At 38.8% G+C, this 72,089-nt stretch overlaps 2 protein-coding genes across 5 annotated transcripts; both read right to left on the bottom strand.

The window, feature by feature from the left end:
- Positions 1-5,264: 5,264 nt before the first annotated feature.
- LOC102690747 (interferon regulatory factor 4) lies at positions 5,265-21,674 on the bottom strand. 4 transcript variants are annotated; one of them, XM_015354683.2, is made up of 9 exons: positions 21,528-21,674; positions 15,597-15,796; positions 14,334-14,520; positions 13,435-13,529; positions 12,057-12,192; positions 11,195-11,302; positions 9,384-9,752; positions 7,848-7,960; positions 5,265-7,122 (listed from the first exon to the last, which is right to left on the bottom strand). In XM_015354683.2, the coding sequence occupies exons 2-9, from the start codon at positions 15,792-15,794 to the stop codon at positions 6,979-6,981; spliced, it is 1,350 nt and encodes a 449-aa protein (XP_015210169.1). In that variant the 5' UTR covers positions 15,795-15,796; positions 21,528-21,674; the 3' UTR covers positions 5,265-6,978. The 4 variants fall into 4 exon arrangements, with proteins under 4 accessions (XP_015210169.1, XP_015210166.2, XP_015210168.1 ...); XM_015354680.2 differs by lacking the exon at positions 21,528-21,674 and adding an exon at positions 17,872-18,042; XM_015354682.2 differs by lacking the exon at positions 21,528-21,674 and adding an exon at positions 16,206-16,251.
- Positions 21,675-28,942: 7,268 nt separating this feature from the next.
- Positions 28,943-71,467, bottom strand: dusp22b (dual specificity phosphatase 22b). The gene is made up of 7 exons (XM_015354686.2): positions 71,293-71,467; positions 63,544-63,577; positions 58,387-58,469; positions 41,601-41,650; positions 37,185-37,259; positions 33,460-33,631; positions 28,943-30,929 (listed from the first exon to the last, which is right to left on the bottom strand). The coding sequence occupies exons 1-7, from the start codon at positions 71,311-71,313 to the stop codon at positions 30,798-30,800; spliced, it is 567 nt and encodes a 188-aa protein (XP_015210172.1). The 5' UTR covers positions 71,314-71,467; the 3' UTR covers positions 28,943-30,797.
- Between the last annotated feature and the right edge of the window lie 622 nt (positions 71,468-72,089).

Below are 72,089 nucleotides of genomic sequence, written 5' to 3'. Positions count from 1 at the left end.
GCCCCCCCCCTCCCCTCCGCCATTATGTCACTCAGAGCTCTTTTTCTTATAACCATCATCATCCTGTCTGAGCCCTACTTCCTGTGCTTACGCGAGCAGCACAACCCCACATCAAAATCTTTTTTTTTTATTTTCCTCAAAGGCAGCATTTTAATAACACGACCAACAAACAACTACTGTACACCAGCCCAACAACAATATTCTTTGTGTCTGATTCCAGTTCCCTCCCATTACGTTATGTATCCTATTACGTTATGCCACTGAAATGGTTTGCAAATGTGCACCAGCAGCAGCATTATTTTAAAATAGAAAGACGCTGAATGACTTTTTTAATGACAAGATGGGACACCGTTTGTGTTTTAGAGCTTCTTGAATTCTTTGTTTTTTGAAAGTTTTGTTTTTTTTTACTTGACGTGTATGCATTGTAAAATAACTTTAATCTGCTTTTTAGAGCAATCTGTAAGCCTCTACCTAGCTACTGTAGGTAGCTACACACTTCCTTAGAAAGAAGTGAAGATCATTCCAGACATTTAATAAAATACAATCAAAGCACTGGGCATGTTTTCAGTTTTATTTTAAAGTCAAAGCTACTACAGTACTATTACTTTTTTCTTTGTGGGTACTCTTCCTGTGCATCTGTGTCTAGCTTCCTGTTTCATATGTTCAGAAGTCTTAATACTACCCCAAATGTGTTACTATGCTGTTTTACTTTTTATGAAATGGCTAAGCACACCCCAGAATCAAGGTATTACCTTTTTTAGATCAATCTGCCTGAAAGCAGTTTTCTCAGACATGAAGTCTTGTATCTGTACCTTTCCGTCTCTCTCAGAACATCCCAAAGAGTTTTTGAGAATAATTATTTCAAGAAGAAATTGTAGAAAAATTCTAAAGACTGTTCAATAAGGGCTTGATTAGTTAGCTTGGCCACCAACGGGTTACCTGCTGCAAAGGTAGTGAGCTGTTATGCAAACTGTTGAAAATTCATTTTTTTCAGAGCCGACAAGTTTGTGTTGTTTATTTAGTGATTGATGTTTTGAAAATAAAATAAAATTTGGTACAGTCTGACTGATCACAAGTCTTCATATACTATCTTTATTAAAAGAAAGGCTTTTATGTACAGCATCCTGGTAACACCTTAAATGTATTTTTAATACAGAAGCACCACAGGTTTGGAATAGTTCACTGAGGAAAATTAGTTTTGAAACTGTGTAATTATCTTGTTTAAACTTTCATTCTATATCTATAGGATCTGTAAATATTGAGAATGTTTTTTAGAAGTGCTCATGTTTATGCATGTTTTGAATGCTGCTGCAATATGGTTCATGCTGTAACTTTGCACAAGCAACGGTTCATGTCCCATTTAGTCTTTCCACTCCAGTGCTTAGATAATTTTAGCCAAGTCTAAAAGAAGCACTAACACCATGCAAAGGAGAGATGACTACATTCTGATTGTTCTTCTAATGTAGATGTCACCTAAAAAAACAATCATAAGGTCACCTGGCCTTTGGTTTTATATTTCAAAGATGGTGGTCCTATGAATTCTGCTCAGTTTTTACATACTATATCATAAGGCCTGATAAATTTTGTGTTTTCCCAGAGGCTTGGTCTCTGACAACCCTACAAGCAGTACTGTTCATTAATTCAAAGCAAATGTATTATTTGTCTCTGTGACATAAGATGCCTTTCTTATTGTTTAAAATTTGGGAAATGCTGCCATAACCATAATTAAGATCCTAAGTCTTGCTGGGTCTTCTAGATTCAGGACTGCATTCTGGTTTTTAAAGTTGAATATGGTTTTATTTTTACTTGCTGGAATCTTGTACTTAACAGCTCAAGTCTGTGCAGTAGAGCTTTGCTGTCATCAGTCAGTTCAGTGGCCATAAAGACACAAAGTCAATACAGGCTAAGTACTGATTTTAGGTATGAAGCAGAAATGTAACATGTTTCAACACTGGATCTTTAATGTGAAGCAAAAGAAGAGAATAATATTCTGAATGAGAGCAGTTCTTCATTACACATCAATGGCTTAGCATTAAATCTCAGGAAGTGAAATGAGGTCACAAGATCTTTATTCTATACTATCAAAAGCCCTGCTTCAGTGATGATGCTGCACTGCTCTGTCATCACAAGATATGAGACTTGTGATTTTTAGAACAACAACAATGAATGCTAAACAATCCCAACAAGCTCAATAGCTCAGCAATCCCATTAGCTCAGAAACGCTGCAGAGTGCTGCACCCATAACCATGTCTAAAATGCCTAGAAAAATACAGCAATCTGTTTCATTCATTCATGCATTCTGTTCTCGTCTCTACTTCTTAAACAGGCTTTGGCTGAACTGCAGAAAGGATCATCAGGCATAGCTAAGAATGGCACTGACTGTCATACACTCTGATAACCCTTCTCTGACCTGAATTAACTGGTTCAAACAAGCCAAACAACTAGCTGAAACCCAGCATTTAACAAAGGTTTCCTGCTAGTTTCTAAGCAATTTTGTTCTACAATTACATAACAGAATGTTTAATAATAATAATCCACTTTATTTTATATAGCACCTTCCAAAGTAACTTCTGAAAGTGCTACACACTAAGAGAAAAAAAGTTAACAAGGAGAACAGGCAACAAAATTAGCACAATTAAAACAAGCGTTTAGAAAGCAGAAGTTGTCAGGGGCTAACACAGGATCGATCAAGCAAAAGCCCTTCTGAAGATGAAGGTTTTGAGTCTGGTGCCAAATCACCAATGATCAGCTGAAGTGACAACTGGCAGCCACTAGTGTACCCCACAACCAGGGCTGGGAAACACCGATCTAGAACTCTGAAAGGTTACATTAAATGAGCCTAGTGTGGAACACAGAAGACAGAAGAGCAACAGGTCTGATTTGGCACCTAGTTTATAGTGGCTCTTACTTGTCTGCGGGAAAACAACCTTTTTCAATGGGTAACAGTCTATTCTGAGCGACCTTACCCGTGGTGTTCCATAGGGCTGTTTCATGCAGGCAATGCAATTCAGTCTCCTGTTCCACTGCTACACTGCTGAATCCCTAATACACTTAAGGATGCCTCCTGAATGTTTCTCTATGGGCTCCACAGCATGTGCATGGAAGAATCTCACATCCCTAGAAACTTGAATAGCCACAACTCTAGAAACATGTCTCTTAAGCTAATCATTTTTGGGAGAATGTAAGTTATTCTTATACTATACACTCCTTCCAGGACTTCCCTGGAATAGTGGATCTGCCTTCAATATGCTCATCTCATCTTTTTTGTAAATCTTCCAGCTTTCACGCTGATCTGATCTCACCATCTCAAGTTTGCAGTGTGATACCCTTGTCTTCCTCCCTTGAGATACTCTCTGTTAGTGACAGTGTTACCCTTGTCTCCTTGTGCCTGGATTGTTCTATTGGAATTGACTCCTGGTGATTCACATCAGCAGGATCCACTTGGTACAAACATACAGCAGCCAGTATTCTGCTTTCCAGGTTTTGTTAACCTATTAAGATCTTTCTTCCAATCCCTGGACAACATCGTGTTGTATTCTGTCTCATTTGTCTACACTGTATATTTCTTTAAATGACTTAAGTCCACGGAAACTGGTTATAATATCTGAGTCTACAAAACAGGAAAACTTTTTTTTATCTGCAAGGTACCAACAAAGAACTTTTCCTTAACCTTCTATTTTATTCAGTCACAAACTCTCTCTTTTCTGATGACTAGTTTTCTCTTGTTTTTAGACGTCTTTATGATTCCCTTCTGTGGAATAGTTCCGGCTATTCCGTGTTTCTATATTTTTCAAACGTGTAATTCAAAGTGACCTTTGTTTATGGTTTGTATAAAGCTACTAAATCGCCCGTGTTTAGCACATTAATCATATGCCCTTTTTTTGCACTGATCTACTCTGTAACATTTTTTTCTCAACCATTTTGATTTGGCATTTGTGAAAAATGCATTCTAAACGTTTTCAGAATCGTGAATTGGAACGACAAAGTCCTTAATAATCTTTGCTTCAGACTCCACACGAAAACAGCCCAGAGGACGAAAGGGGATATGAAATACATATATCATTTAAAATGGACAACAGGGCAGCCTTTTATAAGACATTCAGGCTATTTTTAGTTTATTGGTGTTGTTCCCGAATCATCTTGATTAGGTCTACGATCTGTAGACTACAAGTGTTTTTGTCAACCTCTATGGGTTTTCTATCTGAAACGTGGATTTCAGTTGCTGAAACAAATGACATGTTGGCGTTAAACATGTATGATATATGTGTTGCCTGACCATTCATTTTACCACGGTGTTATGTTGAACTGGAGCTCCAGTCAGCGTACAATTCGTGACCTGTTTCAGTCAACTTTTGCACCGCAACTTCGTGGTCTTTTGATGAATTGTTGATTCATTAACGGGTAAGGAGAGGGAAAAAAGGACAGGGCTCCAAGACTTGCTCATTAGTGATGTTGTGATGTTCATGCTTCACTCCTGAAATGTAGTTTAATATGACCGTGATAGAAAACATCACTGACTGAAATAAGGGCTTTTTTCTTTGAAAGGGTGACACCCCCTGCATTAGTCTTAAGGCACCAAGGGCACTCATTACCAACAGACACAACACTGCTCTTTTGTTCTGCTCCGACAATACACTTTTTCTCCTCGTATGCTAGTTTTGTATTTATTTTTCTGGAGGGTGAGGGCAGGTGCTGCGCGTTGCGCGCTGTAACCACTCCCGGTCTTCGCAGCCGGTAGGGAAAAGCCCTGCGCTTCGCCTTGCTCGTAAATTTGTCAGAACCGCTATTTGTTTACAAACACTCCAGTCCGCGGCCATTCACAGAAAAAAAGGGGGGTGGGGGGGCTTCCTGTGTCGTGCACGTCCGGGTCTTCCCCCTCCTCCTCCCCCACGGCCGCTGAGGCTGAGGGACCGAGGACCGTCACCTTGAGTCAGGCGTTTTCCCATCAAGACGCAGCACATGCCAGGAAGCTGTGTGGGTGTAGCCCACCCGGCCTCTCCCCAGCGGGGTTACTGCAGTTTACCGTAAAGCAAGTCCCCTGTCGGGAGCCCTCAGCGTGAGAGACAGAGACAGGATATTACTAGCCCTCCGTTCTTCATACTGGTCTATCTGCAGTACACGAACGCTGTCGTTTTGTCCCGGGCGGTGGTGGTGATCGGTGAAAGTGTAGAGCATGACCAATATGCTGGCCCTGTGCTTGAAGAAGGGTGCCCAGCTGGCCAGAGAGGTGCAACGTGGGAAAAGAATACGAAGCCATTCTGAAGGTTTTTCCCCCAAAAATATTTTTATCAGAAAGATATTTACAGTAGCTTTTACAATCTTTGAACCCACACTCTTATTTTCTGCATGTACTGTACTGTATGTTGGTCTCTTTCCCCACCCCCCACCCTCCCCCTTTTTTTTCTTTTGCTTCTTACTTAGAAAAAGATAAACTTTCTCAAAACTGATCCAGTATAAAGTGTAGAATTCAGTTACAAAAAGTAGATTTTGCAAACAAGCTTTTACAATCTTCAAACCAGCACTCCTGTTTTCTGCATTTATGCTGGTCTCTTGCTGCACTTTTCCTTTATAGAAAGAAATAAACCTCTTCTTAAAACCGATGCAGTGTAAAGTGTAGATTTCAGTTATAAAAAGTAGATTTTGCAAAAAAAAAAGCTTTTACAATCTTCAAACCCACACTCCTGTTTTCTGCATTTATGCCAGTCTCGTTTGCCTTTTTTTTTTAAATTTTGTTTCTTATTTAGAAAAATATAAACCTTACTTCTTAAAACCAATCCTGTGTACAGTGTAGATTTCAGTTACAGAGAACAGATTTTGCAAACAAACCTCAGAGAAAATGTCACAGCCCTCATATGTTATATGATCCAAGGTTTCTATATATTCTATATGCTACAGTAGTCATGGGTGATTTACTGTACTTATTACAGCCACATCAGAATCAGTCTAATCTAGCTAAACCTGGCACATGCACTGTCACAGGAAGACTCACAGGAAGGCACACGCTGTTTTAAAGGGATTCCCAACAGTCCACTGTCACATCTATTACAAGTTTAAAAAACTTGGCCTATTTAGCAATTAAATTGATTTGTACATATCAAGCACGCTATCCCTCTTACTGGACTATAGCATGATGATCAAAGTAAGTGTTCATAACAATGTTTTTTAACACATTCTGTAACTGCTCAGTTGCGGCTGTTGTATGACTTTAAACTTCCATTTAGCGTAATACAAAACACATGGGTTAGGACATCGTGGCATATAAACTGATAGACTAACACATAAACGGTCCATAAACAAAATATTCTATATACAATATATCCTATATATATAAAATCCAGATTGTCAAAAGACCGTCCTGTCTTCATCACTGATTGAAAAAGACCATTGAACACTACGGGCCAAACGATGGCCAGAGACATCCTAATGGGTTCTGACATTTTTTTACAAATAATCACAAGTCCCTGCAAATTATCATGTGCTTCTCGAGCTTAAAGAATACCAATATTACCAGGCCCTGAGGATACATCGAAACAACCGAAGAACATACAGCAATACACAACACATTATTCAAAAAACACATAGGAAAATATTCAAAGAACGCATGAGGATATTGTGTCCCATAACTGACTTCCCTCGATTAGTTGAAGAAAAAGTCTTTCTAGCTTGAAACAGAGGGATGGCCGGCAAGTCCTACAGTCTCTCCTCTCGCCCATGTGTCCAGGGATAGGTCTCCTCTAATGCATTCATGGGACAGGAACAAGTTTTCATGCTCAAGGCTCTGCTGTTTTGTCAGTTTTGTGTCAGCTCCAGAACTGTGCAGTTTTCATTCCCACCCCACCCCGCCCCTCCCCCCCGCCTTGCAACGCCGGCACAAGCGAAATCCCTTCCCGGGATTCGCTGGTCGCTCGGATTCAAAGTTCGCCGCGTTAGGAACAGCGTTCGTCTCCGGAGGAAAAGCGGTCCAGGAGGGCGCGGGGCTCACTCCTGTGGGGAGCTGTGTGGAATGACCCTCTGGCACGCCTCAGGGGAAGAGACGTGATCTGGGATCTCGTATCCTCGGAGGTAGTGGCTGGTGTTTGGCTGAGCGAAATAGAAGAGCTGTCGGGCGAACATGGGTTCCACCTGCAAAAAGCGAAGCAGAGAAGTCCCGTTTTAATTTTAAGTTGGATGTTTTACCTGCACGAAGAAGGAACGCGAGTCATTTAGCGGGGAGACTTGAAACCTAATGCGAAATACTGTTTTGACATGCAAGATGAGTAATCCTGAATAAAAATAAGAACAACGCAAAAATGACTACTCGGTATAGGCCAACTGTCAAGTGGGGAAAAAACCAAAACACACAAAAAACGTTTGCTGTACAGAGCATGTACAGTTCAAATGTAATCCTATAATGCACATACATAGAAAGAGATAGCCATGTTTGTCAGCATCAATCCAAGCAGATAACATTGAAACACCACAGGAACTGTAGGAATATTTGAGAGGGAATTCTCCTAGGCAGGGTACAGTCTTAACAAATTACACCTGATTCTATTTTAGTCATACTCCATCACTTCTCTGTAGAAAATACTTAATTGAGATTTAGAGCTAAAAAGACTCTTAGCAAAGGTCACTGGAAAACGGTTGTAAACCTACAAGGCAAGCTCTGGTAAAACTGAACTGATCTGTAAATCATGATACACACTGCTGGCAACCATGCTAAACTAGTGGGCAAGCACAGTATCATGGGGAATGGACAGGGTCAAGGACACAGCTGCATTGCACATTTACCACGGTCAGCTTATAACAACAGGAGGCAAGACAAAACTAATTTGAATGAAAAGCTCAAGGAAGCCTTAGAAACATACATGAGCTGTGATCATCTTCCTCTGCCTTTGGGGATCAGGGTATTCATCCCCAAAACACAACACAATCTGGAACCTGGGCACCGAGCGTCCATGGTGAGCATAGCCTTGGAGCTCTAGGGAAAGAAAAAGAGCGTTTTAATAATCCTTACATTCAAAGCACCCCCATTAAACACATTGACCTGCCTACGGTTCTCACAACGTGACATCCCCTTCAAGTAAAGGAAAGAGCTAAGTACGATTTGAAACAGGGCTTAGGACAAGCAGATATACAAGATACTTCAGAGCTTCAAGTACACCTGAGTCAACATCTTTTGAAAATTTATAGTGATGAAACTGATTAAATCTTTGTTGTTGATAAAGTAGGGAATAACTGACCACACTGAATGGTTTACACAGCTGATTCCTTTTGTGTCCTTTTCACAGAACAGGTTTTGTGCAAAATGAGGAACTGTTGAATTTAAAATCTTCTGTTCACGCTAGCATCCAGTAGTATGATAGTAACACTATCTCTTCAGCGCAGAAGTGTACAGAGCCCATGAAAGCACGCAAGACACAGTCTCGAACAAAATGGCTGGAAAGGCCCAGTGGAAAACAGCATTGAGCCTAGTCTGTAAGCACCAAGAGAAGAACTTGAAGTGATTATCTGCTAGAGGCTAGAGAGGGGGATGAGAGCAGGCTGTTGAAGTGGAAAGGCCAGTGGTAAAAAGAAGTGTTTGACTTATTCAGGTGCGCACTGACACTAAAACTCCATTGTCCTAGACGTTTCCAAGATGAAATGCATTTATCTTCAGGTTGAAAAGGCAGGACTTTTAAACAATTCCCTGTAAATAAAAGTCAAATGTCATCATGTTCCTAAGCTTGTAGATGCCTTTCCGGCCTTTTTGCAAGGGCAGGGACCCCTGATTATCTACAGAGGTGGGTTCTTTATTTTGTCTCACTGCTGTAAGCCAGACTTGCCTTTAACATGTAAAGCACATGTTTAACTGTGCAGTTACTGAGAGAAAGAATCTCTTAAAACCAGACACTAGTTTTGGGAGGTATGTCAATCAAATTGACAGTCATGAGGAAAACACTTGCAATGTTTAAAATTGCCCTAATTTAATTTAATATCTCCTAAATGTTACAAAGGATGTTCCGAGTAAGTACCACTTGTGCTCCTGGTTCATCGCTTAGCTGCGATGACCTAGATGGGCCAAATGTTTGAGCTTCCTTATCTTTGAAAACCTTCTTTGTTCTCCATCTGGGCATGTGTGTGCAGTGGCTCCCACAATCCCTTTCATACCCAACACAAAATCCCCACTGTAAGGCAATAGGCTCTTAGCTTCAGAAGGTCCTTTTTTGAAAAATAAGGAAAATATATCTTATTGACGGGACTCAGTCCTAACCCTGGTCTAGTGAGTAACTGTAATGTGTGAAATTTGACAGCTGAAAGGATTTGGCTATTTTTAGGATGTAAACTCCTAGGTCCGGAGTTTGAAGGCTCGAAACAGTGCTGATGCGCCGATCGGGGGGCAGCGAGGAGAGACGGACACGTACCCGCGAGGAACTGCTGTGTATCGAAGAGCTTGCAGGTGTGGTCCTTCTCAAGTTTGTTGGGCTTATCGCTGTAGGGGGCCAGCGGGCCTTCCCAGAAGATCCTGCTCTGGCACAGTCTCTTAGCGTAGAGCCCATCAGGTGCCATCCACAGCAGCACGCCCCTCTCCAGGGCGTTGGGCACCTTCTCCACGCCTTTCCTCTGGGACTGGGGGAAGGGGTACGGGAAGATGACCTGATCTATGTTGCTGTGGCCGTACAGCTTGTCGTCGATGCTCGAGGAGGAGGATATCCTGCAGCCCTCGGGACTCGTCGTTGTCACTTCCTTGACAAGGGACTCTCGGTAGTACAAGCAAATGTGTAGCCGGCAATCTAAGAGGAAGAATCACAAGACGGGTCACCTTTACTATTTTATTGCTACGATCTGTCAGCAATCAATAAGACCTCCGTGCAGTGTAGTGTTTCTGGAAACTTCTTCTTCTCTACATATTAAGCTCTTTCGAAAAACATTGTGACAGGCAATAAGAGAGAAGAAGAAGAGTTCATTTAAATATATCTCAAATGCATCTGTTTCGACCCTATGCTTGAAGGTGTCATACAGTGAAAGCAGTGTAACCCCAGCTAGCCTTCTGTTTGATTTTAGCAATGACGTACAGCAGCACTGATGTGTCATTAAAAGCCCTGCGAAGAAAAAGTCAATAAAGAAACAGCTGCATTAAACCATCCACAATGTCACAGTGGGGCAAATCTGCTAAGCATGAATTGCCAGCAAACTTTTAAACTGTTATCATTGTGTGCAGGCTTAGAGCTTCTGATGAAAAATAAATAAATAGTAATGTTAAATGAGGAAGTCATCATACAACACTACTGTTGTACACTGTGTGATACAATAATGTACTATGCCTTTGACACCATTTAACAGTACGGTCTATTGTACTGCACTACAGTATATCTTAGTGAAATATTAAAGGAAGTTGTAACCTTGGCAAATTAGCATACGTATCTTAGGTGTAATGCATTAGCAACAGACTGTGCTGTATTCTCAAATACCACAGAAGTTATGTTAATATGTACAGCACTTCGAAGAAGACACATCAATTTCCTATCGGTAATGAGGAATTTTCTGACGCTCTGTAGATATTTTAGGTGTTTTTTGGGACGATATTTAGAAAATCTTGTTGAAGATGATCCCCAGTCTACACACTGGGTGTCAGCTGGAGTGCAGTCTTTTTCATAAATATGTACAGGTATGTCCGTCATCAATGATAAATGGGCTATCAATAATCCCAACATATACTTGGGAACCCACCCAAGCAATTTTTCTTTTTTAATATATACTACATATAATTTTGAAAAATAAAGCTGTCCTATAAGAGAGACAGCTCTTCTATTCAGAAGTGTTCTATTCAGTAGTGTGGGACCATTCGCAGTCTCTGTTCTCATGATGTAAGATGCACATTTTCTACAACACTGAATGAAATGACAGAAGCTTCTCACTGTGGTACATCTAAAAAAAATCCCACACCACACATCACAGACAGTTCAGGGCGGTTTCACTCTCAAGATATTTCCACCCATTTAATTGTTGCAGAATTGATTGTAACCGGTCCCGGATTTGTGAGGTGTAGTTTTTCCTCCTGCATGTGTTAGTTGAGAGACAAAAGTTGCCAGGCCCCATTTATTGCGAAATCTGAATTTACGACACCACAAAATCACAGTGAGTTTTCCACAGATGAGTGTGGTGTCCAGGAGAGATACACTTACGCCCTGTGGAAATGTACAGTACTTTGTGAATGGAGGGGAGAGTTCTTTACCTGTGAGAGCTACTGCCTCTGCAGACCTCATGCTTGGATCAAGTGAAAACCCGGGTGGTTGAGAGTCAGTGGGTGAACAAGCATAAAATGATCCTGTTATCTGGTACCCTTGGGTAAATATGAGAAATTTTACATTTAGTATCCTTAAAACGTACATCCACTAATACCTTCTATTATTTTCCAGCAGATACCAGAAGTAAAACTTTTTTTTTACCAGAATTCAATTATTCTAAATGATAACCCGAATATTTAATAAGATCAGGCACAATCACTTCCATTAGATGAGACGTCTAGCAAGGTCAAAACAAAGAAAAGGAAGCCACAGATGTACACATTTTTAACATGGTTTCTGCAAAAACGGTTTCTTGCTACAGGCAAGCAAATAATCCAAAAACCCCCTTTAATAACCATGGATCTTTCTTTGTTTAAAAGAGGCGTTTTAGGTCTTGCCATTCCAGTCCTGGAACACATGAGTCATTTATACCTTTACCTCTGCACGTTATCAGCATTAGTTCCTTAATTCTCTGGGGCTAATTAGTGGCAAAGCACACCTTCACAAAGACAGAATGGTAATGCTGAATAACAGTTCTTTATTGTATAGAGGGAACAGTTACTCATTAAATAACAACCTCAAAGTTTGGAGAAGTAGTTGCAATTAAAACTTTATCACAAATAAAAGCAAAAGTTCGTGCCTCACTTTTCTCATTTTTATCTTTGGCCCCCTTTCTATGAGTGGTTTAGAGAGGCAGCAGGGCTGCTATTCATCACTATAGTGAAATCTACTTACTGTATGTTGTGGTTTCACGCCCTCTCCCCAAGTTTTCATCAAACACGCACTGTAAGGGAAATATTGAGCTCTTACCATTTTCACAAGCAGCTCCTTGCCAAGAGAGGTTTCGTGTAGGATACGGGCACTGGCCATAGGGTATGTCAGGGTGGGGCTGCTCTTGAACATAGTCCCTCCAGTTGCGATCATGTGGGACCATGTAGTTGGGCACCTGAGGAACACAAAACCATGCTTCCCTTTAAGACGAGAACAGAAAAAGACTGCAGCATGGGCTGTAGCAGCATCTTAGACAGGACCTGTTCTAGAGTCGTCCTCTTGTACACATCAGACTATCTGAAAGGCACTGATCACTGTATTAAAAAAAAACAAGCTAACTGTGTGATTTTTAATGTGCATGGACGTATTCATGAGGGATGCACAGTGTGTGCTACAGGGCTGGGAACTGCAAGATCAGATGTGGCCTTTGCCATCCTGACAGCACAAAGGAATAGCCAGAGAAGGCCAAGAAACATACGCATATGTCAGATGGGGTAGTGTAAGCCGGGAGTTTCCCAGGTTGGGGCAAAGGCCTGGACAGTTGTGCAGTAAGAACTGGCACCGTGTCCAGCTGGAACTTAACATCTGCGATTTCCACCGTGGAAGTGCAGAGCAAAATAAAGGCAGAATCTGGCCGAACAAGTCCCTGAGGGTGACCGTGTGTCCGTTCCAACAAGAAATACTGTATCTGCAGCTGGTGTTGTTCCCCCTCCCTGCAGAACTCATAAATACCTGTACTTCTTCTTATTCATTTCTTATGCCGTTCTCTAAATGCTGTTCTGTGCAGTACATACAAAAGATTCTGATTCCGCTGAGGGCTTGGGTCTATATCCTACTTTTGTATGAACAAAACATGAGATGCAGCTAAAAAGAATCCCAGGTATTACAGGGGTTTCACTGATGTATTGAGATGTACCAGAAAACTGAAAGATGATTATGGAGGTAATAAGGAGCTCTGTGCCTGCGCTGTTAAATTGCAGTGTAAATTGGCAAACAAAGCTGATCTTTATTTTCACCATATATACTTATTTGTAAAATTTGAAAATGATATCGTTTTGACTGCTAGACACTTTGATTGTGCTAAAATTCCAACAAAGTCCCTTAGGAATTCCGGACAGGGAAACCGGGATTTGTGCTGTGGGAAACTATTCATGTTGCACAGCCACTGAAATGCATCGGAACATTGCAACAAATCTCATTTGAACTTCATTACCAAACGATGAGGTTAAGGGGGTAGGGGGATTGCAGATTTGCAGCCTGTAAATGCACTGAAGAAATGTCCATACCTGAGAAAACTCAGGCTAGTGGAGCTACCTTTACTATGACCAAACAAACACTCCATCACACTGCTGCATCACGTTATTACAGCTACTTGAATAAAGAAAAATCCTCTTCCTCTTGGTGAGAGGGAGGCTACCTGGGTTTGCAGAGGAGGGTATGGAGGATGCATGGGGTAGCCCAGAGAGTTCATGTGTGTGTTTGCTTCCTCCATGTTGATCTGCTTTGCTCCTGCTTAAAAAACAATGAAAACAAGCCCTTGTTATTTAAAAACAAACTCCAGATATTTAACTTAAGCCTTCTTTTTAAAGGTGTTCTCCACCTGCATGCAATTCATTATTCATTAATGCGATCCTAAAATAAAATATTAATATTTCATATTAAGGAAAATGTTTTTTTGGGAGGGGGGCAAGAACTAATTAGAATATCAAACACTTTTTTGACATTTCACAGCAATGCCTGAAGCAAAGGAAATGGCAGCAGAGCAATGCATCATAGCATTGTTCTTTGCTAAGATGTAGCCTCTTTTGCAAATCATTAGAATCTTCGCTTATATTTACTCTTTAAACACTAAAAGAGGAAAGAGAGTTTGCATTTGCTTCTTTGACATTAAATTGCAGATTGCACTGAAGTTAAAGTACACAGCACCTTTAAGTGCACTGCAAGATCCTCAGATCTGTACAAGGTGAGGTGTTTTTGGTATAGAAACTAGTTCAGCGTTTGCGCTGGAAGGGATTAATGAACATGTGCCCTCACTCAGAAGGAAACTGACTTAAAACATTCTCGTTTAAAAAAGAGCAACTCAAAACCATGATCTGAAGACTGAGCGCGTGTTGAGGAAAAAAAAAACTCTGAGTGCCAGTGTATTCATGAACTAAGCAGGCCACAACACCACATTGCTCAGTGACAGAGTGACAACAACAGAACAACAAAAAACAGATTTTTTCTCCAGGCGTTTGGTTATTTTGTGTTGAAAAGATCATTAAAAACTCTGAAAGAAAACAAAGTAAATTAAAGAAGAAAATCAAAATGGCATGCCTTTCTTTGTTCCTTCTGGGATTATTCTGTAGACCTTATAAGGGTCGGAAATGTCCAACTGACTTCTCTCCACCAGTTCCTCAAAGTCGTTGCTTTTGTTCAAGGCACATCGCAGTCGAGTTTTCCACGTTGGGGGGTCAGGCTTATCGATTCCCTCTCTGAACTTCCCCTTGAAAAGTGCCCAAGCCTAGCACAGCGAAGAACACACAAACACACTTTTTTTCAGGGATTTGTTCACAATACATTCTGCGTATTTGGCTAAATTGTGATACTCCAGCTGGAAGTGTGACTTTGAAGTCAACAGACCTTACGGATCGTCAAGTAAGTTTACTGGTTTTTAAAAAGGCATCCTGGATGCACAGTTTCTTCCTAATGTGCTGGTGTATGTGACAGTTTGAGACACTTACTGTATATTATTATTCTAACAGGCATTGCTGTCTTTTGTGTTGTTGCATTAAGAATAGCCATTTGTGAGAAAGCAAAAACATGGCCAGCCATAATGCTCAACAGCAAAAAAAGCCTTCAACACAGTGACAAGAAAGAGACATCAACAAAACAGACAAGCCCAAATGAAAATAAAAAGTGTGCTGTACCCTGGTTTTCGAAACTTTTTTAAATTACAATAAAATTGTCATTGCCCTTTAGAATGGTCATTACTGGGCTGGTGGTTTGCACCAACATTTGGAGGATTTTCAACATTTAAAAAGGTAAAAAAACTTTAAAATGGAAATTAATGTTTTTTTTTCTTTTAAGAGAGGGTCTGTATAACACGTTTATAGTCAGTACACAGTATAAAACCTTACAGCATATGAATAATGAACATATCTCGTTAGGCCGATATGTTAATTATTCATATGCTATAAGATATCGATATCATTATGATTACTCAAACCTATTATTAGTCATAGGTCGGTAATAATGAAATCGCAATGTCTTCTAATTGAAGCTGATAGCATATACTGTATTCATATGACGTAAATACATACAATGCAGTAGTGAACAACTCCACAGATGAAGGGATAAATCACTATGTAGGTAAATCAGTAGTCATCACTTCCCTATTAACTCAGCACATGCATTTCTATCTAGAAGAAGTCGTTATTAAATCGTTATCGCATACCTCCCCGGACTCTAAATCAGTCTCCTTTCAAAGATATGTCGTGCCTAACGCGTGCTTTGGGCTCCGAGTAAGCCGTGTTAACTCGGATCGATCGCGTGGTTTAAGGCGGTGATCGTAGCGTGCTTCGCTTGCACGGTCTGTACCTTGAAGAGCGCCGCATCCTCGTCTCGGTTGTAGTCTTGCTTGCCCGCGTGCTTCCAGGGGATCCTGAAAATGGTTTTCTCGTCATTCTCCCAAACCAATCCGGGGTACTTCCCGCTGTCAATCTGATCGATCAGCCACTGCCTAAGTTTCCCATTTCCACAGCTGACTGACATGCCGCAGTCACTGTCTATGTTCATGTCTGTCAAAACGCATGCAACAGAATGGGCATTACGGAGTCGTGGGGGACACGTTTCGCGGTAGGTGTGCAAAGGAGGCAGGAGTCCGCGAACAGTTAAAAAGTTAAAATGAGGGAGAGCTAAAGCCACTGAATAAAACAAAAAAACACAAAGCGAACGACAGGCATGCAGTAGGAATGAAGGCGGAGCTGATGAGACACAAAAACGAAATATTTCAGTGCACTCACAATTAGCAATTACCGTCGTAATCACTCGTTACAATCATCGCGAAGCAATGTACAAAATTAAATAATTAGAATTAAAAAATAATAATAATAGCAATATGAATGCCACTACTAATACACTGAATTGAATTCAAGCATCAAAGGGTTAATGAGGTGAAGCCTTTCCAAACCTAAACTGGCCACTTACCTTTGATACTCCTAGCAAGAGCTGTCACAGTGTCAGAGGGACCAAAACCCAGAATAAGGAACTTTTGTTTCTTAAATAGTTTATAGTTGAGGGGCGTCGCCAGCGGGGCGGAGCTCCAGCCAAGCTCAAGAAAGACGGGCTGTTCCCTGGAGAAGAGCCGCGCAGAGCGGGTTCTCTGAATCTTATCTAGTACCGTAAACGCCTGGGAAATCCCTGCAGATCGTGAGCAGAAGGGCCGAAGATGCTTAAAGAGCACAAACGCTCTTTACAGGTCAACAGACCTTGAAGATGCCCTTCTAAAAAAAAAAAACTGAGCACACTTACGATAATGTTTGATGTCTTGATATTGTTACTCATACCAACTACTTTCTCACTTTCTCAACGTGATACTACATAATAATAATAATAATAATAATAATAATAATAATAATAATAATACAATCTTTAATTTATTGTTTTTATTTAATAGGGGCATATGAAAGACCTATTCTAGTTCACATACTTTACAAGACATTTCTCTCTGTCGCCCATCAATCGGAACCCGAGTATTGTTAATAGGTCATAGACTCTCCACCGATAGGCTCCTCGACGGGGATAACAATCAAAAGTTATGCCACCTGAAACGCGATAACAGACTTTTAGTTGTAGCGCCGAGACAGGTTTTCTGCGGAGGATGAGTGAAGCTTCATTCATGTCACCTGCTGGACTATAGGAGGTCTCCCTCTACTGGTATGAGTCTGAATCAATTCTAATGCACCTGCTAACGCCGAGAAAAGTGAATATTTTCTTGGCTGAACTATTCTGCAATAATGCTATTTAGTTGTTATTTAGCATTTAGACCACTAAACTCCTTAGAGCTAATGCGTTTTCATTTATAATGCCTAATATCGGCCCCAAATGTTTTGCCCTACAACGCTCACAAAAATTATTTAAAATCTTCTTTTACAATCCGCATAAAACGAGGAACTGGAAAGTGCATTGGATGAATGTTGCTGTATAATGTACAAAACTCTTCAGCCTTGTGAAAATGTCGTGAATTGTGTTTATTGTTGGAGGAGAACATGACTAATGATCAGCACTACTGTACTTGCGCCTCCCGGTGGAACTTTGTGATAAAGACCCTTTTTCTGTTCTCACCTACATACGGTACAGCGGAGTGTATAAATCTGACAACACCCCGTTATTTCTGTAGTTCTGATCTGTGGCGCTGTGCCTGTTAATTTAATATGACCATATTGCTTCATAAAACGCGCTGCTCTCGTTTAAAGAAATTAGGAAACCTGTGGTAGCAAATACAGAGGACGTTTGAATACGTTTCGTGATGGTCATTACCGGCAGTCAGTCTGAATAGTACGGTATTTTAGCATACCTTGCTATTTCAACGAAATATTCCAGTTTCCCATTACGAACCGCAACAATGCAATGACCCTAAATTCTTCCAAGAATAGTTTAAGCTTTATATAAAATAAGGTTGCAATAAAGGATAATCGTTTTGATTCTTAAATAAAAACTCCTCTTAAACGCGGCTTTGTTTGCAAAGGTAAATAATCACGACGCACTGTAACAAATTACCACGCTGCTTTTTGCTAAACATCTGGGTAAACACAAGCCAGTGTAAGTCTATAAGAGCTTTCATTACTAATGTGTTGAAATCACAGCGAGTTACCGTTGCTCCGTTTTTCAATAAGCGTGTTGACTGAAGAAATCGAAAACTAGGCTGTTTGAACGGGACGGTTTGTCTTGACATGAGCCGGCAGACTGGCTCTTGACTGCAGCCTGTGCTTCACCCTCGCACATGTCCTGACCGGGCGCCCGGAGCCGCGCCGCTGCTCTCAGACCAGGCTGAAGTCGGAGTCACCGGCTTGTGAAAACCTTCCTTGCCAGACGTCTAATTATGTCCAGCTGGACCGCCTTCGCCAATGCAAAGTGCGGCTCACGAAACTTGAAAAATCAGATTTTCACTTCGAAGACCGGCAGATCTCAACGTTGCTGTCCTTTGTGCATTAGACGATTTTTGCAATCGTCTGCAAATTGCCTTTGGCCCCTTACCAAGTCAAAATCAAGTTTACTATGTGTGTTGTCGTGTTTTTGTCTTCTGTAACTGTTGTTCATTGTTCGTCTCTTTTTTCCTTTAAACTTTGCACTTACAATACGTGGTGTTTTCTCGTGTGTAGTGACTGTCCTGCGCCTGCAATTATTTAAAAAGACTCATTTTAAAGAAATATTTCTTATTGTTCTAATTGTTTAAATTCTATTGGAAGGGTGAATTAAAAAAATTAAAGATTTTCACCTACAGTAAATGCTGGTACGCAAGAATTATGTGGTTCGCACTTTTGTTTTTTCTTATGGAGTCTCATAATACGGTGTTTATGCAGTGCCTAGAGATGCACATTACACACAGGAGTTTGCGGTCTGGAATGGCCTCGGAGTCTAGCATTGCTGATCGACTCTTATTGGACACTTGAACCTGGCACACGTGGCGCAGTTCCCTGTGCTAAACTCTTATTTTACGATGGTGTTGTATGCTCCTGTAGTTCCCTTTGCACGAAGTCAGTGTTTTCCATCGTTCAGCTGAAAGAACAGAAGCCTTTGCTTCTCATGTTTCCAGTTCAGCTTTTTTAAATTTCAATAACTCATTTAAAAAGCTGGTAAAATTAATCATGTCCTGATAACGGCACCAAATATAGACGGAAATTCAATTACAGCATATAGAATTCCTATTAATAAACATCAGGGTATTACAGCAGTAATAATCTGACTTTCGGTACACAAACTAAACCGACAAATGACTAAAATAAACACATTTTTATGCTATTTGTGCAGGTGACAATTTATACTGTTTTTTGTGTTTTTTGTATGTGACAGCTGGGTTCTTTAAGCAACGAATCATATACAGTAGTATGGTGTTGATGCGCCATCCGCTCACGTAATGGAGTGTACAGAATCGCATGCAGTGTTGTGAGTGTGTCGGCAATTTGTGTACAATATGTGTGTTACACGCCTCAGACGACAGCTGTGGTGAACAGTACAGTACTAACAGAAAATAATCAACCTTTCTGCAGAAACACCTTGAAAAGTGCCTTCAGTTTTCTACAGTTTAGTCTGTCCTTTCTTACTGAACATTGAACCTTGTCGCTCCTGAATAAGACCAATAATTCGACTTACATCGTTACACAATCGCGGGAGTGACATGGATCGAAATAAGGGTGCTGCTAGAAAATCAAATACCATAATGAAATGTTTATGGATTTTTAGGGTTCTGAATTTTAAATTGCACATAATAAAACATTTTTCCCAATCCTTCGCCAGAATTCTAGACATATTCAAAAGCAGTTTATCCTGTGATAAATTTTATAATCATGTATCTTCACATTCTATGTCTTTAAGGATGATTATAATGATTAATAATGTATTTTATTATTACTGTTTATCTTTTGTTTCTATTGGAAGTAAAGAGAATTAGCTTTTGAGAAGTAATGGAACAGTTTCCACAGGTATAAGGCAGGGGTCTTTAAATACTGTATATTCCAGTGGAGCCTATTTTTTAACATTTTGCTTTGCTTACTGGGGAAAAAATATGGAAAGATGGCTTTTTTAATTCTCTGCGATCAATAACAAATTACTTAATTGAGAGGAAACAAGTTAATGGAAAATACCAAAGATATGTTATGACCTTTATATCTTGTCATAATAACTATGTCATTAGGCTCTATCACTGCTTTCAAATATGGTTTTTTAAATTCTAATATTCAGAGTATTTTCAAACATGTGTTAAAATCACTTCAAAATGTCTAGGTTTCCCATTAATATTGTACAATATATTCTGGACTCAGTGAAGAGGAACTAAAGGGTAAGTATTGAGGTATAGTAACCCAGTCATACTATATACTGTAGATAACATATAAAACACATTTTGATAATTTTCCCAGTTCATATCAAACGATTCAAAGCCATATGAATATTTTTTGCAAAATATATTATCACAAGTAAACATCCAGAATGCTCACTTTTAAAATGTGTTTTAAAATGTAATTATCACTTAAACTCTTTTAAACACTTGTCTTAAAAATCAAATGAAACACAAATTTCTACTGGATAACTTACGAAATATCAGTAGCAATACAAATCTTAGATGTATCACAGTTAACAGTTTTGTTTTTTGTAAAGTTGTTGTTTTCGCAAACCCCAATTAAAATGATATAAAGATGCCTACAATAAAGAAATCAGTATTCAGATTCAGATCTGTGAACATTCTGCTGCTTATTTATTATCGCTTTCGGAGAAATGAAATCTGTAAAAATATCTGTACTGTAATGTGTTTAACTCCCAACCTTCAGCATTAGACCTCAGTGACAGAAGACAGATGTCTTCACAAAACTTCACATGGAAAAATCTTGAAACTTATTCTGGTAGCTAACCCTAAAATATGCAAGAGTTACAGTATGTTTCCTGTATGCTTACAGTATATAGATAAAGTTTTGAAAGAAAAACAACTTATTTTAAAAGAATTTTACCATAAAATTAAAGTTCAACAAGGTGTGAGTCGTTGGAAAAGTACTTATGGATGTTATGCACTACAGTGCCATCAAAATGTTAATTATTCTTGAAAATGGAAATTTACTGTGTGATAAGATCCAACAAAAAAACAAATCTTAATGAGAAAAGAAGAAAATCTATGAATGTAATTTGTTTTCAAATTACAAATCTCACACACGTCTCTTTCAACAAAATAGAAAATGTGGTTCTGCATTTTTCCGATATTGCATTTATTTGTATTGGCTCAGTGCCGAAGCCAAAAATTAAACAGATACTTTCTTGCATCATACTTTTGCTAAGACACAGCTGATTCACACTTTCCATAAATGCGATGAACATCTGTCGGATCTATTTTTCCTTCTCAGCTTTTGACCAAATGTCTGATTGAGACTTACGTGTTCATTACAGCTGATTACATCTGCTACGCTTTACCATCTATTGATATCATAGTGCTGTAACATGAGATTTGTTCCTACATATCGCAGTAGGAGTGGGCATTTGGCCAAAAGACAACAGTAAGATTGACACTTAAATCAGAAACTGTTAAGAAGAACAAAAAAAAAACGAATTATAGTATATCTACTACTGTATGTGCTTAGATCAGGAAAGATTTGATCTAGGCCGTGATCAACAGCACAACAAAAGAAGCCATATTCTTCCGTTGGATTGTTTACAGGCCCAGTATCTGTTTCAAAGCATTTATCTAATTATTAACCCAAACATTACGCTTTGCGTAAACATTGTTAAACATGTTAAATATAATGCATGGTGTTGAGATGGGCTTACCTTTGTGTTAACTGATTGTTATCCTTTTACACCAAATAAAGTATCAGATCTGGTTCAGAATTCGGTACACCACCGAGTGAAGAGGAACTACAGTACTTGATTATTAAGTATACCTCTGTATGACAGTTACTGCACAATTTATACAAATAGGCAGCTGGGAAGTCTCTTGGCAGCTGACTTTTTTAAAATGGCTATATTCTTTTACACTGCGATCAGTATGTGGTAGTGTGTTTTTTTTAATTCCTCTATGCTTGGTTACTCTTGTATGCCACATTAACAGGAAGGTTACTGGGGAGCCAGAGTTGAGGGGGCCGTGCCTCGGAATAAAAATGTCCTCGATGATTACCGCGTGATCGAACGCAACGACACGTGAGAGAGAGTAAATCGGAAAGTGGGAAAAGCACACTCAGAAATTCCCTCGCCCACTCAGCGATACTTGGCTTTTCAGAACTTGAATTTATTACAGCACTTGGGCCTTAAAAAAAAGTGTAGAAACAAGACTCCTGTCACCCTCCGCTCACTTATTTGGAGCTGCAGGGCCCCATAAAACTGATTGACATGACGTAAGGGAAACGTTTTGATTTTTCACGGATACGAGAAAGAGTGCTCCTGTCAATAGGGAAGCGTTTGTAAGCTGACAGTACAAGCAGTCGGGTTGTGTTGTAGATGATGAGGTACTGTGAATAAAATCCCTTTAAAGGTTCTCGAATCATTGCACTGATTACCAAGAACGGTGTCCTTTCAAAACGCTCTTAAAACTGCAGAATCACAAGTATTCTGTCACCAATGACAGGTGTTACATTGCCCAAGATTTGCAGGCCTTATTTGTGGATAAGGTATCTGGTGAAGAAGGCCCCAAAGCCAAAATGTTACGTAATTATGTAAATCACTTTCTTTTTGCTTTTTAATGTGGAATTAACCTTTACCTGTTTAGATCCAACCGAGCTATTAATCACTGGTGATCAATGATTATTTTAGTGTCTCTTTGCCTGTTTTGACTATGGTTTGCCTGCTTCTGGACCCAATCATTAAAATTCAAAAGTGCCCCACTTCGAGTATAATGGTCCAGCAAGTTCAGCATGAACTACCTGATGCAGTCTTCCAGCAATTTGTTCGTTTAAAATGTGCTCCCAGATTTCTGGCTAAGCAATGATCAATAGGTAATAAGGGCAGGTGATCAGTGAAAGGTGAACAGATACAGGTAAGACAGTGATGTACCTGGCACTCCCACAATGAACTCTGTGCTCATTGGAGCTAGCATACCACAATGAGGGCAGTTCTGAGCCTCCGAGACTAGTACTGGGTGGATATCAATAACAACATTTTGAAAGGTAATTTAAAAAAACATGTCTCAAATAGAAAATTGAAATCAAATTGCCTGTAATGAATAATATCGCCAGAGCAACACAAAACAGACACAGGGGACCCTGGACAGAGTCAGGAAGTCACAGCCATCACTTATACTGCTACTAAACTGCAGCAGATAGCCTCCTTAATTAATTAATTAGCAGTACTAAAAAACATATATCATAAATGAAGCAATGCATTATGAGGGAACCTGTTGTTAACAGGTTTCTCTAATATATTTAATATGTATTTGGTGGATACAATTTATTTTAAAGAAAAAAATTACATACCATTAACACACATGTTGTTACTGTTATATGTATGTAAGGTGCAGTACAATCTTTCAATACCTGTAAAGTCTGACCCAATAAACATATGACAACACAGCAAAATGGGCCCAATCATGATCTGTGCACACTACACAGATTTGACCCATTTAGGCCATAGGGTCTGTGGTTGTTAGACGTTTGACCGATTGTTTATTAAAATGACTGAGGAAAAAGAGAAACATCTTTCACAGTTTCAATTTTCTTTCTATATCTAATATTTTTAATATTTCTAATATTTTGGGTGTTGGGAAAAATTGCTCCCATTTGATATATTCATAAATAAACTACCAGTGTAGGATATTTACAGTAGCTATCTCTTAGAGTTCAGGGACAAACTTGCAACTAAATTCCACATCTCTCTTCTCTTTGATCACACACTGAAAAAAAATCACAATGAAATACAAAAAAGACCTGCAGTTCCCTAATTGGCTCTTTTCAAAACGAAATAAAAAGGCTGTCGCTCAGTGGATGAGTGCATGGAATTATTTTTATTATTTGATTGAGTAATTCTGATGGACACCTGCCAAAAGTATAGTCATACAAAACATAGCAGAGGAATACCCAGAAACCTGTTAAATCTGAGGACATGGGGCATAGCTAAATAGCTGCTGTGGTTTTCATTATTGACATGTGTCTTGCAGATGTTACCGAGCAGTGAAGCTGTGAATTGCTTGAATATTGGAATTTAAATTGAAATTTGGAATTGGTATTCCAAAGCACAAGTGAAGTATTTCACATAACTACCCGTACAATAAAAAAAAGTTACAAACTTTAATTGTCCAATACATGAGATTATATTGTCATGGTTCAGTTATCTGACTACAGTGAATACCAGCTATATAGTATTTAGAGTATATCCTATTAAGAAAATTCACGTTGGATTAAATATGATCTTTTCATCAAAGATGTTTGCCAACTGTGGAGGAAAGTGTAACAGATACTTACAACTTTTTTTAAGAGTAGAGAATCTCTTCAACGAAACTAAGAGTTTGCAAGTGAAAAGACCACAGCTTATGGGAGAGAGTACAATATTTTCAGATTCAACAATGACCAACAAAAAACATAGTAGCTGAGAAACTATTTTAGTCATTTGTGAAATATTTTTTAAAAAGATGGATTTTTGTTGAATGTGAAATGAGCCTCAGCATGTTCTGTTTTACTAGCTGTGGGAGTTAAGTAAAAACAGCAGAAGAAGGAGGCAAAGGCACTGTCTACTCTATTCAGGGTGTTCCTTTAGTTTTTCATAATGCCTGCATCTACTGTATTTTATAAAGCTAACCTCCTTAAACCTTTTCACACTTTGTAATAAAAAATCCTAACGAATTCTGACAGATTGCCGAGGGAATCTCACATTAATAACTCACAAATTTCCTTTGAGTTTCCACTGAACTACCTGAAAATGTAAATGTGGTATTTCAATTTAAAACATATAAACTTTTATGATGTTAGAGCTCAATCCAAAGACATTTTAAAATATTGAGTCACGAATAACGTGCGCATCAGATAGAAAAAATGTTCTTTTAGAAACAGCAACACATTTAAAATTCATAAGGTATTCGGGAACTTTTCTTCTACTTTTCTCTTGGCTTTAATTAGGAATTTACAGTATGTCCATTATTAGAAGTGTTGCCTTAGCTGTATAATAATAATAATCTGTGTATACTGTAAGTAGGCTGACAGTGTGTATACCCTTCATAATTATAATTTAAAAATACCTTAATTCAAAAAGTGAAGGCAGCTTTTTACAATTTCTTCTAAAAAGAAGAAAATCACAGGAAGTTTATCTTCATTGTACTGTATGCTGCTCCTGGTAGTCAACTAGAATTCTGAAATTTTAAAAAGTCGGATAGAAATCTGTTATCCACTTGCCTGCACTAAAGAACGAATTTCACATCTTGGATATTTTAAAAAGCTTAGCACATCATAAAATCATACAGACATTTGGTGACTGGTTTTTAAACTCGGGCTGAAAAATACGGAATTGTTGGTGCAGCCTTTAAGTGACTTAAATAACTGTTTCCATCATGGGCAAGATGGAAAAATACAGGTTTGTATAACGGTTTTTACAACTGAAAAGGGATTCAAATGAACAACGTAGACTGCGAGGTGTTCTGGAGAAGTTTGTGGGGAAAAACACACAAAAATTCAAAATGCATCATACGAGGATGACAGGAACAGCTAGTTCCAGTGATGCAGAACGGTTGAATTCTCAGCTCTACAAAGGTACATCGCGTTTTGGGATTTTTTTACACAGTCATCAGTGTCATTATTCTCATGGACAGCATTGCACCTGGGGTAGGGTTTATTTTGCTGTCAAATGAGAGCAATCATGCATTTCTAATGAGGTGGTTTGATGTTAAAAACCGTATTTTACTCCCATTGTGCACACAATTATGCAATGACAACTGTATCGGGTTTTGTCCCCACGTACCGAGTAGTCGTTTAAAACAGGTTTTGCAGCAGGTCATATATTTATCGTCAAAACACGTTATGAACAAACATGAATGTACAGTACAGTATGTGTGTTTTGGAAGTGGTTTCGACCTGCTAGTCTACTTCAGGTAAAATACTTCCTTACGGTATATGACTCTAGGAATCACTCGTTGTCCCTGAAAAGGCACTGTAAAATGTTCAGATAAAACACTAAAATACTGTAGATGCACTGTGTGCAGCGCCGGCACAGTGACGTGCAGCTGGTGACGAGGGTGGAACCCGGGGACAGTCCAGCGGTGAGCGGGTGACAGATGGGCGAACCGGAGGAGCGTGTCTTGCCCGAACGAACTCATTCTGCCCGTGCGGTGCAGGTGCTTTCGCCGTCTTAAAAAGACCACTGGCCATTCCTATTTGTACAGTTATAAGAAGAAAAATAAAGAAAAGTGTCGATCCCAAATTAGGACAAAAGGAGCAAACTGAATCTCGGATACAAGTTTTGAATTTTGTCATGTTAAAACTAATAACAACCATCTTCTCCTACAATTTGTGCTTAGCGTCCTGTATTAGGATGTGGTTTCTTAAAAGACAAAGACAAGTGCCTATTCCTCTCCGTGTGGTCTGTCGTGTTGTGTGTAGACACAAGCTGAGGTGTGAATAAACTCGGAGCTGCCTACTTTGGTGACTACAGCTGTCACCAAAATCTCAATTTTATATCATATTTAAAAAATGTTTTAAATAGTTTTTAAGAAAACTACTACATTCCTTACAATATACAGAATTTTAACCTGAAAATTTAAGCAAACTGGTTTTTCTTGACCAACTAAAAATACAAAGACAGAGATTGGAATACAATGATGTTGAGGGTGAGAACAAAAGAAAGAAATTGTCATGGTTGCATGGAACATGAAAAAAGTTCAGATTGAAAAATTAGCCTTTCAAAATTCCGTAAAGCGTGTATTGTACTTGCTTAATTGGTTCGAATTTAAATAATAGTAATATTAATAAATTCAATAATAATAATTTATCAAAAACTAAAAAATTCAAGAGTAAAAAACATCCAAGGAAAAGAGGATCCACTGTCAAAGAAAATCATCATACTTATCACAAACCCTAAATCCCATGATGAATGCAATAGGAGATTATGGATTGAAATTCATTTGCTTCATTTACTCATCAAATTTATTTACTTTGTGGAGGCTCTGAGAAAACTGAAAGTGTTCTCATAGTAAACCGGTAATGATACAAAAAGGTTAAAAAGAATCTATCAACCGTATTGTGAATGAAAACTTTTATCACTTTACTGATTAGTTACATGTAGCATTTCTTGTTCATCTAAATCAACGTTCTTTGAATATGGGTCATCAGAGCATGAAAGTTTCATTTCAAGCTCCAAAACAACATTGTAAGTACTTGATAAAAATCCCCTTATTTGAGCCACCACGTTTTTGTACATTTTTTTAACACAGAAATACTGTGTTCTGAGAAGTCGTGAACTTTCTTGAGCACATTTAATTTCATGCAGATGTTACCATACCTCAAAGTACAACGGAACTGCAAAACACAAACAAGAGTATCTAATCTCACAACTGATACCTTCTAGCACAGCACCTATTGAAAGGCCACATGAAGGCTTTGCAACCCATCATGTGTAAAGTGAACAAGTATCATTTATATTTGTGGTTTGAGTCCCAACGATGAAGAGCTATCAGCTGTGGCCTACGGCCCCTAAATAAAGGCATGCCGTTCTTGGTTTCTCATGAGCAGACATATCAGCCATATACCAGAGCCATATATATCACCCTGCAACTCACAACTGCCAACCAACTGGAGCTCAGCAGGAGTGAGCCTGGTCGATACCTGGTTGTGAGACTCCTAGGAAAAACTAAGGTTGCTGCTGGAAGAGGTGTTAGTCGGGCCAGCAGGGGGCGCTCACCCTGTGGTCTGTGTGGGTCCTAATGTCCCAGTATAGTGACGGGGACGCTGTACTGTAAACAGGTGCCGTCCTTCGGATGAGACGCAAAACAGAGGTCCTGACTCTCTGTGGTCATTAAAATTCCCAGGGCATTTCTCGAAGAGTAGGGGTATAACCCTGGCGTCCTGGCAAAATTTCCCATTGCCCTTTACCAATCATGGCCTCCTAATAATTCCCATCTATGAACTGGCTACATCACTCTGCTCTCCTCCCCACTGAGAGCTGGTGTGTGGTGAGCTTTCTGGTGCACTACGGCTGCTGTCACATCATCCAGGTGGGGCTGCACATTGGTGGTGGTGGAGGGGATCCCCATTACCTGTAAAGCGCTTTGAGTAAAGTGTCCAGAAAAAGTGGTATATAAGTGTAAGCAAATATTATTATTATTATGAGGCAAAGAAAATATTTTGTTTTGGGGACAATCAGGGCAACTTATAAAATTTCTGGACTGTAGGGATGTCTGTGAGGTGGAAAAGTGAGGGTTGATAGCCGAGCGAGCAAAAAAATGGGGACATATCCGTGGAGGAGGTGTAGAGTGAGTTATGAGCGTATTCTGCCCACGGGAGGAGGGAGACCCAGTTATCCTGGGCAGCGGAGACATACGCTCTGAGGAAGGTCAGTAGATCTTGATTGATTCTCTCCGCCTGACCGTTAGCTGCAGGGTGATATCCGCAATAGTGAGCGGGGAAGTGAGAAAAGAGGGGAACAGATATATAGTAATGGGAGTGAACTGCGACAGGAAAATTAGTTGCGGCGTGAGCGTTTGTTTAACACAGTGCGCGTGGGAATGCGAGACTGTTTAGGAAAGCGAGCGATAAGCGTAACAGTCTAGATTTCAACAGGACACAGCAAAAAAGACCAATTTCACTTCACTGTCACAACACTTATGCCTCTCCGTGGCACTGCAGAGCAGGAGCCCCCAAAGAAATACATCAAGCAGCTGGAACAAGCTTTTCAACCATAATGGTGAAGCCTATACACTGGCTTCATTACTTATCGCCTAGCAACTAAAAGGCCTACCTGGGCCGCAAGGCCTCTCATACTGTTTATAACCTTTTTTGTGTTCTTGTAAGTCTTCCAATGCGTGACATACAAAGAAATCAAAGGAACACAAACACTTATGTTGTGGGATTTGGTTGGGTATGTAGAAATAACATTATTTCCAGAGAACAAATCCTTAGATGACCAGTCTCCTGGCCAGCAAAAATAAGAAGCTTTAAGATGATTAAACAAACATTTACAAACATGTTGATATACTGTGATTACTAGTATACTATAATATAAAATATATTTTAACTGAATTTTATATGTGATAATAAAGGGCTCACACCAGGATATTTCTGGCAGTCATTTCTGTATTGCATGTTAATGGAACAGAGCACGTCACAACACTTGGAACATGAATGTAACAGTAACGAAGCTTTCTGCTTTGCTTTTCAGAGTATAGAAAGATTTACAATAAACATATCGTGTGGTCCATTTTTTGGTTTCTTTACTGAAGAGCAGATATAAGTACGCAATGTGCAGTAGAAAATGATCTGTGTGTCATGTGGACAGCAGGTGGTTAAAAAATGTCAAGCAACATCAAATCAGTCAAATTCAAAGATCCTGCTTCTTAACCTCTAATGACACTGCACAAAACCACACATCTTTTAACTGCTTTTTCCTGTGGGGTGACAAAGAGCTTTGGATCAAATGTCCTCATGCTGTCACAAATCACACTTCAGATCTACGTACATAGAGGTACAGAGGCAGAAAATGTAGGATGAAAGCAGGCAGGAAGAACTGGTGAAAAACAAGGGAGACATGACACTGGTGATGCCACATTAAAAATCACTTGAGTGGATCACGGTCAAGCCATGGATGACTGATAAATCAAAATGTCGACAAAAACAGTCCATATCCCAAATCCATATTCATGTTCTAAAAACATGCATTCACAAATGATAAGCCATCCTTGTAAGTCTTTTGCGATGTTCAGCATTCTTGTAAAATATACCTTACACCTGCTGCCTGCACACCCTTGAGGCGGTCTGAGTTTGCACATCAGCCAGGTCCGCTTTTGTCCTTTGTGCATAAGAGGTACTAACGCTTCAACAACCATGCCTTGTGTGAGGTTATTTGCTTCAGCCTTATTTCCCCTACATTCCACAGCACAGAGGCCTAGTCTGCTAGTACTTTACAGTCCTCAGGAGACATGGGATACGCCATGTGCTGCACCACTACTTGTACTTTGGAAAGGGTGGGTGACACTATTCTCATTTTGGTAGGGCATTGGAAATGTATGCTACGCATATGTGGGTAATAACAGGAGTCTATGTATGTTTAAGCGTGTATAATTGTATGATGTAATTTCTAAAAAACATAGCCCAGATTATAGGCACAACAGGCACCCCAGGGTGTTGGCTGTACTCTAATTTGACACTGGGAGTGTCTGAGCAAACCCAAAGATGCTGCTGTATGTTAGACGTAATTATAGTATTACCAAATGATGATTCTTGTTTTATATTCGGAAAATTTCTCCTTAGCTTTAAAGGCTGTTGTGCTTGCGATCTCACTATAGGAAAATTCCATAGGTTGAAGAATTGAGCAACAAGAAAACACTTCAGCTCTTCAGGCTGTAAACTTAAAAAGACTTCTTAAGTTTTCTAAATATTTTACAGAACCCCACATTAATGAAAAGCAATACATTTCCATTTTTTACACACTGCTCTCCATCAAGTTTATTTTACATTATGACACATTTTACATCTCACTTTCGATGATTAAAAATATTTTAAATTCTCATTGGTTAGCAAATTTCAAAAACTTTACATGTACCATAAAAAGCATGTTTTTAAATGGTAGATTGTCAAATCCCTTTGTGTGTCTTAAAAGTGTGAAACATAACTGTTATTTTCTTTTTACATACTGCAGATCAGGAAGTAGATTTGAGCAGTAGAGCTACCCAAACGAGTGGACCAAAGCAGAACTCCCTTGATAGTGCACCAGGAAACATGACTTACAAAAGACCAGTAAGTCAATCCTATCCCCCTTTCACCCTACTAAAAGAACTGATCACAGAAAATAAAACAACTGTTCCATTTACCACCTGTATAAATTAAATATTGTGATTGGCTTAAAAGGGGTTTACTCCACAGGAGGAGTCAGAAGTCCATAAAGCCATGCACTGGAGCGCTCAGGATGACACTGTCAAGTGTTTCCTGTCCCAGCAGAGCTGCCCACCATGCTGTTTGGCTTGTTACTCTTGGATAGCAGGGATTTCACTTCTTCTTCATCATTAAATGGATTTTGCTTGTACCTCTCTTTCAGCCACTTCCTGAACTAAAAAAAAAGAAACAAATGCGCATCAACATCTGTTACATTATTTAGGAGTTAAGACGAAGGACATTGAGGAGAACATTTATTAATACCAGTAGTACATTTCTTCACGTGAGAATGCTTTTCAAAACTCCATGCAAAGAATTAGGCTTTTTTGGTACTCCGATTGTAGGACTGCAGCGTAAAAGTATAAAAACATTAAAAAAGCATGCATTCTTGGATTAAAACATCTACACTAATTTAAGGATGTGAACATATTTTGCAGAAAGGTCTGTATTTAGAACTGTAAAGGAAGAATTGCAGGCTGTAAGTTCCAGTACTAGGAACATTATCAGGATGTACTCATGATCAAAGACATCTTTCTATACACTTTGCTAACATTCATTTAATTTTAATTACATGGTTACAATCAGAGTTAAGAACACAGTCTGTTTCGCCTACCGTGTCTTATCTTTTTTTATTCAAATGAAGGCAGGTTTATTTTATGTGGTTATGCCAGGAACTTATTGATGCCATTTGTGCTGTAGTTAAGGCATGAAAGGTAATTTTGTGACCTTTCCTTGTACTGGTAATATTTGAATCATAGAATTTTAACTGTTTTCCATTTGTGATCAGAAAACAGTGGAAACTTTTTGTACATAATGGTGTTTTTTTTATACTGTCCTATGGAGTGATAACAACTGACACTACCTGCTCTTCTGAAGACTACAAAAATGATAAATATACTGCAAAATATGAAGTCAAAATGTTATGTTTATTTAAACAGATATGAAAGTGCTATGTTTTAAAACCTCATGCCTATACATGCAAATAGATTCCAACAATATAAAATAATACTGAATAATATTCTTTCCCACTTCTGGTGGGAGGTTAACTATGAACTAACTATGAACTATGTAGTCCTATGAATTTTTCATTAAGTATAACATCTCAGATGGACTGGGGGCAAATTAATTGCAATAGCCAATGCTTATTCTGCAAAAGCATAACACAGAGAGAAAAGCAAACAAACGTATTGCATATTTAACTACACAACTTGAAAGACAAAAATTAAGCTACATTTTCTTCCCCTTTGAATGTACCAAATAAACCTCAGCCAACCTATTAAAAGTTCAATGTCTGTGGCAAGTCAGGCTCTGATTATACTAAAGACTGATGCAAGTTGAACATATTTGTTCAAATAGTATAGTCACACCTGTTCACTTAATTTGCTTTTATTAACTAAATATTGGTATTTAAGAAATCACTATTCTTGAACTCATTTTATTTCATAAAGCAGTATTTGCAATATTTTGAAAATCTGGTCTCACACAGGTGATCTGTTTTGTGGGTTATTTCTACTACATACAGTACATGAAACCGTGCAGTGGCTAGACATCCAACCTGGGTATTGTAAGCTGAGGTGAAAGAGATATCAAAGAATAGAAACTGCTTGGTGTGAAATCAAAACTGAGTAGTGAATTAAACGTACATAATCCATTTCTTCACATTCACCCCCAGTTTTGCCAGTTTCACTGTTCCATTATCAATTTCAATATCGGTGATCATGCAACAAAAAAACATCAAGCCACTGAAAGAGATCCAACACTCTCATTGTAATAGGTAACATTTCATAATAACATGGGATCAGAGGTTTTCTGAATCGAAACCTTTCTGTGGCCACTTTTGTTGCAAGTAATGTCTTACTCCTGCTTTGCAACAGCTTGATTAGAATTATGAAACATGGACAATGAAAGTAGTTCGCTATGTTCATTCTTTATCTGAGGCCCTCCATGAGGCCTCTCAAGGGAAGCTCTTTGAATAATTCTCTACTTTGCCCATTCACAAAAATATGTTTCATGAAATTTGATGATAGGTAAAAAAAAAGGTAAAAAGTCTTAATAGATGAATATTGCAGCGAACATTAACTGTGACTGTCAGATCTAAAACACGCACATCTTTCAGCCCACAAAGTAAGAATGTGACGAATGGACAGAAATTTGTCTTACACCTACTGGTAAATATTTTCCTTTAAACTCATTCTCTTAATCAAACGATAAAAATATCTAGTCCAACAAAGAACACTTGCTTTGTGGCTCTATGGTGAAATATCCTCGAATGGCAAAATGCTGAAGATTAACTAAATTTTGATTTTATGTTTTAATTTTCCGACTGTTTAAGTTCCCCGACAGTGTACAGATCTGAGAGACTGGGACGGAAAGCAAACTGTGGAAGGAGTGTGAGCCCAGCAGTGGAAGACTTGCTCAGAAAATTGTATGGGGACTCTACCAGCCCGCCAAAGTCCACAAGGACAACAGCTCTCCTAGAGTTGGGGTTTGACTGGGGTTGCACCCTGCAGAAGCTTCAAATCTAAATCACAAACGGCGCATTCTGGAAACGTGCAAACTAAAAAACTGGAAAGGGTGCTGCAGAAAAGAGAGAAGCCTCCTTGGGTCCCTCTCCCTTCCATTTTCAGAGCCGCAGCTGTCTTAGGAAGCAATAAATTTTCGGGCAGGGGGGGAGCCTTTGTCAGAAAAGCAGACGCTGAACTCACATGGACGGCTTGAGAGCTCTCGAAGTCTTCGAGCTGCCGGAGGAAGCCGATGTTGGGGCCAGCGCAGGGCCGGGCTGCCCGCACCGCGGACAGCGCATCCTGCCATCCCAGCTCCGTGACAGTCATGATGTATGCCACCACAAGAGTGACACTGCGGGAAACACCCGCCAGGCTGCAGGGACAGGGGGACAGCAAGCACAAGAGCTCAATTCCCCTTCTATATTTAGCCCAGCCTCCGGATTTTGTAAGACAAGGAGGCCCCTCCAGGCTTTCCTCCGCCCGCCACCCCCAACAAAAAGCCAACTCCATTCCTATTTTCACCTTTGTTGCGGGGTGTAACCTGGTCAGGTGAAAACACTGTAACCCCAAAAAGCAGCATGATGGCTAACCCCATCACTGACGTTCAAAAGGCGATGATTCGTGGTTGTTTAACAAATGGCAAGCGGTGTGTGTGTGTGTGAGCGTGTGAGAGAGCTTTTATAGTTCTAGCGTGTTGAGAAAAAATTTCAATTCAATAAAAGCTGTGGGGAAAAAAACAAGCTCGTTTGAAAACTCATTTCATAACCACATTCCACAAACGGACTGGAGCAGTGCACTTGCACCCACTTGGGTTATTTTCTGGTTTCTCCTGCATAGCTGTGCTCGCTTGCTGACTATGTCCTTGATTCAACTGAAAACTATGAAAGACAGTGGACAATTGTCCTGAAACTTCACACTACTTTCTTGTTATGAAATGGACATACGTCTCCGTGCAGGTTAAATTACCCTCCAGGATTGAGTGTAAAACACTATTCCAGCCCCTTCTGAAAGGGGTTAGATGGGTGCAGATGAAATCCTCTGGAGTGGTGCTTGGACAGAACTAGACCAGTCTGTCAGTTTGCTTGCACAGCACCACACCTTACATGGAGACAGATGAAGCTCTCCTCACGTACTTCACAGTAAAATTATCCCTTCATGTCAGACCTTGAGAAGTTGCAAGAGACAGCACACTCCTAAGCTTCTGCAGACGGAGATAAGCCTTGTTCTGTATTTTCTAAACATACTGTCTGAGGTCCCCAGGCCTCTTAACTGTCTTTTTATAAGAATGATGTTATCTAACATATTTAGAAAGCCCATTAATATATTTTCTTTAGCACCCTTGAAAGTTATTTTCATGTTTCTCCTGAACAGTTCTGCACAGTTGCTGACAGTGTCTTTTATATACTCGTGGTATATTTTGCAGTTTTGACCCTCGAATTCAGCTGTCGCCCACGCTTTTCTCCAAAACACTGAAACTCCTCTCGGGAAAGTTTCTTATGATAAATCTGCATAGATTTAAGCAAGATGTAAGCAATTTTCAATGGTTTTATCATGCCAAAGCATAACAAAACCATGATACCCTAATACTGCCATTCATCATCATCCTTTACCACAATTTATCACATTTCGCACCTTACTTTATTATTATTCTACCGTGATTTAGCCATTTTAATTTGCTACTCTTTGTTTTGTGTTTATACTGTACGTGTATTTACCACATCTTGCACCTCAATAAACCGTTAGAAGGGTCACAAGTTCCCACAATCCAGCCTTTCTTCATTCATGCACTCTAGCTGCGGTAGTTGCCTAGATACTAAACCCTGGAGAACAAAGTTCAGTGAGGCTGATCTCCACCTGGTGTCAGCATGAACCGTTTAACCCTTTTTTTTTAGTATTGTTTAAAGCAATTCTTTATTTAGCTCTTGTTCCTCTCAATAGTATTTTGGATAAGTATGCGTCCATGACATGCATGTTTGACTTAATATATTGATAAACAAAACAAATGCCACTCTCAAGTCTAATGGATTTAATCAAACATTTTAAGTGAGGGTACCGCAGTCAAATAAGTAAGAGGGAAATACAGGCACAATGTTGTGTTACTTTCTTCTCTTTTCAGCAGGGAATAAACCTTTACTTGTTTCTTTGCAGCCTGCGCATGCTGACACAGCTACCTCCTTGAACTACTATAGATCCAACTAGCTTTCTGAGACACTGTTGTGGGATGTTATGCCAATTTTAATTAATAATAATTGTTCCTTACACGCATATAGCACTTTTGTAGACACTCCACTCAAAGCGCTTTACAGATAATGGGGATCCCCTCCACCACCACCAGTGTGCAGCCCCACCTGGATGATGCGATGGCAGCCATAGTGCATCAGTACTCTCACCACACACCAGCCCTCAGTGGGGAGGAGCAGAGTGATGAAGCCAACGCATAGATGCGGATTATTAGGAGGCCATGATTGGTAAAGGCCAATGGGAAATTTGGCCAGGACCCCTACCCTTTGTGAGAAACATCCTGGGATTTTTACGGTAGTATAATAATGACCACAGAGAGTCAGGACCTCTGTTTTACATCTCATCCAAAGGACGGGGCCTTTTTACAGTATAGTGTCCCATCACACTGTACTGGGGCATTAGGACCCACACAGGCCACAGGGTGAGCACCACTATCACCATTTCCAGCAGAAGCCTTAGTTTTTCCCAGGAGGTCTCCTATCCAGGGACTGGCCAGGCTCACACCTGCTGAGCTGCAGTGGGTTGTCAGTTGTGAGTTGCAGGGTGACATGGCTTTTTTCCTGCAGACAGCTGGAAAAAGGTAGCCAACCAAGGATGTCTCCTGGCAGTACTGGCCAGTTGGCCAGTGTGACATCTTGATGTTGACTTTCTGAAGCTATGTCATTGTAATCCTTGCACTGTGTGGTTTTGCATTGCCCGGCTGGTGAACTGACACTTTTGAATTGGCTGGCAGGAACAGAACACACTTGGGCTCTAGGACCTTATCAATGCATTGCTGAGAACTAAGGCTGCTCTCAATCAGTACCGAAGACATTGTTGTGTTGAAGGAGAGTTCAACTTCCCACCAGTTGGCTGGAACAACGCTGCTGTTTGCATGTTGCTCACCATGGCAACACGTCGCCTATTTGCAGGCTTGTTGACCTGGAAATGGCCTTTGCCAGTGAATAAAACACTCTGCTACTCTCTTCGCCTCCACCTCTGATGTTCTCTGCCTGCAGAAGCGAGTGACTTCATCTCTCGCAGGCCATTTACTCCTGCAATTCTCTGGCTGTAGCAGAAGTTCTAATTCTGCGGATCGATCAGGTGGATGTGTCAGTCTTGGTCTGGCGTGGAGACCGTCTGATATCAAGGATGTGGCCTGTCCCACACGTTGTCGGTTTCTTGGTTTCTCTGGACTCGTCTGCTGATTGCTGAAGCAGAACATCTCATTCTCTGGGCGACCTCTCTTGCAGGCGGGCTGCCTTCAGTCACGACAGCAGCAGCCAAGCTGTCTTTAGTACTCAGGTGGGACAAGGTCTTATCTTTCACCGATCTTGCACTACTAAAATTACAATAAGGTCTTTTTGAATGCTAGATTTTAAAGAAACTCATTCTGGCAACTTTACATCAACTCAAATACCACATACTGAATGACTTGCATCCTAACAAATTGTAAACAAATTATATGAATAATCTACACACTGATACGCTCCTTACTTAAAACAATAGATAATATTCATATGCCCAATTGATTACTGGTGTAAAACATTTTGGGTTTTCATTGTGCATCAGTATACATTCCCAAAATACACTGTACACTTATGTACTGAGAAACAAAACATGGTTAACACTAATCCACTGATGTGCACTTATTGAAAGGAATAGGAAGGACACATCTCTAAAAATGACAGAAACATTCTACTCACCAGTGGACAAGGCACCCTTCTCTTTTCAAACGGGATTCATGAATAAACTTGATACTCTCTTTGAAATACTGAGTTCTGTATATGAAAACAAGAGTTAAATTAAATCTCTAGTATCTCTGTGAAACAGCATTTGCAACTGCTTTATAAATGTTCTAAGCAAGAAATATAGTTTATTTATTATTACACACAGATTTTTCTAGCTTTTTTTTGCTTCCTACATTATTTAATATAATGACCATTTTTATAATTATCTTGTAATCCATGCTACAACATGGAAATTTGAAAACTTTGAGCAAGAGTTCATATTTGTTCCACATGAATGCACCATAGTAATGCCAGTTCCCACATAAAAGTGCCAAAAGCTTTGATAGTGAAAAACAGAAAAAGGCGTGAGATTTTTCATTTTTTTCCACACAGGTGCTGAAATGTTGAACTAATAATTTTTATGTTAAAAAAATAACTTTCCACATTATTTTTACATTTTCCAATGTAAGACTTCAACTTTTCCCTTTGTTCTTTCCAAAACTGGAAATGTTCCATTGTTTTATTTTTGCTGTGACAAACCTGGTTTGTGATTTGATAAATGATCTCAGATTAGGTTACAAAATACACAGTTTGGCAAAATGGTTTGCCACCCTACATTATCACAATATTCATTTGTTAAAAAGATTACATAAAAGTTCTTTCCACTGCATGCAAAATAAAAGCATCAGAAATTTAATGGCATTAATGGAAAGCTCCAGTTCTCTTTAATCGTTGTTACTGAACAGCTGATGGGGTTTAGGAAGAGAAACCCCTGTATGTGCATGTTTTTTAACCAGAATAAGTTTCAAATTTCACATACAAGTTTCAAACACGAATCTGCTGCCTGTTCAAGTGCAGAGCTAAAGAGATCTAAAAATAACTCCTCTGTAGATGAACCAAAGTATCACAGCGCTGTGAGTTTCCTTCCTGAGCAAAGTGTCATGCTTCTGACTACTGTGGTGCTTAGCAGGAAGATAGTAAATAAAGTAAATATTGTGTTTTATGCATACGTTCACAACAGTTAGTACTCCTGGCAAATTAAACACCAGAGCTAATGTGCAGGATTTATTCCAGCAGTGGATCCTTGTTTATTTTTTAAATAGGCTTTTTTTTCATTTTGCAAGAAAGCTGTCGAAGTCTGTGAAAAAGTTGTCTGTCGTATAAAATGGTACATACATCGAATCTTGCGCTGACATCTAAGGACGATGCTATCGGATGTTGGCAGAGGCAAGATAGTATTCCAAAATCATCTCTTGGAAAAGTATCTTTCTTAGGATTGACAGTGTGCTGTCACTAATCTAATGTTGCCACAGTACCAAATGGCAAGAATGAAACTAAAATTAAGCCTGTGTTAGTCATTTGCTGCAAAAAAAGACATCAGATATTGTTCCAGTGTCTGCAGAACAATGGGGTATGAACTGCCACTGTGCTGCCTAACAAACAGGTGTTATTACAAAATGCACAGCCATTGATGAACACATGCAAATTTCTCTTTTACATGTGTAAATATCCATGTATCCATCTGCGGTTGTCTACCTCATGTGATGTGGTCCAAGCAAAATATGTAATGTGTTCTCCAGCACAAGCAGACAATTTCAACAAAATACAGGGGTAGTCAAACAGTTGTCGACAAGTATAAATGCCAGTTATTTTACTCAAGTTTTGCTTTCTTTCACAGATGGCAAAGGATTGTAAGGTAACTGTTAGAAACTTTGACAGCTTATTACAAATTGATCACATTGGTTACTGTGACAAAAAAAGTTTCAAACGAAAGCATAAATATCAAAGTTGGCAACAGCATTTTGACTAACCCTGTATTTATAAAACACAAACAAATGGGCAGAAGAGGTTAGAAATCTTCTACATAACTCAGATACAGAGTGTGTTTTAACACTGCTGAGCTCCAGAATTTCTGGACATCTCAGGATGATAATAATAATAATAATAATAATAATAATAATAATAATAATAATAATAATAAATATTTGCTCACACTTATATAGCGCTTTTCTGGACACTCCACTCAAAGCGCTTTACAGGTAATGGGGATCCCCTCCACCACCACCAATGTGCAGCATCCACCTGGATGATGCGATGGCAGCCATAGTGCGCCAGAACGCTCACCACACATCAGCTATCAGTGGGGAGGAGAGCAGAGTAATAACGCCAATTCATAGATGGGGATTATTAGGAGGCCATGATTGGTAAGGGCCAATGGGAAATTTGCCCAGGGCGCCAGGGTTACACCCCTACTCTTTTCGAGAAACGCCCTAAGATTTTTAATGAGCACAGAGAGTCAGGATCTCGGTTTTACGTCTCATCTGAAGGACGGCGCTTGTTTACGGTATAGTGTCCCCGTCACTATACTGGGGCATTAGGACCCACATGAACCGCAGGGTGAGCGCCCCCTGCTGGCCCCACTAACACCTCTTCCAGCAGCAACCTTAGTTTTTCCCAGGAGGTCTCCCATCCAGGTACTGACCAGGCTCACACCTGCTGAGCTCCAGTGGGCTGCCAGTTGTGAGTTGCAGGGTGATATGGCTGCTGGCATTAAAAAAAAAAACGCCATGGATGCCAACAAATGCCAAAGGATGTGTGCCTGCACTGTTCTGGAGTATCTACTGTACTTCAAAGGCAAATCCATGCTCTATGTCCCGTTTAACAAACAAGTCTTGTTGATTGCAGGTCAAGTTCCACAGTCTGGGTGGTGTCACTCTCTGACTGTGACTGAGATTCCCCACATGGTGGCGCACAGTGGGAAGAGTGCCAAATTCCCGGGATTAGGATTAGTTGTTCAGGACTCTTTCGCTGAGCCAATGACTCATAAAATGTCCCAGGCACTGGCAGAGCTGCGCTTTCTACTGTGAGGTACACTAACTCTCTTGAGAGGCATGGTGGAGCCTGTAGTACAGGACATGGAGTGCTAGGGCTTTGGGTTAGGACAGCTAGTCTCCCATGCCTCTTTTCTCATTGTTGAATGAAGGAATAACTCTCAGCTAGGGCACAGACATTTTGTGATTGTAAATTGATAGGGTATAAAATAAAAAAAATAAAAAAACAATCAGGTCCCCTCTTAGTGACAGGGCAGAGTTCAACCATGATGGGCTATCCAAGGCTGTAATTGAGATCCAATGGACTAGTGTGCTTTTTATGAATTCCAGAAGTAGAATTCCATCCATTTTCTCTGTGGCATCATAGATCATCAGGTTCGTGCTCTCTGAAGGCAAGCTTCCAAAATCGCAGTTTATGTGAGAGCCAATGCCAATCCGGTGTCAAAAGGTCAGACTCACATTAGGTCAATGAGGCCTACGGGGGTATTGCTGCAAAGGGTGGACATACCCAGCATCGAAACTGACCACTTCTAGGCAAGAAAATCTCAGGCAGCAAGGGTGACATGAAAAACAGCGTGAGAACGAAATGGCTTGCAAATGATTGAGGTGTATTAACATTGCAGCAACATTACAGTATTATGAATTAGCACAGCAGACTAAAACTCCAGGAAACATCTGTGTCTTGCATGTGGTTTCTTTTGCTGGAGAATATATGTTGTTCCACAGACACTGTTCAAATGGATGCAGGATGATCTACAGAATTGCAGATTACGCGATTATGTGACTTCACGGAATTCAATGGAGTAGGGCATACACTTCTTAAAATTTAGAGCTGTTAATTTTCTCCATGCTCCAATTACTTCTTTCATACAGAAAGCAGGGCATTTGTTAAATATGCACAAACCACACACTGTGCTAGCCATAGGAGCACGGCTTTGCAATGCAGACATAGACAGGATGTGAGTCTTTATCACATTTGAAACACTCACACACTTTATTTATTGCAAAGGTCACAAAAAGAAAGTCATTTTGGTAAAGTAACATAGTGAATAGCAGATGTTTTTCTATTCATCTTAACAAGGAAACAAATATTTTGCTTCTGAATGGTCATAGAGGTCATCCTGAAATAAATTAATATAAAGTGCTTTTGAAAAACAATACTTGAATAACTGAAATGAGGCACCTAAGTCACAAACATTTTCCGCTTTGATAATATTTTGAGCTATGATTCAAAGAATAAGAATAAGTCCAGTCAAATTATGTCAAAATGCAACATAAGTATCAGATTTCTGCACTGGTTTATTTTCAACAAATTAACCACAAAACTGCCACTTTCTTGAAATTCTCATATCTGTCTTCACTTATTTTCGGATTTCATTAATTCCATTTATTTGAAATAAAAGCATGCAACTCAGACATTTTTTTTTGTTTTCTTTAACGAAACCCCAAAATGTGTAAATTCTCTTGAAGTACTGTAGTTTCAAAAAATGTTTATTTCAGTACTGGAGATGTGGAATTATTGCAATAAAAGACTTCTGAATATAAAAGCATCATTACTTACAAATTTTGTGTTGGCAGATCAGCTGCAGGAATGCAAAGGTAAGTCACCTCCTGTGAACAGGAAACAGAAGTTCATGTTTGACGCTTTCTTTGAAAAGGTTAAATAAACAGGATCATTAACAATTCAATTCAATTTATTTTTATCTTGCGCCTTTCAAAACCAGGTTGTCCCAAGGTGCTTAACAAAGCAAGTGACCATACATGTTGTGAATACAGAACATAAAAGCCCAGAAAACAACAAAAGATACATAATTTAAGAACTCCTCAAAATGGAAATAAACTTATACAACCTACACATTGATTCTCTGGTCTATAGTACATCTTGGTTGATTTAAGTCATTTTCATGGGATCCTCTTTATTTGCTATATATTAAAACATTATGTACCAGGCTAAAATACTAATTTTATATTAATTTTATTCAATTTAATATATATTTATATTAATATGTTGGTGTAGTAGGTGAAAATGTTCATCATTAATCATCAGGTACAAAAAGATAAAAAATACAAAGAATTATCTCGATGCAGTAAGATTTTTTAACACACTGCACACCTATGTGTATTTCACAGAAACAGAATAAAAACAGGACACACATACAACAGTCAACCACAGATCTGTCAATTTTGGCGTTACAAAAAGTTCAGATTTCCCCTTGCCTCAATAAAGAGTAAGGGACTAGATCTGTATGTCTGCTTGCTCCAGAAAAGATGAGAGAGGTACGCTCCTCCGTATTCATGAGACGATATCCTGAGGGAGATGTCCTTTTAAAGGATGTCCTTCATTGCCCATCTAAACACAAAGTCCTTTTAATGGCATTTGACTCTGCTGCAAAATACACCGTTGCTCCTTCAGTGATGTTTTCACCATCACGTTATGTAGTACAGTACTGTATGTCCCACTCATATACAGTCCAATAGAGTGGTAGAGGGTCTTTAGAAATTAAACTATTTTTTCCATGTTCTCTACAAATTTGATGTAAAGGAGTCCATGAGAAATGATACCTATAATGGCTGAACAGCTTCATGCAAGTGCGCGGCAAATGAAGTGATTCTACTCGCGGGAGCCATCATGGACAGATGGCATAGCAACACCAAGCCACTATAGCACCCTATAGATAAAATGGACACCCCTGCGTATATTCAATATGGCTCAGCGCATACTGTATGTAGCTGTTTGAAGAGTTCAACTGAGTTTAAAAGCACCATGCACATAAATAAGGCTATATGTCACTCTTTTACACATATCTGAGACTGTGAAAGAACGTCAAGCTGATTTTGCATTTATACCAAGCTAAAAAAAAAGCAAATCGGGAGTACGATTAAAGGATTTGCAATTTAATGACTTATGCAATCACTGTAACGCTGCCCAAGCAATAATCCAACAGCGCTTATTCCTGTCACTGAAATTACGCCAGAATGCACTGCAATTCAAGAGAAGACTGCGCCAATAAAAGGTCCCCTTAACACTGATCATGCTCAAGATTCACACCGAAAGGCAGCATCAGAGGGGATTTCATGATTCATCAAAAGAGAGCTCCTTCTTCCTCTGAGCAAATCACATGCATATATAATAAGGAGACACACCCTCTCGGACACAAATCGAAAAAAAAAACAGCAAAAGTACAGAGTGGAACATTAGAAAAGGAATAAACTAATAAAGACATAAAATGGAAAAAAAAACAGGTAACCTTCCACTAATGAAATACCTGATAAAATGGTCTTTAACATCTGTCTACGGACCTGCCTGTTTCATAATGAAGTGAAATAACAGATGCTGGAAAAAAACACAAGAAATGGCACATGCAATTTATTCATAAAGTTCAAGACTACTGTATGTGATGAACCAGCCTTCCCTCTCTTCTGTCAAGTGAAAGTGCATAATGAACAACTGTGATGATGACTATGATGATAATTTGCCATTTTGGGAAAAAAAACTAGCATAATCTTGGCTTAGCTCACGCTACTGCATCTGCAGTTCAGCATCAGAGAAGAATATGTCTAACTTCAAACTGCAGTCCGGACTGCAGGCACCTGAAGTGGTGTACCGCAGGGAACTGTATTAGAACCACTGCCCTTTCTAATCGACATCAACGAGCTAGTTCCGGCTAGAGCTAATAGCTAAGTCTATTTTGCTGTTGCCAAAATTTCCTAATATTCCTATTTTATATTTAACTTTGAAGCTAAAAAAATAAAAGGGATTTAAAAACAAATTCTACACGGCACAAAGAGAGAGCAGGCAGTGACAATGAACATAAGGTTTTACATTCAAGTAGCAAAAATATTGTTGTGACTTGTTTGGAGGGTAGGTAGCAAAGTTTAGCAACATTTGCACTTCCCTGCTTGCTTGCCCTACATAAAAGGTTTGGAACAAAGTTTATATTTTGACTGTGTTTACCTGACGGTCTGGGCTAAGAGTCAAGTCAACACAGCAAAAGATGTGAGAAATGAAGGATGAAAAGTGTACTGAACTCAATCTTCAACTCAATTATTACATGACAGCTTGTGGTCTTAATTAAAAGGAAATTCTGATTTCCATTATTGTGGAATCCTAAGCTTAAAAATGTTCTCTCCTGTTACTGATGCAGTGTTAGAAAAGGGTTCTTGACTACTTGTTTCAGAGACAGAGATTTCTCCTGGGAAGAAACCATTTTTTAAGGTTTTCTTATGGTAGCTGCCACACATACTGCATAGTTGAGACTCACTGTCACTTCATCAGGCATAAAGCAATATTTCTGGGTTATAACCATACTCATGCTTTCTTGGTCTTTGCCAATCTGCCACATTTCCAGATTAACACCGGGTTTTTTAGGCACATGCTCAATTTACTTACGTCTAATCTGCATGAGTATACATACTGTATTAACACACACAAATCTAATAAAATACCAAGATACTTTTGCAGAAAAAAAAACATAACAGCTTGACTTTCAGGCTCCCTTCAATTGACAGTTTCCCAAGCTCATTTAGTTGAGGTTGGATTTCTCTCACTCACTCCATTAAAAAGGAGGCAGAAAAGTTTTTCACAATATAAACAAACAAACAGGATATTGTAATGTGCCTCCACAGCTGTGAACCATGAGTAAGCAGTCTTGCTATCGGAATTCGCTGAAACATATGCACCTGCAGATGATTACGATAAAAACTCAAGTTCTATTGGTGTAGAAACGATATTTTCACTATATGACTAGGAATGTATTAACCTTTTCCCCCTCTCTATGCCAGTCAACCTACACATTAGTGCTTTTTTCAGCTCCTTGAACACAGCTAAGCTATTACAGAGAACGTTAGGAGAAATACCATGTGGCAGTTTTTTTCACTGCCAGAAATTCAGTAAAAGAACAAAAGTAAAACACTCCGCAAGTCATAACATCCACAACACAGAAAGCAACGTATTCAATTACAAAAAAAAATCTGTTCTCTTTATTAGCAAAAATGCTACAATGCCTTCATTGAACCTTGACGGTTCTTATTAACGGTCTGACCGACGTCTTCATCTTCGTTTTATACAACTTATCAACACAAACGTGCAAACAGACATGTATGTATGTATGTATGTATGTATTGCCAGTTATTTTTTAGTACTCACAGAAAAATGTCTCATCACATTATTTGTGGAAAAGGCAAATTTCAGCATCCGCTAATTCCGACGTCTGACTGACATTTAATGAAAGCACTTAAAATGCACTTAAAAGGAAGGCATCACAAAATTCACAATTTCCTCTCACTGTCAAGTTAAGTTTGATTATTTGATCCCTAAGGGACGCCTGCCTCTCTTAAAAGATTGCATTTACATATTTTGTTAAAGGGCTCCTGCTGGGACATTTCAAGAAGAGATTAATTTTACCAGTGTGTGGTAAAGGGTTGATTTTGTTGATGTGGCCATAAAATATGACAAGCAAATGAGAACGGTTTTCCATTTTTTCCCACTTGCTGACCAGTGACAGGTACAGTGATTTGTTCAGAACTGTTTCGGCATGTTATGTAAACTGTATCATACCTGCCTGAACCTCCCACCCACTAAGTCAACCATCACCCAGCTACGCACCAAAAGGATAGAAGACTTGCATCACAATCCCTAGTGATGGGCTAAATTTACGTAACACCCCCTGCTCTTCCGTGCTGTAGGGTCCCTTGGGCTGTGCTCTATTCTGTCTTTTCCTGTACGTGTGCCGTTCAAGATAAACCTTTTCGTAAGAACCAGCCCTGGGGAATGCTGGTATGAGCCCAGAATAAATGCTTTATTTCTGTGCGGACCATGGAGACTGTTACGCACCGAAATTTCCACTTCAAATTTATAAAGCTCTATTTATGAAGGTGGGGCACAGGCCATGAAACTGCATATGACGGCTATATATGAAGTGTGCAACTCCTCTGAATGTAACTATTTCTTATGAAGTCAGTCTTTCTGTCACTACTGAGAAAGAAGACAATATTTCTGAGCATATATTGATTTGCTGCTTTTATCAGAATGAAATTGGCTAGCCCTTTTAAGATTTTTTTTTTACAAATAGTGTAGTAAACGAAAACATTTATACTGCAGCTTCATTGTGGCTTTAAAACATCACGGAATATCATTAAAATTCATCAAGGCATTCATCAAATTCATAACGTTTTGTGGGACCCAGTAGTCCTGGAAAACCAGAAGCATAATACAACATGCCTTTCCTTGTAATGTATTTACAATCAAGCATATTCATGTTGGGGGAGATGGAATTCTCAAAATGTTCTACTTAGCACAAAATAAAGATTAATGTAGTGCTGGCTTCATAAATGTTTACATACAGTATATTGGAGCTATTTTAATATACTGTATGCAGTTATAATATTCTAACATCAAACTTTTTTCTATGATTATTAAGGTCTTTGTTATATATGCAATTAGACTATTTCTATTACTAATGGTATTCAAAGTAATGGTAACAGATTTTCTTGTTCTTGTTAAGCATGGAGAAGCAAAATCTCAGATTTTCCTTCTCTGGGTCTTCTTGTACACTGATAATGTGAACATCTGTAATTTTCTGCGTGCTCATAAATGAATGAATGTGTCCTGACATGTTCAGCTGCTCATGAGATTTTTTTACACACCTCATTTGTGCTCTTACGGTTTAACTGTCAAAACAACAGTGCGTTTCAACATTACTGGCACCTCAGGACCAATTCAGACCCCTGCTTCTGCTGCAATCATAAGGAATTTACCATAGAAATCTTGAAAATGAAATCATTTAATTTACATATGAAATGAAAACCTGAATACATCTTACTTATCCTATACCAGTGTTTTGAATGAATGTAATTTTGCTAGAATCGTTTTATTACATATTGTTTTACACTTCACGCATTAGTAAAATGTGGCGACAGAAGCTTTAGGTCCTAAGATAGATCTCATAAAGGTTTGTTAAGAAACCCTCATCCTTCAAGAAACTTACAGGACATTCTTGAATTGACTCCCCTGTGTTAAGTTTAGGCGGATCTATACCAATATTAATTTAACTCGATAAGTGAAACTTTAAATGTAACTTTGGTACAAGGCTAAAATAAAATTATTTGGCAAATTCTCCTTTTCACTTATTCTTGTAGATCATACAGTTTATTTTTAATTCTAGTCTCTGAAACCACTTTGAAAACTTTCTTACATATTTTAAATCTTTTCTTTATTATAATGAGATTAGAAAATTAATTTTCATGTCTGTATTAAATTGACCGATTATGCTAGAATATTAAATTAAGTCCAAAATATGAAATACCAAATTAAGTTCAAAACCCTTTGTACAGAATCGTGACTAATGATTTATTTTACGTCTGTAGTGAAAGTAAAATAAATGTTAAGAAAATGTACGTTTTATTTTGCTTGTGAGCTCCCACTGTTGTTTTTGTTATATTTTTTTCTTGTTAATTTTCTACTCTTGAAATTATTCAAAACACATTTTAAAAAGCAAAACACTTTGAAGGGAGGCATTTTGTGGGTTTTTTTTTGAGCAACTGCAGGTAAAGGGCACAAAGCCATCGAGCTACAACATTCAAAACCCAAACAATTACACACAGAAAGAGTGAACCGAGTTGATATCAAACACATCAATTTTCGATATGTTTCCGTCTTCTGGAATTGAATGTAAAAGTGCACAAAATGTCTTTTTATTCATACCTGGAAAACACAGGCGTCCTAGAGGCCAAATGATCAAGGACGTTACAGTAGTCATAAGACCCAGTCAACTACAAAACATAACTGAGACAGGAAAGGTTTCAAGTGTGTAACACTGGAACCAACACAGTAGTGGCAAGGAAACTGCAGTGTAAAGTGATACTTTTTTTCTCTTTTCCAAAAAGTCATGTTTTTGAAACATTCACGGCGTCCTTTTTGTGTGGGTTGCGAGCTTCGACTTTGAAACCCTAAATCTCAGTCTTCGCTTTTTTTTCTGTTTCAATTGCAGTCTTAACCACCAAAACCTTCGCTTCAAAACTTCTCTTACTAGGCTGTGCCATTGTGATCCATTTCTGCTGGGAAGTGCTCTCTAACTCGCGGAGCTAACCCCAGAGAGCCTACAGGGCTGTTTCTCTGGATGTCGTCTGAAGTCCACAGTGATTGTGTGCAAGTACTCAAGAGGTGCTGGCTGCCTTTCACCTGAAGGCTCTCTGGCATCTTTTAATTCTCACACTCAAACACTCAAAACAACTCAAACAGTTCACAAGATTTTATGTAAATTACTACTCTACAACGGACACACAAGTATCCTGTAGATGTGTAGATGGATTTTTGATGCACTAATTGTTCAACTGTTCATTTATCTCTGCTCTCCCTCATTAGCATGGTTGGGATATCTATATTGATCCTTCTAAGTAATCTACATTCTGGCTCACTGCTTCACCTCCAGTCACTCCGAAGAGCAAGGCTCACACACGAGCTGAAAACGCATGCACTGAGGCACAGATTTTGCAGAAGGCATTTTGTCATGGTGATACAGATAAGGTCTGGTGTCAGTGGCGATACAGATAAGGTCTGGTGACCTGTTTCAGAAGAACTCCTGATAGTGCTAAGATAAACTGCAACCTGGGAGCCGGGCTCTAGCAGTGACACAAATGAGATCAATCACTCAGCCCTTATCATCAAGAAGTCAGAAGGCATCCCTTCTCTTTTCACGACAAGCACATGACCAAAACGCAACATCAGAAGTTCACTGGTAACAAGCTCACAAATAAAAGGTGTCAAACACGTGTCACACTGTGACATGCAGTTGTGTCAGAAGCAGTTAAATTAAACCTAAAAAGCAATGAACAATCTCATTTTGTCAAAGCTGTTGCTCACATGGGAACACCGATTCTCTGAATTGGCTGAATTTCTAACACTTATTCCCAGAGTTATTCCACAAATCCATGTAAGAAATCCCACTCTGAAGGAAAATGCAGCCAGCAGCAAACACTTTTACTGTTGTGCGCGGGATGAGTAGGCAGGAAGACGGGAAGGTGTTCACTTAAGAACCACCGGACTGATCAGTCACAAGAGCTGTTGACTACCAAAATGAGTCCTGCTTCTTTTGGAAGTGAATAGCTGTGCATTCCTACTATTCATTTTTGTAGGGCAAATACAAAGCATTAAGGTTGTTTTTATTTTGTACATATTATTTTCCCCCTTTTTAATATTCTGCTTGTTCTGTAAAGGCATATACAAATGACACTTTTCTTTAGCTTAATGAAGAACAGTATATGCGTGTTGCAAGATATGTCAGATGTTGGCTTAAATGCACAGGGATGAGTAACTGTTCTTGCTTTTCTATCTGAGGTATTTTGTAACATAAGGTTACAAACACCAAAGAATCACTAGATTTCTTTAGATGAATGTTTCACACACCATAAACAACAAAATCAAAAGTCTTTTGATGGCTTTGCATGCTAATCATTTCCACATTTCTGAAGAAACGCTCACAATTACAATGACACAATTGTGAAACGATTATAATGCTAATCCATAGGACACGATGGAGGGGCTTTTAAATCTAAAAACAGGAGGCTTTTCTTTTCTCAAAGGGTTATAGGAGTATGGACAGACTACCTAACCATGTTGTTGAAGCTGAAATCCTGGCATCTTTCAAGATCTTTTTGGGATCAGTTAGCTACTGCCAAAAAAGTTAGGTTCTATACATAATGATAGATCTTTCTTATGATCTCATGCACCTAAACCTTGGTGGGAAAAATCTTGGATTTTTATCTTGCCTGAAGAATGAGACATGAATTCTGAGGTTAAGACTCCTGCAGCTGTCTAAGAAGAAGGCATTATGATTCTTATCATGACAGACAGGCACGGGTGCCTGGTCAGACACAGATATTTATGAACACAATCAGAAATCTAGGAAACACCACTATTCCTCCCAGATAATTCACATACCACATAATATCTCCACTGGAGCTAATAGGTTTCAGTAAAAAAACACAAAAGAACCAAGATCTGAAAAGAGAAACTACTGACAGTGACTTTTTGTAAATGGAAAAAAATCAAGTATACTGAATAAAACAAGACTTTACTTGTGTTCTGCATTGACAATTATTGCTCCACACTAATTAAGCAAAGAGCTATGACACTCGACTCAGTTTTTGAAATCGCAGAGTGATAGCAGAACAAAAACAACTCACTCATTTTGTGCTATCTAAATATTTTAGCTGAAATGCATCAGTGAACTTACACTAATAGAGTAAAAGGCCTCTAATATCTAAGGGAAATTACTGAACTTTCTGAATTTTAAGATAATGCTATTTCATAAGGACTGACCAAAGAACACTAAAATGAATTCTTTTTTCCCCTGTTTTCTTGGTATCATAGCTGCTGCTGTTAAAACGTAAAGTTTAATCTACTTCACGTGTTGGGTAATAACTTTAGGAACATAACATGGACTAAAACATTTTGTGAGTGTAATCAAAGCACCCTGCACTGATAGTTTGATGGCTTTAAGAAATGGACAGAAATCCCATTCGAAAATGCAGAGTAATCATTCTTGCACACTTCACTAAATTTCTCTTAGCAACGACCTATTTATGTAACATTATATTCGTTTTCGATTATTAGAGTGACTTCCAAGAAATTGATGAGTCTTATGTTGGTCTTAACTGCAAGGTTAAATCTGTTCAATGAAATGCAAATACTTAAAACCTCTGACACCTGGCCTCTCCTTTCACATTAACCAAAGAATGAAAAAAAGAATCTGAACTCATCACCATTGGTCATTTTCATCCAACACGACAACCTTCTTTTTTCTTGGGTTCTTTTTTTGGACAAGGGACATTTTAGTTGAAATCTGAATGTGGGGGCTGGTTTTCGTTTTTCAGTTGCATGAGGAAATCCTTTGGGTCCTATGAAGTATGTCCAAGACACCTACTTGTGTACCACTGAGACAGGCTCATTGCAGAACCGTTTCTTGTCTCACATCCTTCAGCATGTTGCTGGTGACTCAGTGAGGAACTGTAATATACTCATGTGCTGCATGAACCTCAGTGCTATAAGTGACAGGATGCTAAAAGTTTAATACGTGAGAAAACTACACAGCTATAGTGTATAAAAGATACGTTAAACATGCTCAGACTCTTAAAAACGCCGACCAGCTCTCCATTGATGTTGCAAACTAGACAACTTTATCATCAGTTCTTTGTATCAAAAAACATAACCAGGAAGATCTATGAAACTGATCAGTTCGGAGAAAGTGTTTTAAAATGACAATGCTCCGGTATGCAACTGGACTGATTTGCACTATGAAATTATTTGTGTTCACCTGTCAATCCATTCTGAAGTTTCATCCTGTTCACTGTCACAAGCTGTTAAAGGCTCTGATGGCAGCCAAGCAAGGAAAATCTCCTGCTCTGTGAAGGGCCAGCAGATGGAAACTCCAGTACAGTGAGAAGTATTATAATTAGATATTAGCATCAGGATGCCAAGCAAGGTTTCTACTTAATTAGACATTCAAAATCATCCTGTGTCATCCTGAAGAGAAAACAAGAATTTTACATTAGCTTTCATAATCAGAGATCCAGTGGTTCGCTCAGGAGGTAGATCTAAATATTTTCAAACCCTTTAGGAAGAACAACATCGAATGAAAATTAATTATTATTAATGCATGATTCATTTTATTTATTGTAGTCAATAATAATGCATCACTTTATAAGCAGTGTTATTCAGCTTGATCTATAGTTATTCTATGTATCTATACATATTCAGCTAGATGTATAATATTCTGCTTCATAGAAAATAAGCTTGAGGGTCACACAGTCTTGCAGATTGCTTTCCAGCACTGACCTTAATTTCTTAACTGAATGGATTGATTTGATGAAAAGTTGAATCAACTATTTTCTGGGTCTTGAACAGTGGCACATTTTGAAGTATCTATAGCTATCCATTCATTATATAAAGAATCATAGTTATACTCATTCCATGTAGCGATTTTCCTTTTTAGAAAGAAACACTTCAATGGAAATCTGCTGCTGAAATGTTATCCTATCAAATTCTATAAAAAATGTGTAAGTTTATGCTACTGAACAAAAAGTAGCCTTTTTCTTTGTGTATGTAGAGAGGAACAAACAGTGTTAGTTCATAATGAGAACAACCTGACAATTAGTCAATTTGATCCGACTGGTAGATGTCATAGGTTAGCCACTAAAGAACTAAAGAAATTGGCTGCTCATGTACAGTTTGCCTGGAGTTATTATGACTTTGAGGTTTTGAAGATTTTGATCAATGTGACTAAAAAGTTACCAAATGATAAGCTTGGTTTCTTCTCACCCAATCTGAGTTGCATTAATAACAGTGAAAGTCGTTATATAACACTAGAAAACAATAGTGGAGGTTTTTTAACAATATTTGATGCTCATAACGTGCATATATTGTAAGTCCTAAACATAACACTTTTTTTCAAAGCATTGAACTTATTCATCTCAAAACACTTACAGTTACCTGTGTGCACTACCAGCAACAGTGTGCTCAACAAGAAAAAACAACATTATTACAGAAGAATACATAATACCGTAAGTAAAATCATTTTCCAGAAACCAGGCCTTACAAAGTGATTAATAAGATTTAAGTACAGTAGATGTAGCAATGTTTGTGTTTTTGATCAAGGGATTTGATCAAGATCTCATAATAAGAGTGGACATCTACCCTATAGGATCTTTACTGCACCTTGTCCTCAAAGGGCTGTTTGGTCAGGATTAGCAGGGCTGGCCAGAGGGCTGAAAAAGCATACAATTCTGACATCCATTTTAAAAGACTAAGTAACTGTGTGTTCAGCTAAATTCACTGCAATTCATTTCACTGCTACTAAATAGTACATTTGAGGACTTTTCTATTGACCATCCAACAAGAAGTGAATTGTCCATGTTTCCTGCAGCTCAACACATCTTTATAACCTCTTATTTCTTAGAGAGCTTCTCAATGGGGGGACAAGCCTCCAAACGTTTTCTCAACTCCCCTTCAGTTTACCTGGCAGTCTGTGCGGTCAGACGTAGCATCGGTTGATTTCTTGTATCATCTTTTAAAATTATTTGCATTTTGGTTTATTATGTGTGTGATAGAAACTCGCCTGAAGTAGGCTCAATACACACGGTTCAAACAATTTTTCAACTGCTGATTCAGAATGATACATCTGTTGACTACAGGAAGACCCTCCTTGTCTTCTGTGGTGGTGATGCATGAAGATGAACCTTCTGCTCTTGCACTTTTATTCACACTTACTCACATTTTGTGCACATTGCAGCCTTCCAATCTTGATGACAAAATAGTTTTTCGGTTATTCTGCAGTGTGCCTTGCGTGGTCATTTTCCCCTGTTTCACCACTTAAAAGCAAATACTAGCTCATGTACTTGCAGTGTGTATCAGCTGGCAAAAGGCTCTTGTTGATGATCAGGCTTTCCAATCATTCTGATATTGCTCTTATGAAATAATTGCACTGTAATTGTCAGCTATTGGACATTCTGTGGTGTTCTACCCCCTAGTGGTCAAGGGGGATATTGTTTGAAAGGTGAAATTCAAGGCAAGACCATTTAAGCCAAATCCTGAACATTAAATTTAAGCACTTACATCATTTACTGTCTGTAGAAGTAAAGGTGAAAAATGCAGAGCTGTGACAAACACAAAGTAGTCAATTGTGTCAAAACAGTAGCGATGCAGTTCTAAAAGTCTGCCATTTCAAACTAGCATTAGGTTTTCTAGCGTAATGAGTTACTCAAATCAAAAGCACTCATTTTAAACTGACAATGAAACAAAAAGGAACCATTTCTTTATTATCAGCTTTGCAAAAGTCTTACGTTTTAAAAATGTCTTTGGTTATTTTCCTTGAAATCAGTTTGAGATGGGAGCAAATGGAATCAAAAATAGTGATAGCACATTAGGGGCAAGACGAAATTTAATCATTTCTTCATTTTATGAGACCCGGGGCAAGTTCCTTCCACAGCAAACAGCATAACAGCAAAACTATAGTCAATAATTTGTAAAGAAATAAACTCAGGGTACCAACTTTGGCCCCATAAGGCGATTTATTCATAAAATCACATAAGTAATGTTATATTAAATATATATATTACATTGACATTTGGAACAAAATCCACTGAAATTGTCCAAATTTGGAACAGAATCTACCGAAATTTGCAAAACTGTGCATATGAAGTTTCTTCCTGCTCCAATATGAGGCGAGGTGAGTTTTTCACAGCAACAATCCATACAGTATGTGAGGGGGAGTATGTGAGAATATAGTCAAATACTTCAATGCATAATCCTTAGCAGGTTAAAACCATAAGGCAGCATTATGGTTTTTGTTCCCAGTAGAGATGGGTTACATGGAGGTCACAGAACTATTAGAAGAAGAAACATTCACAGATAGCCCACAGTGTTTTTAGCCTGATCAATATCAGGCTTGGACCAGCTCGACTGGAGATTCAGGAAATGCATAAGGAAGTGTTCGTAAAAAGAATTGACACACTCAGGTCTGAAATTCTGCTTTCATAGCAGCGAACAGGCCTGTTCAGCAAATCACTAGAATTCCAGAGCTAAACAGGAAACTTCAGAACGAGTCACATAGTTTAGCGTAGACACAGAATTATAATTAAATCAATCATCATGCATACAGGAACAGGGCATTATGGACTGCTTTAAACTAGAGCAAAGATTCATTCACTTAAACAAAGAACAAGAGACCAGACAGAAATAAACCCACTCAAGACAACCATGATAAATACATGCCTAGATACTGTAGAATCCCCCAAGTAATGAATACGATTACAACAAGAGTTCTGTTCTTTTAAATACCAAACACACAGAAAATGGCTTGTTTCAAAATGTCAGTTTTTTTTTTATTTTCCTGCTTACTAAAATATGACTAGTTCATTTTTTACATTTGAAAGCCATCATTTGGAACAAAAGTCAAAATATTTCTCTAAGCACAGACATTTCCCTTTTTATTAAAAAAATAATAATGTCACTGAAGGATTCTTACAACTATATCGGGATGACAGAAGAAGCAGGTCTGCAAAAATAAGCATCTCTCTTTGTTTCCCTAGCATGAGGGAGACTGCATCAACATGCCAGAACATGATCAACACGCTGCATGGTTATTGTTTCCTTACATCCTTCTTGTTATTCTGCAAGTATGCAACTCCTTACAAAATCAATCTAAAATTGTCCTTTTTTGAACTCACCCCGTTTTAATTTCTCTCCCACGGGAGATGTGGTCAGACTGTGATTTCTGGACCTGAATTAACTAACCTTTCAGTAGATAGAGGTGCTCAAATCTCAGCCCTTTAGGTTCACATGCCCTACCATAAAACCCTCATCCTCATCACCGGTCAAAGGGTGATTTGTATATCTCCAAGAAACCCAAGAGAGCGTTCTCTTAAGCAAATTCTGGATGAAGCCCAAGTAAAGTCTCCAATGAGACATTATTGGAGCACAGAAAGGATCAGCACTCTGGACAGAGGAAGAGGTGGTCTTTCAGAGCCTCATGAACGTACCCGCCACGCTTTCCTGATAACTTCGTTACAAAGCTGAATCGCTCGCTTGGTAATTTCTCTGATATGACATCACAACAGTGGTTCCCAGTTACTGGACAAGAATGCACAAACTCCTCTGAGCCCTCTTGCTTGTAGATCAATGGTTTTATGGACCCTATTACCCCTTCAAGTAAGGCAGAGCGGAGAAAAAGAAGGCTCATAAAATGTGAGATTTTCAGTCCCGACTGCAGAAATCACACCTAGTTTGCCAGGAATCTTGGTGTGAAGAATAGGATAAGGGTTGCAAAGAAGAGGAGTTCATTCAGGTCATCTGAATGCTCTTGGTTGCAAGTAATGAATTGATCTGGAAATCTCACCCAGCTGCTTCTCAAAGGAGAATGTGGTATTAGTTTGAACAACATAGCTAGTGAGCTGGAGAAGGAGTTACTGTACTTCAAATCTAAGGTTCTTTTCATATTTCGACTTATTCATAATTCAGCATTACAGATGCCTTTTGAGATCAGGCCCTGCAAATGTCTGCTTCCCACAAACTGCATGCAGTCCTGTGCTAATCAGCAGAGCTACTGATCACCATAATTCACTCCCTACAACACTGAGGGAATTATGCAAGACTGATAATTTTGTTACATAACTGTGTAGCTGTTCAGCTCGGTGATGTGACTTTAACGTGCTTAGCAACTATAAGCAATAACATGCAGTTGCTAAGCTCGTAAAAGTATGCAAATATGGCATTTTATCGTTTTTTTTTAACAAATGTGACCAATGACAAAAACATGAAATTAAAAACCCTGACATCTCACACCCAGGATGTTAATGTCTTCTCCCTGTTCTGTAAACAATTACTTCAGCTATTTTCACAATGAGTGCGCAAACATCTGTAAAATCGACAAAAAATAAAGGGTGTACTGACCTTAGTGTGTTTACTTTTCTACTTTTACAATTACCTTTTCTTCAAATTAAATACCGGTAAAAAAATACCAAATTTACTTATCTTAAGTCTTTTCAAATGGATTGCCCAGCACTTTTTAAATACTTGCAAGAGGAAATAAAAAAACGTAGTTTTAACATGAGCAAAAGAAATGTAAATAATGTTAAAAAATAAACACACACAGAAATCAAACCATACACATGAAAAATACCTTAAATTATGCTTTGCAATTTAATTCTAATTTCTTCATAAGAAAAGCAATATCTTACTGTACATTCAAAACATAACTAGGCATATCTGGAGGTGTCTATAATATATATGCTTTCGTTTTTTTAAAAAAAGTGTTCAAACACTAACTTTAGACTTTAGTCTATGTCGCTGTTAAAAATTATTTATAAACAATATATGAACATGTGATAATTGATGCTATAAACGGTTATAGACTCTAAGATTAGGGATAGAGGTTTGCTTTGAACTATGGTGAAGATTAGGGCTTGTTACTCATGTTATTATTCTGTAGTTGAAACAGTTTTTACGATATTGTGACCTCATTCAATTTACAATTATACCTCAAAGGGATTAAAAACATAAATACTATTAGTTTAAGTACTCATTTGTTGCATTTTGAATGGCTCTCCACATATATTTAATTTATAAAGTGTTAATAATTCCACTTTTACTTCAACCAATGGAAAGTAGATCTATGACCACAATAGATTTTAGAAAATATATTAAGTAAAGGCATCTCAATGTGAAAAAACAAACATTTACAGGAATGAAAACAGAAGTATCACAAATGGCTTTGTGTTGATGTTCTAAAAAACGTTCAAATGCAATAAATATGGCTGCTTAAATCTCCTAGAAATAGAAATGAATGGCCAAAGATTGGCTCCCCTTCATCGGATTGTAAAGGCAGCTCACAGTGAAGTCAGATCACTAATTGGTCTTTGATAGTTGTGACTCACAAGCAAACCAGTCTTGAAGAACAAAATAGATTTAAAAATCTCTTATATTCTCTTTATTGATTGTGCACAACATGACATTGCATGCATTGTTCAGTAACATCAGTATTAATGTTTTTAATACTATATTAAGATTGCCTACAAACTTAAAATTGTGAAGGGTTTGAAAAGTACAGCAGTGATGTACTCAAGGTTGAAAATCTGCCTGGGAATAACTGTGCTTTGTTAAACAGGCTATATATTTACTGCTGGAAAACACCAGCATGGCCAACACTGTTATCAGCCTTTCTACAATGCCCTTCAGATGTGCATGAAATGCAAATATGCAGAACACGAATTTCAAAAAATGTGATTTTTCTGCAACAAACTTTTAAGGTTAAAATTATCCCAACACATGTGATTATTGCACAGCCCCCCCTCGTTTTCAATACCTGCTCAGTCCAGTCCAGACTCACAGCAAACCAGAGACTGAAAGCACATTTCTACTGAATAATCGAACAGATTTCATTGTAAATAATGAAAATGAGTATTTAAAATAAATATCAGATTTTGCCGTGGTAGGACTTTTGAGAGTACAAGGGAAGCCCTTCTTTCAGGGCCATTTCCATTTTCTTCTGTCCAGAGACGACATCTGATTGAGCCACACCGGCTGCCTGCTCTGGGTGTGTAGGTTTATCCTGCAACGAGGTCTCCAGCCAGCGTTCACAAGCCGACTTCATTAATAATCCAGATTCAGCCACCAATCCACTCAGACAAAACCCCTCAGAAGGGATGTACTGTAAGTGGAACGTCGCGCCATTACCCATCACGATTTAGGCCTTGTCCAGCTTTAGGTCTTCAAAATCCTTCATGATAACCGGTCTCATCACATGGTGTCAACACCATTATCAGAGCAAGATTAAATAACATTTCTGGGTTCTTACCTGAAGCATTGGTGCAGCACTGTCATGTATAGAAAGAATGTGTGTAATGTTGTGCTTGGAAAGCTGCTCTCGGTCTCGGGCATCTGAAAATATGGAATTATTTATTAATGAGGACATTAAAAAAAATATAGATCATGCACATGTAGCATCAGATTGAATTTTCCCCACAAAGCCCCAGACAGACTCTGCCTCACAAACAAACATATGGCCAGAAAAACAAGATTTTCTCATCTTGAACTGAAAGAAAAACCGGAAAACCAGTGTTTCTAAAACAGTCCAACACCTTTGCACAAAAGTACTAAAACAACAAATGTTCTAACCAATTTTTGTCTGCAAAAGGAAGCCAAATGTTCTTTACATCTCATAGATGTATTTATGGAATTACTTACAAGCTGTCTGTTCTAAGATTTGACTAAAAGCTAATTCAAGAGAAAGAGAAAAAGCTTTATTAAACACCATGCGACATTGAAACTCTTTAACAAGAAATAGTTTAATGTGTTAAACATGAATATTATCTATGTTTTGACACAGAGACCCCAAATATCCAGCTGTATTTAAGACTTTTAATCTATTTTAACTTGCCTTTGGAAAAGGGACACAATCATTAATATATTTATAACATTACCGATATTGTATGGTACTTACTGTATGGTTTTAAAATATAATACATACGATTAAATCAATCCTAACACAAAGATACAAACGAATAAAAACTGGTAGAGCACGAATTTTACACAGGCTCTGAATCAATTATCTACGCAGGTGGAAACGTATTTATTTGTGAAATATTTACAGGTTCATATCGGGAAAACGGGAGGTCAGTGAAATGACTGTTTAAAGTAGTCACTCTTTCAATGAGCTACTGGCACGTCCTGTTTGAGGTCGATATAATAATCTTGCACAGGCCGTCAAAGAGAACAGCATCTGGATGGTAAAGGAGAACCCAAATGTTAATTTTTAGATAGATGTTTCTCTCCACACAGCAGATATATGTGAGAGTTCAACTATTTTCCCCAAATACTAACAGGTTGAAATGTATACTTTACAATTTAGTATAGGGGACCAAGTTATAACATGATGTATTTCACCTTAAGACCACAAAACAGTTTGTATACTTAATTTGTTGTTTAACTGTTTGAAGGGGACATTATTTTTAGCCTTTGCCAGAGCTGTCTGGTAGTTTATCAGAGAGCATTCAAACCAAAATCACTTTGACTTGACAAACAGACTTCTGTTGCATACAGTATCACTGGTATTTTCTCCCTGTGTTTAAAAGTGACTCAGGCAAAAAAAAACTTCAGCTTCTCCTGAAGCGCATACAAAACAATTTTTCAACCTAAACATCAGAACATTTTATTCAAGTCTGCTGTCCAAAGTACAACTGGGAAAATGTAGCATTTTTGTCCCCTAATAAGAAAAATATTTAATAAAACTTCTAACTCAAAGCTCAGAAAGACATTTTGTCTTAACAAAACTAGAAACAGTGAAAATTAAGTGAATGATATTCAAATGCAATTGTTTTACTATTTAGTTTTGTTTTAATTTAATAAGCCTTTTATTCTCAAAGTTCAGGCTCTTAAAAGGGGAACAGTGCTGTAACTTGTCTCTCTCTCTTAAATCACCGTTTTTGAAAAAGATACCAATGCTATTTTGAAAATGCACATAAAACGAAAAGTGTAACCATAACCTTTCAGCTTTCAAGTTTGAAACACCGTTGTTGTCGTATAGTTTCTCCATGGCTAACAATCCACAAGAGAAAGTGTGATTTTACAGCAGTTCTAGTTTTTGATCTCAAGCGAAATTTTTAACTGTACAGTACAGTTCAATAGTGTTCAACACATCTTCAAAATGTTACAGCTTATATGCTTAAAATGCCTCTTACATTTCTACAGAAAATATTGTTACTATTTATCGAAATTTTAAAATACTGTCATTAATTGCAGAGAAAAATCTTACAAACACTGGTAACGGGCATAAGTGCTACCTTTCACAATTACTCCACGCACCTCAGAAAATGGGTGTAACTCTATATTAATTACTGTATTTGCTCAATCCCAGCTTTCGGATAGAGGTACGACATTAAAGGTTTAGCAATCTAAACGTTTCAGAGGATTTAAAATAAACACAGCACTCACTGTAACACAGATAAAGGAAAAGACCGAAATATTGACAGTAATTACTTGCCTTAACTTGAAATTTGAATACATTCGATTAGCGATGCTGTCAAAAAATATATTGTAACAGGCATAATTGTGCTTAAATTTTCAACATCAATTTCTGCTACGCCAGTAGAAGCCGGAAGGCGACTCAACCTGAAATTTTCGCACAACTGTCCCCAGAAGTTCATGGTCCCAGGGGACTCCTACAGCACTGGTGCACATTTCTATGATTTTCAGCTTTTTGTCTCAGACACATATGGAGAGCGCCGCTTGCTGGTGCAAGTCCATTCCAACCGATTTCTTAAACTTTTCACATATTTTTTTGTTTCAAGGGCATCTTTACTCCTTTTGTTAATATCTTCTGATATCAGGTAAAAAATAATATTACTAAATGTACAGCAGTGTGATGCATTTCACACTTTCCACGCTGTAAGGCATTCTGAAAATTGTACTACTGAAATATTATTAATTATTAATTAATTAATTAATTAATTAATATTAAACATTATTCTAACTTCAGACACCTGGCAATGAAAATTCATTACATCAAAAAAAAAAGCTTGGTTTCTTTAAGAGGAAGCAGTTCCTGCATCTGTAAATGGATGCTAAAGAAAGGGCATCAAGTATCCAAGCAATTACAATTGGATGTTTCTTCACAAATGCTATTAAATGCTAAATTCCAGAAATAATGCAAGTGATTCATGAAAAAGACAGACATAAAACTCAAAAGTCAACTCAATGCTGCTTAGAACATATTTCCTTTATAATTCCTAGACAAGAGAAAACGCCTTCCATGTGTCCAGTGCCGACGCTTTCCAGGCCTAATGGAATGGCAAAAAACAAACACAGACCTACAGTAACTGTCACTGGGATCGTGTCAGTCATGTATTTCTATGCAACATCTCACACAATCTAGAATTAGCGTTTTTGTGCTCATACACAACCACCCAAAATGTCATCATCGCATTTTCTTGAACTTTGCAAAACGTGAGCGAACTCCAAACAGCTTTGGTCCATCTTTTATAACCAGGCGCACTGAATCCCAGTTTCTGAGGGGGTGGGGGCTGTTCAGAAGGAGCTTTGTGCAGCGACAGTACTGCCTTTGTCTGTTCAGGGGTGTTGCCGAAGTAGTCTGCTGATCCATGTCAGAACCATGTCCTATTGAAACTGAATGCAGCCCTGCGTTTCACCAATTGATACCTTAAAGGGGAACTGAAAGAACTGCATAACCATTGTCACGAGATAATGTGCAATTAGACATTTTTTAATCTGAAAAATAATAAAATAGCTCATCTCTGAAAGCGAATAAGCGTACTTCAAAACCCGCTTTTTCCTGGCTAATGCCTCTCAACGAACAGCAGATATAGATGAACCAACACCTCTGCCAGATGGAAGAAGTTGCAATTTAATGCAGAACTCAACTATCCTCACAGAAGCAAGTAAACAGTGACTAACGAACCATAAACGGTTTCTGCAAAAAACCGTACAAATAACATACAAAAGGCTTAGAAACCTTAACCTCCCTTCATAATTATGTAAATTAAAACCATCATACAGCTCATACTCTAGCTTTTTACCACAGAGACATGTTTAATATATTTTACTGTACCTTCCTCTTATTGCACTGTGCAGTGTCTTAGGATGTTGTACTGTGAAAGGACCTATATAAAATTAAGGTTATTGATAAGTTCTTTACAGCAGCATTTACTGGGCACATCAAGTTTTAGATGTATAGCTGAAGCAAGAATATAAACATATAGAGATACAAATTGGATAGGGTCCCACTCGATGTCAGTATAATATAAGAATGTATTAATAGACATGTTGAATATTATTCAAAGGATTACTTAGAGAAGTGAATAATCAAGAGACTCTTGTTTAATCGAATAAGGTTCAATATTAAGAAAAAGGAAAACACTTTGCTCGGTGAGGTGCTTTTAAAATGAGTGTGTAACATTTTTAGATTTTATTAAGTAAGTAACATTATCCAGTCTAGAAATCTTTTGTTTTTTGGGGGGGTTTAATATTCCTTTTTCATCAGGGGCATGCAGAAATTTGGATGGCACAGTGTATTAATCCAATTTTTTTAAAGCAAGGCAAACTATGCATGAGTGTTATAGAGTCTAACCCATCAAATTTACCAGTTAAATCCAATTGACGCATTGTCAGGTGTTATTAACATCATTTGTTCCTCTCTGCACATCCATAAAGTAAAAGATTACTTTTGTACAATACAGATCTACCAGTGTTAACTGTTAGCTGAAACAAAAGGGCTACAATTTCGGCAGAAGATCACCATAGAATTTTTTCTGCAGAAAAAAAATGAAAAACACTTGATTGACAACAGCAGAACAATACAAAATATCAAAGACCTCTGCACAGCAGTGGAAGTCTTAGCCTTAGCTTTGACAAACTAATGTAGAAGACCTGTTTATTTCCCCCTGTTAATGTCTCCCCATCTTTCACCACCATCAGGGGACCACTGCTTTAAAACATCCCACTTTGCACACTGGGTGCATGAGGTCAGTTTGCATTTACGCAAGACAGCTCTGAGCTCTTGAAATGAGTTCAGACCTCTACCCCAAGAGCAACACATGGAACTGGGTAGTTGTAGCATGGCACATATCTGTCCTTGAAATCAGAGGAAGTGGCAAGGATACCTGCAAATACTACTAAGTGGTTGAAATTGCTGCTAGGTGCACGATTTACTCCTTCACTCCTTTCCTGATACAGGTATTTTAAAGTCTGTTGCAATCATTTTTCAGTGCTCTCAACTGAAACGGGGGCATTTAAGGCCACTGTCAAGTGAATTAGATGCAGTTTGTGTAGAATCACAGACCAGTTCCAGGTTTTGGGGAGTGTGCTTAAAACTATAATAATATCTCTCACTTCTTGCTGTATGAGCATACAATGTCCCTAAAGAGCCAAACAAATGTATGTCGAACTGCCATGTTCACACTGGCAGTGAATATTGTTTTTAAAATGGTTTATAACGTACCTTTAAAGTTCCCAAGATACAGATGAGGGAGGACCTAGAAAAACAAGAGAAACATAGTTTGAGTTGAAAGAAAAATGGCCCAGTGCACACTTGAGTGTCCACTGGGGTAGTTTATCAGCTGAGGTAATGAGAGGATTGGGGTAGTTCCAGGACATGCTTCCTGCTCTTCATGTCATGCAAAAAAAGAGGAAAGCAGGGAGGGGGGTGATGATGGAATTAGACACATGCAGAGATTTTTTTTTTTTTTTGCATTTTGGCTGGAAAAGTTGGATTTTTCCCAGCTTTCCTTTGGAAGCTTGTCCTGCACCGTGGTTGAAAGAGAACGGGAAAATTTCTGTTTCCCTTTCACAAAGCAGCCTTCACCAGTAAAGTAGTTAGTACAACTGGCTTAGTATGAGCATGTTTTCCAGCGTTTCTCTTACCCAGACTGATTTTACTTTGAACGATCTCGAATCTCGCTTCAGCACTGCCATTTCTGCCCAGCAAAGCCTACAGGGAGCCCGACTTCAATTTGTGAAGCTCCTGCTGTTCATGCTGGGTGTTACGATTGGCGGCCCTGAAAGCCTGAAGTGCATTGTAATGCCGGCTAAGAGTTTGAGACGCTGTCTGGTTGGGTGCATCCAGGACAGGAGAGACGTGATCGACCAGGTGAGGTAGTTTCTGTTTTTACTAACTGTCCTATACTGTTACTTCAATTTACTTCCCCATTTCACATTCTTACACAACAGACCAGATTCTGGGTAGAGAGAGGCTCCGCAGCCACTCTTGACAGCTCAAGTATTAAGTAGAAAACACCTAATTCTTTTACATGGGAGCATGACAGGGATCAAACTGATCCGGACCATTCAGAACCTGCCGGTCGAATCTACCCAACATGCCTCTGGGAGGAGGAGGTGAGGAGCCTGTTCAAACACTGCGAGAACAGGCGAACACCACACAGACAGCCGCTCGAGCCCAGAACCCCAGCCAGCACTTTGGAGTTAGGAGAGAGAGCACGCTGCCATGCTGTCCTGAATCCACACACACCTTCTAAAATCACACACTGCTCCTAACGCCCCCAAACCTCCATCTCCATTTCTGCAGTCTTTCGGAAAGTGCCCGTGTCATTTTCTCAGCTCCATCCTGAAAGCTCTCTCTTGTACAGCATGCATGTTTAGCCAGAGTTAACGTCTCTCACGTGGAGGAACAGAAGAGCGCTCTGCCTAATGTATCCCTGAACTTACCCAAATGGAAAAAAATTCAGGAAAGTGCTTGCCTTGCTGTTTTGTGCTTTACTTAATCACACAATTCATTATGTTCTTTTTCATCGCTCATTGAATTCTAAGGTTCTGAAGAGTCGTAATTCAGTACATATCTTACCTCCCGTTCAACCAGGTTTCATCTAGCACAGACAGTGCACAAACGTTCTGTGGGAAAATAATTGTCTCCCTGGTTACATAATTGCCATACAATCCAGTTCGCTATGAAAGTGTTTTTTTAGAGCTACACCTTTTTTTTTCTCCCCATCAGACATCTTGCGGAAGCCAGCCATGTGTTTTTATTCATGAATATAATATTCATGGTTATGTCTGACTTTTCCAGATACCTGGCCTTTTTGTTTTAACTAGCAAGGTAGCGCATATACAATATTTCATCCAATGTTTTCCCAGTCTAAAGAAATAGTATATACACACAATTTATAAACAGCTGCTTCCCGTGATGAGCAAAAATAAAAAATATACAGAGTATTGGAAGGCATCCTGGAAAATGCAGATCACCCAGCCACCAGCTGGTCCCATGAGCAGCATCCACAGTGCATTATGGGAAGAAGCAGCTGAACCCTTGACCACAAGAGTTACCCAGAATCTCCTCCTTCCCTACAAGAACCACCTGTCCTGCAGGTTGCTTTGCCACTAACAGCAAACAGGCAACTAAGCCTTGGATCCAGGAGTTTCTTATGAGTTCCCACTACATCAGAAAATAAGAAACGTTCTAAATGATATGTGGCCATTGGACCCATCCAGCCTGTCTGGTAGTTAGCAGCAAATTGATCCAAGGATCTCATCCAGATGTCTGCTGCAGGAAACCCGCCCAACAACATGGCTGGGTCGCTTGTCCAGTACTCTCACAACCCTTTGGATACACGCCTCTCCTCTGGTTCGCTCTCAGGGATGACTCTGAATGCTTGCAGTCTGTCTCCCTTGCAGTCACCTCTGTTCGAGTCTGAGACTGGGTCCCTGACGCATTGCTGTCTCAGAGGGAGAAGAGAATAAACAGGCTTGGAGAGTATGTGAGAAAGGAACGTGGACCATGCCTTACTATAACTGGTTATATCGCTAGTTACGTGAGAATCAGTGCCTAACCACACATACACTTGTTGAATACACAGTAGAATGTTAATGCAAGGGAACAGCTTAAATGTTCGTCTAAGAAAATTAACATCTGTGCCTCGTGAAAGACTAACGTAATCACCAACCTAATTTCGTTTTGGGTCATTACATATATAATGTGAAACATGGCCATTTTTATATTAGCCCCCTTTGATTTCAATTCTATTTTATAAATCCGTTTTCCCTTGGGAGAAATGGCTATGGTGTAAATATTTGGCATGAGTGACACTCGGTTCAGTTTAACTAATTTTGACCCTCATCTTCCATAACTGGCACAGGGAGATGATTCTTTTTCTGTGACCTCTGCATCCCATCCATCATGCATAACCTTGGATCTTGTCCTCATTTTGATATGCTGTGGTCTAGGCTCACCCACTGCTGGTTCAGACACAGCACAGACCTGAACGTGGAGTGACAGATGAGGCTTGTGATCGACCTGACAATACAATTAGCATAATTCAATGTTGTTGTTTTTTCTACTTAATTATTAATTGTCGTGAACTGCTGTGGGTGGATTAGATTTGCGTTATTTAACTAAGAAGATCCATTGACCAGTGATAAAAAAACATATACAATTGACTTTAATGAAAACGATTATTGAGAATCCGCCTTTATGAAGTGAAGTAGACTTAGCCTAGACCAGCTGTAATAACTGGTTTGACGCGCAATGAGTAAGGACAAAACCCTAGAAGCATCTAACTCTTTTTGGAATGTCACCATTCAGGGGGTTGGTTGAGACTTTAAAGACTGAAGTTCTCTCAATGTCTGTCATGCACTTTTGGTTTCAGGTCACCTCACCAGTCATTGCCTCCACTTAAAAGTTTACTTTCTGTTTTTAGTTACCACTGTCAGACAACAGTAACTGGAGTGCTTGATATAAAAAAAACACCCAAAGATATACCTGAAGAGTTGTGTAAGAATCTGTAAGGATTAGGCAAATCATGGTGGTATTGTATCTAGGGGTTCTGGAGAGACGCTTTAGGATTCTATGTAATGCATCTGAGCACTGCTCACAAACTGTTGGGTGAGCCTATAGTATTACAAAGTGTTTTGGAGTTTTTCTTCAGTTTTAATTTTCTGGAGAAGAACGTTATTGGTTGTGCATCATGGAGGACTACAGACGCTAAAGGGTTCTGAGTCTAGGAGCGCAACAGGGTTTCTTTATTACAGTGACACATGTCAGCACCATAAGCTAATGCAGCTGAAATGTAAGAACTAGAAAGCATGCCGTATATAACCGTCCAGCGTGGGAGTAACTGAGGGCTGGTACGCATTGCATCTGCTGATGAGAAACAAACAACTGATATTTACTTCCTGTCACTATGTTTGATTCTTTGTAGAAACTGGAAATATGCTGACATCACTGGGGCTGGCAACTGGAAAAGAGAGAACTTGCAATCTGACAAGGAGAGGAAAAAACAATGAAGGCTTGGTTGCAATGGACTCAGTAATTTAGTGGTTTGTAAATGATGGATATGCACAATTTAATATACGAGAAGAGTAATAAACATATTCCAGGTTTCTGTGTCATAAGTGAGACGAAGTTGAATATCACAGAATTCGGCAATGTTTGCATTGTACATTTCACAGAAACGTTCATTGAATTTCAAAAGAAGCCCCATTTGCCATCTTTAAAATGCCATTCATACCAGGACTTTCATAAAACCTTTTGGAAATTAGCGTGTGATAGGAAATAGAAACAATCCTCAAACCCTGTTGCGGACAGCGCCGAAATGTGTCATCACAGTCAAAGCTGGAATGTCCCTGCATGTGTGATTATTTACGAAAGACCTTGAAATTCAGATGTTCTGTTTCCGATTGGCCTCCCTGTTAACTCTTCTTTTCTACACTGACTTCCTTCCAGAAACATTGGATCGCCAAATATAATAATAACAACGCAAGAGAATGTGAGCTGTCTTAATTCAGCGCTCGTACAACAAGCACAAAGCAGGCTGAGGCTTTCTGAGCCACTGAGTAAGCTTCTATAATTGTACCATTATCTAAAACAATAACCACTGCAGCAGAAACTGCTCCAAGAGACACAGAGACAGTGCGGAGGGGAGTGTGGACATTTAAAATAACACCAGACTATGAGCAATTACTGAGAGCAGGCATCAAGAAATGTACTGTCCTGCGCTATAATACCACTCTGTTCTCATAAGCTGACATTTCTCATTATTTATAGCTTCAGCTGTTTTTGAGAGTACATATAAATGGGGAAAATTAGTCATTTAATAACCCCACACTAATCAGACTACACTCAACATGCTTCTATATTTTTTTGTTGCCAATATCTGCTACTTCCTCAAGGGACTTACCATTAACTGTGAGGAATGACATTACTGCATTAGGAAAAACGTGATTCTGGGGCATACCTGTACCTGTTGCACTTTCGATGCAACACACAGATCATTGTGCTCCGCAGAGGATCAAACAAAAAACAATCAATATCCTTTAGAAAAAAAAATGGACCTTATTTAACCATGTTCTTTCTTAAATAGTCACATTACATTTTTAACGTCTTCTCATAAAGAATTTGGTGTGTAAACAAATGACAGTAATTTAAAACCAAGCATACTGTAGCATTGCAGTAGCCAAACCTGTATGAAATCAAATCAAAAAGCCTGTTAACCATACATGCACATCTTTTACCCATTAGTCCTGGGTGACTACTTCTTCATAGGAGGGGACCCATTTTATCAGTATGGCTATCTTATTTTTCAATTATCGTATCTATAAAATGCAACAAAAAGATGTTACCATTTTGCGGCCTCTGACCTCACCTAGATCAAATCAGCTAAGCTCATAATCATAATAATGTTGCACCCCACACCCTTATCAGTACTTCCTACAAGTGTCATAGGGGGCCCATCATTGGTTGAGACACAGTAGAGTTAAATAGAAAGATTACAGGTAACCTTCAAAGTGAAGCAATTACACACCTATTACTATGAAGATTTTTTTTTGTTATCCAGTGCACTCACCTTTTTTAACTTAGCAGCACATTCAGTTATAAAACAATATATTATTTAGCTTCACAATCTTGATACTAACTGTTTGTATCTTAAGGTAAACAGCATGTTCCTCCAATAATATAAGATTAATAAAGACCCAACAATCTTCAACAGAAAGTGCTTGACTCTAGGAGAACTCATACCTTTTGCTGTGCAAGACAAACACCGTGAAAGCAACTAAGCTTTTGAAGCTAAAAGGGAACATGAGATTTCCCACCTAAATAAAGCTGCAAACCCCACCAGGAAAAGCAAACTGAAAATACAGCAGGCGGATGAATAGATGAGGCCTAGGAGTATTCCAACAATATTCCTGTGGAAAACAATACAGGAATCTCCACTAAAGAGAAACAAATTGTCACACAATGCATTTCTTTACTGAAAGAAAGACTTTCCCACAAATATAAGTGCAAGACCATGACACAATCAAGGAGCAGGTTCAGACATCCGATGAAATGTTGGCCCAGCTCAAGGCTAAAATTAGAATCCGATTTTGGCAGCAGTCCCAAAGTCTTCATCTACACGGAGAACTGCTATTGAGTTTGTCATTATCAACCGCCAGTCCAAGACAGCTAAGGCCTTTCAGGGAGAGAAGGTGCATATCAGATCCAAATCTGATATTCAAATCCTGGGTGGAGACCGCTCAGGTAGTGTGGCTATTTTATAAGAAAAGAAGATGTGAGCTGGTTCATGGGCAGAGAGAGAGACTGATTCTGTTTGTACCATCATAAACGGTGTGTTCTTTGAAATCTTTCAGGGGCCTTCGATCACAGCCAAAGAGGATGTAACGCCATTTGACCAAGTGAAAGGATGAGTTACTGTTCAGGACGGGAGGCCCAGGTGATGCCTGCTGATCAGAAGACACACGTGGCTGAATCCAACAGCCTTGCATCTGAATGGACCCACACTGCTTATCAAGAACTGACAAAAACCCAAAAGCCCAAGGGCGAGGTCACAAACGATAGCGTTCTTCTCGCACAAGATATCTCTATTTGTAAGCATAAAATACTGCCCAAACCACCTTTCCACATCAGGTTTTGAGAGTGATGCGGCGAATAAGGGTTTGTCAGGAGTCTCAACACAGATCTCCTTTGACGAGCCGTGTGTCATGACAGGGATGTCACCCAGGACGATATTAACGCTGTCACAATTTCTCCCAAGGGCAAATACGCATAGAAAAATCAAAACACGTCAAGGCTTTAAGTAACTGTTTTCATGTGGAATTACGAGTGTCCAGCTTTTTCGGTATATTTTTGTCGCATGATGCCCCTTAAAAAATCGACTTCGGCAGCTACTGATTTTTTTAGTCAAAAACACGGATACTCCACCGGTTTCGAAAAGTAGGCGTGTATGTCGTTGGGGTTTTTTTTTCCCAGCCTGTCACTCAGCGGGTCTCACTGATCACTACTCCGGGACTCTGTTCAAGTTTTAGTCCTAAGGTTTACCCACCCACACATACATCTACGCTGAATTAAACGTTTTGACAATATTAGCTTTCAGCAGAGAGAACAGGGGGTGGTGTGCAATAATCACGGCTGTTTCATATAGGTATGGTTCATAATGATTAAAAAAAACATGTTTAACTCAGAGGGCATGGAATAAATACAGTAGGTTAGTTATATTGGGAGTATCGGGACATAATTAGGTATACGCAAATTAAAATAAAAGACCTACGTGAATTGAAATAGATTTTAGAATACCCTAGATTATGTAAATTAACACTTTCGTTTATCACCTTCGATCGCCAGACACCGACAAACACCTCACTAAAACTTTTTTCCCCCAAGCTAGATCTGATAAAACCAAAAGAAAAAAAAAAGAAATCAGGTTACACGGAAATGCACAGGCACACAGACACACAGTACATTTCTACAAAGTTACAGCCCACTTGATTGCACAAAATGTGTGGGCGTCTGTGACAGCTAAATTGCTAGATTACAGCGAAGATCCAAGCAGCCCCGTACAATGGGAATTAAACAGCGTAACATTAACTCACTTACAGCAATGTGACAACACCAATGAGCGATTGTACCCCACAGATTATTGAGCAAGCATCCCAGACTTTGACTATGCTCCGTCATCTCTGAGACAGACTGACATACAGTCATTAATATACAGTACACTTAGACATCACGAATATCACTATATCACAGTACACAGAAAGCACTACATTTAAAGCAAGTCTCGTGTCTGCAGTTACGACTCCTCGACGCACAGAAAAGATATCCGAATACGAAAAAAAAAACTTTAATCTTTTGGTATGTGCTATGCAAATGCAAAAGGAGACTCCATATAAACCACAGAGAACACTGAATCACAAAACTTCAGATATTAACAATTTCATCAAGGGAATGCATACAAATAATTACCTTGTTTATTCCATTTCCCATTGTTACGGAGGGCTTCAGCACATCGGGTGCGCGGCTTTACAATGCACAATTTCTTCGGTTTTAAGGTGATTTTAATACTAAGCGATAGCCTTAGGTCCTTCTGTGCTGGCTATCAAGCTCCCAGTATCTACAAGCACCAGAAAGTCAGATTTGCGTAGTGCACCGTAGGAGCTGTAGTTCTTCAGATGGTTTGTGGTTGGCTAAGCATCTGCTCGTAAGGGAAAATGAACTACATATCCCAGCCTTTACCTTCTATTCAAAGGCGTAACAAAAATCTGCCTTTTAAATGCTAAAATCGAGCAATTTGGGGGTGGTGCACTCCCAGTAAAGTGAACGAAGACGAGGCTGAAGTTTGCACACAAACTTCTTATGAAGACGTACTTTGTTTTTCTTGTTCACATTAAAATTATTGTAACAGCACTCATATTGCTGTGCAGAATCACGTCAGAAAAGAAAAGAAGTCGAAATCTATTTGGTCACGTTTTTTTCTCATCATCTAAGAAGAACAAGAAAGCCACAATCAGAAAATAAAAATGTTAATTATGTTTACAAATAATCACGCCCTTTCGTACTGTAATGGTGACAGTTGTTTTTTTTTATTTAAATTAATGAGTTAAATGTTGCACAGAAATCAATATTTACTACTGTATGTAATACAGTATTTACTATTACGTACTAGAATATTATGCTAGTCTACATTACAGTGCATTCTGCGGTATGTTTTTGAGCTAGTTGTTTGAAAGGGTGTGGATATACCATAAGAGGACATTGTACTA

This window comes from Lepisosteus oculatus, chromosome 6 (assembly GCF_040954835.1).
Source record: "Lepisosteus oculatus isolate fLepOcu1 chromosome 6, fLepOcu1.hap2, whole genome shotgun sequence".
Classification (NCBI taxonomy): domain Eukaryota; kingdom Metazoa; phylum Chordata; class Actinopteri; order Semionotiformes; family Lepisosteidae; genus Lepisosteus; species Lepisosteus oculatus.
This window is presented reverse-complemented; position numbering and strand designations above follow the sequence as displayed.

Excerpts from the sequence above, each read along its gene's own strand:
- LOC102690747 (XM_015354683.2), bottom strand. The coding sequence starts at position 15,794 with ATGAACATAGACAGTGACTGCGGCATGTCAGTCAGCTGTGGAAATGGG. Across the intron at positions 13,530-14,333 it reads CCCAGAAGGAACAAAGAAAG|CAGGAGCAAAGCAGATCAAC; the intron begins GCATGCCATTTT and ends TTGTTTTTTAAG. Across the intron at positions 7,961-9,383 it reads TACACAGCAGTTCCTCGCGG|AGCTCCAAGGCTATGCTCAC; the intron begins GTACGTGTCCGT and ends TTCTTTCCCTAG.
- dusp22b (XM_015354686.2), bottom strand. The coding sequence starts at position 71,313 with ATGGGAAATGGAATAAACAAG. Across the intron at positions 37,260-41,600 it reads GATCTGCCAACACAAAATTT|AACTCAGTATTTCAAAGAGA; the intron begins GTAAGTAATGAT and ends TTTCATATACAG. Across the intron at positions 33,632-37,184 it reads GAAGGGTGCCTTGTCCACTG|CCTGGCGGGTGTTTCCCGCA; the intron begins GTGAGTAGAATG and ends CTGTCCCTGCAG.